Source organism: Rhincodon typus, chromosome 8, assembly GCF_021869965.1.
Source record: "Rhincodon typus isolate 14 chromosome 8, sRhiTyp1.1, whole genome shotgun sequence".
Classification (NCBI taxonomy): Eukaryota; Metazoa; Chordata; class Chondrichthyes; order Orectolobiformes; family Rhincodontidae; genus Rhincodon; species Rhincodon typus.
The window spans coordinates 74195174-74267262 of NC_063339.1; the positions used below are offsets into that span (position 1 = coordinate 74195174).

Consider the following 72089-nt stretch of genomic DNA (forward strand, 5'->3'; position numbering starts at 1 on the left):
ACCTGCCCCAGAGAAGTGTCATAATATATATGTAACAGGTTGGTTAAAAATATTTAAAACACTTACAATCATCCTGGAAACAATAAAGATAAAAGATAACCCTTGGCTTCTTTTCTCTGCTGAACTACTCCTTTCTAAAGCTTCTCCTTCACTCTTGCCACTGTCACTAAGATTCAGATCATCTGATCAGCTGCCTCTGTCACTTCCCTCCTTTCGTCTAGCACATTACACCAAACATGCTACTTCTTCTTGTTTCTCCAAGCTAATCTTGCGCATGAGTCCCATCTCCTGCTTTCTCAAACCAGTGTCCACTAATCCGCTGACCACCTCACTTCATGTGATTGCACGACTGCAGAGGCTGGAAGTCAGAATCAATACAGTGTGGAGCTAGAGGAACACAGCCGGTCAGGCAGCATCAGAGGAAGAAGAAAGTCAACATTTTGAGGCCTGATGAAGGGCCCCGACCCAAAACGTTGACTTTCCTGCTCCTCTGATGTTGCCTGACCAGCTGTGTTCCTCGAGATCCACGCTGTATTGACCACCTCACTTCATTCTGCTTTCCAAGCATTAACAGTGCTCTCTCCTCAAGACCTGTCCCTCTTCCCTTAAAATCTGCCATCATCATTGCTCTCTTAAAAAAATCTTTTGACCCTTCCTTACAAAGTAGCCAATTCACCATTTCATCTCCAAAGTCCATGGTCACATTGTCACTTCCCAATCGATGCCGCATGTTTCTCAGAACTCCACACTTGAACCTTTCCAATGAGGGTTTCACCCAGCCACAATCTCAAAATGGCCCTTATCAAAATAACACCCTGTGTGACTGAGACCAAGGTAAACTATCCACCCATGTCCTTCTTGACCTGTCTGCAGCCTTTAACCTGACTGACCTCACATTCCTCTCATACCTCTCCTCTGTCATTCAGCTGGATCAGACCATTTTTACTGATCTAATCTTAATGACCTCCAATGGCTTGTCTTCTCATTCCCACACTGTGACCTCTGCTGTCACCCAAGGATCTATCATTGTCCCAACTCGACTTTTCATCTTCTTGTCTTAAAAGCATAAAAAAAACGCTATATGAGTTAAAGGGAGTTTTTTTACATTGCAAGATTAATCATGATTTCTTTTCAATCGGGCTTTTTTTATGAGCTTTTTGAAGGCCTTCAACGAATAACGGAAGATTTTTTTCTAAATTTAGAAGCTAAAAAAAACTATATGCATTTTAAAGGGTTTTTTTTTGCAAGAGTTTATTTTTGAAAAGCTGAACACGTTTTTTAAAAACAAGGAGATAGTATGAACTGCCGATGCTGAAGTCAGAGATAACACAGCGCGGAGCTGGAGGAACATGGCAGGGCAAGCAGCATTCGAGCAGCAGGAAGGCTGATGTTTCAGTTCGGGGACCCTTCTTCAGAAATGGGCACCATTTCTGAAGAAGGGTCCCGACCTGAAACATCAGCTTTCCTGCTCCTCTGATGCTACCTGGCCTGCTGTGTTTCTCCAGCTCCACACTGTGTTATCTTATTTTTAAAAAATAAGGAGTTGTGTTTTCATTTCAGGGAGTCCAATATGTGGTCAGCTCAGGAGAAGATTTTTCTTTCTTTGAGGAATTTATTGAAGAGGAGTCATTTTAATTCTGCTAATCAGCTAAGTGCTTGATTTTATTTAAGATTTATATGTTTGATACATTTTTAAAAATTATTTTGCATTAGGTAATGAAAAACAGTTTATTTTATGTAAGTGTTATCAGAAGTTCTTTTTTATAGGCTTAATGTTATTTAGGACAGATAAGAGGTACAGAGTGAGATGGCTAGTCGATTTAGAGAAGTGATTGCACAGCAGGATCCATCAGATAGATGGGTGACTGTAAGGAAATGTAAAAAGATCATTCAAAAGTCACTGATGGCAACTCCTCTATCAAACAGGTATTCAGTTTTTGGTACTGTTAAAAGAGATAGTCTCTCTGAGGAAAACGGTAGGGGCAGTAGTTATTGGACACTATTGGCACATTCTTATGTTAGGCAAAATCTAATAGAACTATTGTTATAGGGTCATAGACAGGTGTTTCTGTGACAGTGAGCATAAATTTAGCATGGTATATTGCTTTCCTGGTGCTAGGATTAAGGACATAACTAGGCATTTCAAGCATATTGTTACATGTGACATTGAGAACCCAGAAATTATTGCACACATCGGTAAGAATGTCATAGCTATTACAGAAACTTGGCTAAGAGATGAACAGGACTGACAGTTCAATGTTCACAGTTTTAGATGCTATAAGAAGGATAAGAAAGGAGGAAATAAGGGAGGGAGAGTACTGTTTTTGATTAAAGAATCAATTACAACTGTAACTAGAGAAGATATTTCTGAAAAAGTGTCCAGTGAAAATAAATGGGTAGAAATTAGAAATAAGAAAGAAAAGATCACCTTGGTGGGATTGTACTATAGGCTCCCCAATAGTCAGAGGGAAATTGAGAAACAAATATTTAGGGAGATCTCAGATATATGCAAGCATAACAATGGGGGATTTTAATTTTCCAAACATTGACTGGGGCTACCATAGTGTTAAAAGTTTGGATGGTGAAGAATTTGTCAAATGTGTTCAAGAAAGTTTCTTTATCAATATGTGGATGCTCCTACTAGAGAAGGAGCAAAACTAGACCTTCTTTTGGACAATAAGGTAGGGCAGGTGACTGAAATAAAAGTAGGGGAACATTTTGGGTGTAGTGATCATAATTCTATTAGTTTCAAAATGATTATGAAAAAGGATAACCCTTCCATCAAAGTTAAAGTTTTTTACTTGGAGTAAGGCAAATTTTAATGGTATGAGACAAGAACTTTCAAAAGTTGATTGGAGTAGACTTTTTGCAGGTAAAAGGACTTCTGACAAGTGGGATGCTTTCAAGAGTGTGATGATGAGAATTCACAGGCATTATGCTCCCATTAGCGTGAAGGGTAAGGCTGGTAAGATTAAGGAACAATGGATGAATAAAGATATTGAGATTCTAGTCAAGAATAAAAGACAATCTTATTTTAGATATTCAATATTGTCTTTGTAAGTTTACTTCTTGTTTTTCTAACTTAGGTTATACTATGTATTGCTGCAATGTAACTTTTCTCTTCATTTCTCTAGTCTGTACACTAAGGATTGCACCTAGGTACTCTGTACCTAATGTGGTGCTATGTGTTGATGACATTGTTATGCTATAACTCATCTCTAACTGAAGAAGCTGTACCTAGGTACCTTTGTACCTAAGATGGCTCTCTAACTGGCAACTTATATTTGAGTACATGTGACAATAAAGCTAATTCTAATCCTAGTTAGATAGTACTCACACTCACTTCATAACAATTCAGAGGTTCCCCCAGCGTTTCGATCAGTGTTCCCTCCTCAACCAATGCCATAATAATAGGATTACTGCTTTGGCCAAATTTTATGGAGTGGGAAGAATCCAGCCCCTGGAGACGAAAGCGGGAGGGGACTTTGGGATTCTGAGGTGGTATATTGCTACAGGCTGCATCCAATTGAGGAAAGCAGCTGGAACCCAAGGGCGCCCAGATTGGCAGGTCAGCAGGCTCAATAGCAGTGATCCTGCAAGGAGAGGGTGCATCAATAGGTTTAGGGCCTCCAAAGGAGAGCCAATTAACAAGGCCACAAGGGTGACCATACCTAATGAGGCCTATTCCATAGCGATGAGGTGCCCTTAAAGGAGGAAGGACCACACCCTATCCCAGCCCAGAGCCTGCTTGTCAAACACCAGGTTTACCTGTCAGTGTCCCCACATTGCCCTGTGCAGGCAAAATGCCCACATGGTTGAAAAGTGGCCCTTAAATGGGCACTTAAGTTGAACCCCTGGCAGGCAGCCAAACTGCCAATGTCCACACTGCTGGAAAAATGCTGTGGTGGTGCTAAGATATTGTCCACCCCTCCAGATGCCTTCCTGATCCATTTTTTCTAGCCTTTCTGCCAAAAATGAACTTGGAAAAAATTTCATCTTTTGAGACAAGTGCCTTGCTTTGTGCAGTTCATTCACACAGGATTACAAAAAGCAATTAATTGTATTTATTTTGGGACCTTCTGAGAGGTATAAAGGCACTTCATAAATGCAAGTTACTTTTTTTTTAATGAATGGGTTTGCTTTAATCGCCACTGCCTGAAAAGATGGTGGAAGGGAGATTCATTGATAAAACGTAATTATGTAAATACTTTAAGGAGAACAGAAATAGCAGAGGAGTAGGATTAATCAAATAGTTTTCACAAGGAACCAGCACAGTGCAAAGGGAACACTAATATACCAAGAATGATTTATTTGTTGAAGTCTGACATAATTGGGAAGTGCCGGGTCAGCAAGTATCTAATTATTAATCAGAATGAAACCAAGAGAGGGAGTCAGTGAGTTTGATATTTATTCAGTTGGTGAATAGCTGTCAGATGAGACTTGAAGGGGGAGCAGTCTCACTCTCTCAGAATGAGAATGAGCATGCTGCCATTCCTATTGTATTTCTCAGACTGCAGCTCATACTGGTCAACCATTCTTATCCGCAACAGCACTTGATTTTCCTCAATAACCTCAGCAGTCGGCAGAAGCGGGCTTGCAGCTGATTTATCAATTGTAGGCATCAGGAATACTGGATAATGTGCTGGCCACATTCAGTCAACAATCCTCCATTTAGTCAACTTTAGGCAGTGTGCGCCAAGATGGCTGCCCAGCGTCAAGACTGCAGACTTGGCTGGTTACAGCCAACACCATGCCTGAGCAGCACAAATACAATTGAAGCGAGGGGCAAAAACGAGGCTCTTATGGAAGACAAAACAGAAAATGCAAAGCAGAGATTTTGATTTTATTTATTATTGTCGCATGTGCCTAGGTACAGTGAAAAGTTTTGTTTTGCGTGCATTACAGGTATATCATGCCATACAAAGCACATTAGAGTCATAGAACAGAGTGAAGAATGCAATTTTACAGCTGCAGAGAATGTGCACAAAGAATAAGATCAACATTAAACTTAAAATTTGAGAGAAGGAAGTTCTGAGGAAGGGTCACCGGACCCGAAACGTTAACTCTGTTTTCTCCTCCACAGATGCTGCCAGACCTGCTGAGCTTTTCCAGCAACTTTGTTTTTGTCCCTGTGTTAAAATTTGAGAGGTTCATTCGGAAGTCTAATAACAGCTGGGAAGGAGCTGTTTTTGAAACTGTCGGTATTTAAGCTCCTGTATCTTCTGCCTGATGGAAGAGGTTGGTAGACATGATAACTCGGGTGGGAGGGGCCTTTGATTATGTTGGCTGCCTTCCTGAGCCAGCGAGAAGAAGAGATGGAGTAAATGGATGGAAGATTGGCTTGTGTGATGTGCTGGGCTGTGTTCACAACTCTCTGTAGTTTCTTATGGTCTTGGGTGGAGCAGTTGCCATACAAAACTGCGGTGCATCCGGATGGCACGCTTTCTATGGTGAATCTAAAAAAAATTGGTAACAGTCTTTGTGGACATGCCGAATTTCCTTAGCCTCCTGAGGAAGTAGAGGCATTGTTGTGCTTTCTTGACCATAGCGTCAATGTGGGTGGACCAGGACAGATTGCTGGTGATAATCACTCTCCGGAACTTGATGATCTTGACTGTCTCCGCCTCAGGAGCGTGCCCTCCACCTTGCTTCATGAAGTCAATCACCAGCTCTTTCACTTTGCTTACATTGATGGACAGTTTGTTGTCTATACACCATGCCAACAAGCACTCTAACTCTCCCCTGTATTCTGACTTGTCATTGTTTGCAACAGTCGTGTCATCAGTGAACCTGATTCAGGTCTTCTTGTGTCCAGCCTCAGGTAAACATCTCATTCAACACTGGTTAAACATCTCATCCAGAGAGTAGTGCTCAGTTCTGCACCCCACAGGGTCAGCCCATATTTTGTGATCAAGTTGCTGGAGTCAGTCTTGGAGACATGATTGTTGTAATCAAAGGCAAGTGTGCTAGGTACTGAGCCATGGCTGACATATCTGAGAAAAATACTGACTTCAGAAACAAGCTTTAAAGAAAGACTGAAAAGTTCGACTAAGTCGGTTCATGAAGCTCGTCAGGCACTCAAGGCTGTTTCGTCAGTGATTTAAATCATTGCGGAAAAAAAAGTCACTTCTATTATTATTTTTGAAATGTTGCCAGAAGGCTGAGGGCATTAAAATGATGAAACCAAGAAGTTTCAAAAGACATTTTGATCGCTTTGCCGTCCCCTTGCCAAAATATTTGTACAAGAATGAATCAAAATTAATTTTTGAAACACAATTAGAATACTTGCATATTAGCAATGGAGCAAGAGAAATTTAAACTGAAATGGGAGAAGCTTGAATATTCACTTCCAACTGTGAGTATGACATGAAAATGTGCTTAGTGTTTGACATCTGAAATGTGGCTGATGATGGAAGTACAATGTCGAGGAAATGCGTATAAAGTTTTTTTAGAAAACTGCCAGTAGATTTTTCTTGGCATGATTCATAGAAAGTCAATAAACTGGGTATGCTGTACCTAATCCTGACAATCTACCAAATGGAGGCTACAAATGACCAGAGACCGAACTGAATTAACCATATAAGAACTGTGACTTTAAGAGCAGGTCAAAGGTTGGGAATTCTAAGGCAAATTCTCTGGACTCCCCAAAGCCTGTCCACCATCTACAAGGCATAAATCAGGATGGAATACTCCCCACTTCCCTAGATAAGTGCAGCTCCAACAAAACTTAAGAATCTCATTCTGGACAAAGCAGCCTGCTTGATTGGTAAACCATCCACCAACTTCAATATCAACTTCCTCCATCACAGTAGCAGTAGCGTGCACCATCTACAAGATGCACTGCAGCAACTTGCCACAGCTCCTTCGACAGTGGTTCATGTCGCCACCATGTTTATGACTAAGGGCTGCATTCTTTACACAGGAGCTTTCTGTAACCTTGTCTCTTCTAGTAGTTTGTGACCTATAATGGTTCTCCTTATGATAGAGTGACTGCTGCCTGACACTAATGAGTTTGTGCAAACTCTTTGATTTACATGTGTTATCATGTATAGTTGTGGATGCCCATTGTAGGAAAAACATGAATGCACTGGAGAGAATGCAGAAGCGATTTACAAGAATGGCTCCAGGAATGAGAAACTTCAATTATGACAATAAATTGGGACAGTTATCCTTGGAGAGGAGATTTGATAGAAGTTTGCAGAATCATGAAACCAGACCACTCGGAAGAAATCCATGAGAATAGTGCGCAAATTCCACACAAAATCAGTCACCCAAGGGTGAAATTGAACCCAGGTCCCTGGCACTGTGAGGCAGCAGTGTTAGTCACTGAACCACCATAATCACCAATTCTTCAGTGTCACTGAGTCAAAATCCTAGACCTCCCTTCCTAATAGCACTGTAGATATACCTACACTATATGGGCTGCACTGAGACTCATTGCCACCTTCTCAAGGGTAATGAGACTCAGCTAGTGTTACCCACATCCCATGAAAGAATCAAAGAATATATTCAAGATTCCCAATTATCCACAATCAGAGCACATACGCTCAAACTTAAAGAAAAGTGAAGCGTGTAGTTTAGATTTAACTGTCTAACAAAGAGAATCATGTGGAATTAACTGTTCAGGGAGGAAGGTAGTATGTAAAAATTAAGAGAGTTTAATAACGAGTCCAGGGTGGATAACTGTGGGATCCTTGTTTTGGACGTAAAATGTGTAGATTGCAAATCTTACTACCTCTGGTTTTGATGTTAATGAAAAGTGAGAGAGATGCACAATGAGCTGCTGCATTGGTGTTGAACATTTTATGTGATCGTGCAGGCAAAATGAACCTGCAAGTTGTGGTTGTGTGAAATCTTTTTTGAGGGGATTTTACTCCATGAAAGGATCAACAATGGAATTTGAATCAATCCGCATGTATCATGTCTGATGGCCAGACTGCTACAATAGACCCAGAAACCGCAGCAGGACTGGTTATATGGAGCCCATAGAATGGGCAAGCTGGTGAAAGGGCATTGGGAAAATGTGGTAAGCCACATATCAGCCTTCTCTTTTTTAAACACATTTACAGGATGAGTGCTTCGCTGGCTAGGCCAGCATTTATTACCCATCCCCAAGTGCCCAGAGAGCAGTTAAGAGTCAACCACATTGCTGTGGGTCTGGAGTCACATGTAGGCAAGACCAGGCAAGGATGACAGTTTCCTTCCCTAAAGGACATTAGTGAACCAGATGGGTTTTTCTGATAATCAACAATGGTCATCATTATAATCTTAGTTTTGGATTTTTATCGAATTCAAATTCTACCATCTGCCATGGTATGAAATCTAAAATCAATCAAATCCACGGTGGGAGATTAACAAAATGCAGCGAAAAGATCATTGATATATCAGGAACCCAACCACGGTGAAAGCTGACAAATTGCATGCAGCTACCATGAGTCAGTGTGAAAGTCTTTTGGACTTCCAGGTGACTGGAAGGGTGAAACCTTGCTGAGCTGACTCTCAGAGGAGCCAGGCTTCAGGCCAGTCAGAACACAGGAACCTATAGGGGCAGCACACCACTGAGGTGCAGAGAGGGGATACCCCTTAAAGTGGCATCGCAGATCTGACGTTCCTAAGGGGCCAAGAAGTGGGAAGCTGCCCACAAGGAAAGGGAGAGGTACTGTAGGCGCATTTCCTCTGCCCTTCTTCATTTTCGAGCGGCGATGCTCTGGCTGGAAAGTGGCGTCCCAAACCTCAGTTTAACTTGCCGATGCCACCTAATGGTCTTGGGTGTTGCCTTGTCATGAAGGACCGAGAGAAATTCAAACACCGGAGACTTGAACCTTCAAGCCCTCTTGAATAGCCTGCTGGCTGATTTCCAACCCTGACGCAGGCCAAGGCTACCCTTTAAATATGGCGCCATTCCTGCACAGCCATCAGATAAATCGAGAATCCCTCACCACGTCATCCGGCTGCTAGCCAACATCACCAACATTCATGAACTTGTCACCTAGGAACAGGTTTTAGCTGATCACCACAGCTGGGCCCCACTGGGAGGTGTCATGACAGTAGGACTCAAACAAGCCTGTTAAAATGCAAAGTGATTGTACGAGTTAAAACAAAAACTGTCCGGCTGCAATTATCAACTCATTACAACTTACGAACAATTAAAAATCATGCTTCCCCTCAATTATAGTGAGACCTAAATCAATACTACAAAGCCACCTAGTGGCGTCTGATGTAGGATCTGCGCGTTGCCATTGAAAAGCAATCCACTGTAAGGAGTCAAGCGACGTTTAACATTTTCAGGCTATCACAGCACCATCTGCAGTTATAACAGGTCACGTAGAGAAGTGTGGTCACTTTCGTAATTAATGTTCTCAATGAGATTGCTGAACTTAAAGTTTCTTGGTGAAATGCATTGCAATGATCTTTTATAAAGCACTGCTTAAACATCAACTGGATTTTGTGTCCAATTCTGTGCACCATAATTTAGGAAGATGTTAAAAAAAATGCGGAAAAGGTACAGAGAAGATTCACAAGAAAGATATTAAGCATGACGAACTTCAGATATGTGAAGAGACTGTTGTGGCTGGGATTGTTTTCCTTTAAGCAAATAGGTTTGGGAGAAATTTAGAGGTGTTCAAAATTGTAAACGGTTTTAATACTTTAAATAAGGAAACCTGTTTGCATTGGTGGAGGGTTGGTAAACAAGAGGACATGGGTTTAAGGTAATTGGCAAAGCAAAGAGAGGAGATGAGGAAAAAAGTGATCTGTTGCATCTTCCAGCACTGAGGAGCATGCTAGGAAGTTGCAAACTGTTGATGTGATGACGATTCAGTAACTGGTGATTTACAACTCTGCATCATACACTTTAATGTATTGTGAAGTATGTGGGGTGGTTTTCAGCTGGATTGATCTGCCCTTTTTCCTTTGGTGTTAACAAAGTTATGCTAGAGGCAGCAGTCTCATTTGGGGGGGCCAGAATGCCCATGTTGTGCAATCATCTCCTAAACTCTTGACAGCATTAATGACACCCAACCAGCAACTCCTCTACAAACGCAGTTATGGCTCTGATTTCATTGTGGTTTGCACTGAGTTTCTCTCATTCCCTTGTTTTTACGCAGTAATTGCAGCACCAAGAGAGCCAATGTGGTGTTTGTACTCCACATGAATCTCTTCTAACCAAGGGGTGGCTCGGTGGCTCGGTGGCTCAGTGGTTAGCACTGGTGCCTCATAGCACCAGGGACCCAGGTTCAATTCCACCCTCAGGCAACTGTCTGTGTGGAGTTTGCACATTCTCCCCACATCTGCATGGAGTTCCTCCAGGTGCTCCAGTTTCCTCCCAGTCACAAAGATGTGCAGGTTAGGTGGACTGGCCATGGTGTCTAGGGATTTGTAGATTAGATGGGTTTATAGGGGAATGGGCCTGGGTAGGATGCTCTGTGGACTTGTTGGGCAAAAGGGCCTGTTTCCACACTGTAGGGATTCTATATCTAACCCTTTCTCTTCTGTTTACTTTACCTAGCTTCTTCTTGAATGTTTTCAACACTATTCAACTCAACTACTTCTGGCAGCAAGTTCCAATACTCACCAGCCTCTAAGTAATGGGGGCCATTTGGGATTCCCTATCAAATTTATTAGTAATTATTTTACATTTATGAACCCCAGCTCTGGTCTCACCTGCACTGGAAACAACTTCCTTTTTACTATATCAAAACGTTTCACAGTCTTGAAGATCTCTTTCAGGTCACTTCTCAGTTTTCTCCTCTCAATCTCTGTTTCTGATAGGTACAACTCCTCACTTCTGGTATAATTCTAGTAAACTGATTTTTACATATTTTCTGGAGTCTCTATGTCCTGTAATATAATATGGAAACCAGAACTATTCATTGTATTCCCAGGTACATTCTAATTATATGGTCATTTGACCATTAATTTCTCAAACTGCCAATGTGCAAGAATTATTCTACCCTTCTTAATTTTGCAAATAATGATGAGTCCATTATTCCATTGGGAAGTCATTGGCTGCTTGATTTTGAAATAACAATTGCTCAACCTGTGTTTCAGGCCAATAGATAAACTTAAAGTTTAATAGCCTTTGTTTGCTTTTTGGTATCCAAGCCCTCGAGTTTCAGAGTTTAGAGTAGCTTTACTGCAATTTAAAGCAAAGCAGTATTATCGCATGTGAGGTACAAAGCGCTCAGCAGGATTTGTTACCTACACTGCTAATTTTTCATTAAATAAGAGATTTGGTTTCAAGGCCCCATGGGTGTTAGCACGATAATCAAAGAAGGAATAATGGGGAAATCTGTCAGCATCGGATGGATTTATGCAGTCCAACATCATTCACTAATCATGTCAGAGACTATGACAGACCTACCTAGTAATGGTCTAGGGCAACTTGTTTTCATCTCACATGGAAGCAGTTGCTTAGCTCTGTCACAAAGATACCTGTAGTTTAACTTTACCACAAGGCAGGCATTCCTGGTGTCATCCAATTGTTATATTTCTTCCTCCATCACGCAAGCATTGAGCTTATCTGCAGTGTGGACCAATGCACTATCCACGTCTGTGACAAAAGTAATCAGTTCACTATCTCGCAGGGAGCGCCCTTTCATCTCCTTTCCCCATTCTGCTGTCCAGACACCTTCTCCTACTAGCAAATATGGTTCTCTCTTCTCAGATATTGTCACCCTCAATTTCAAATCTGTTGTCACCCTCACATCTGAAAAAACCTTGACCTCTCTATTCTCAGTAACTACCACCTAATCCACCCTCCCTTGTGACCCCAAGCTGTATCTTTTGTCAAACTCCATGTTTGAGTTAACCTGATTTGGTTTTCCTTCGGCCACAGCCTTAAAAAGGCCCTCAACGAAATCATAAATTATATCCTCTGTGGCTGTGACAAAACTATTCTTCTTCATCCTGTTGACTTGTTCACAGCCTTTGACATAATGGACTACTCCACCCTCTCCCAACACCTCTCCTCAATCATCTAGCCTGTGGGACTATATGTACCAGGTTCTATTTTTATTTACACAGTTGTAGACAGAGGATAACTGCAAAGACTGCTCTTTCTGCTCCTACGCCATTTCCCTCTGATGACCTCCCATGAGATCTATTCTTGAATCCCTACTTGTCATCTACATTCTACTCCTCAGGATATTATCCAAGAATATATGGCAGTTTCCACATGCATGTTTACCACACCTGATAGGAAAAGCAGTAACTGTTTTAAGACAAAAAATTTGCAATGCGTTTCCTTCAAAAACAACTCCCAGTAGATTAAGGGAGAAGGGAGCAATGTGCAGCAAGTTTCATTTAGTCCTCTAGTATAACCTATAAATGATTTTAGTATATCCTACCTTAAACCAGTGATAGCGTCTCAGCTTTACAACCAGTTTTGGTATCATGTTATATATTTACTGCAGATAAAATTTTGCATATACTTTTGTAACTAATGTAACTGTACCAACTTGTGTCTACATTATCCAATTCTAGAACTGCAAGTCCTGAGAAGAACTGTTTTATTCACCTATGTGATGCAATACATGGTGTGTCACTGGAGCTTGTCACATTTATATCCTTCAGCAGGAATCAGAACTTTTCAAGGGCTTTTTACTTCCTTTTGAAATAAAAATCTTCCATCTCTTCCAGATTTCCTGTTGTTACTTTCATAACCTAGTGTCAAAAACCAGCCTGCAACAGAACACAACAGAATAAATTCTGTCACCTTAGTCCACAGCATGAGGACAGTTTTGCATGGGATACTCAAGCAAGTGAGAATGAGATGCACAACACATGAGGTGCATGCCAGGCTTCACACCATTTCCTCACAGGTTACTTCCATCTCTGAGCTTCTACCCCAGCAGCACATCTTTCACCTTAATATGTTACAGCCTACTGATTAGGTCACTGATGCTCATTAAGATTTCTTTCACTGCTTTCCACCTAATTTTAAGACAGCAGACAGGAAAAGTCCACTGGCACTCAACTTGTTTCTCTTTTGTCACATGGTTTTATGGCCATATCTAGCTGCATCCAGCTGAGGAGAGGGCAAGGTCAAGATCCATTTTCAGTCTTAAGCTTCTTTAGAAGTCTGTTTAATAAATATTAATTTTATGTACACATGATAATGTGAGATATACCAGGCTCTAACCTTACTGCTACATTGTTAAGAGACTAACTGCCAATCTCTATTGACCTTCCATCTTCTATCCATCTAACTAACTCCACCCACGCTTTAATAAGACAAAGAACAGGATGCTGTCTGGACTGGAGGGCAGGTCTTATGAGGAAAGGCTGAGGGAGCTAGGGCTTTTTTCATTGGAGCGAAGAAGGATGAGAGGTGACTTGATAGAGGTTTACAAGATGATGAGAGGCATAGATAGAGTGGATAGTCAGAGACTTTTTCCCAGGGCGGAAATGACTATTACGAGGGGGCATAATTTTAAGGTGATTGGAGGAAGGTATAGGGGAGATGTCAGAGGTAGATTCTTCACACAGAGAGTGGTGGGCGTATGGAATGCGCTGCCGGCGGTGGTAGCAGAGTCAGATATTTTAGAGACACTTAAGCGACTCTTGGATAGGCACATGGGGGACAGTAAAATGTAGGGTATGCAGGGTAGATTGATCTTAGTAGGATAATAGGTCGGCACAACATCACAGGCCAAAGGGCCAGTACTGTGCTGTACTGTTCTATGTTCTACTTAACTGAGGGATGCTTGAGATCTGAAACAAAAACAGGAAGTGGTGGAGAAACTCAGCAGGTCTGGCAGCATATGTGGAGAAAAAAAAGAGTCCAGTGACTTTTTGTCAGAACTGAAAGCAGCTGGGAAATGGCAGTATTTATCTGATGACTTGGAGTGGGGGGGGAATGAGTCAAATAGATGGACATAGTGCCAACGAAAGAGAAAAAAAAGTAGAGCAGACAAAGGGATTGCTGAAAAAGCAGGAGAGAGACAAAGGCTGAATGGGTGCCAACAGGACTACGCTGGGAGCAACTCATAGAAAGCAAGATCTAGAGGTCTGGGGGTGGGGAATGAACACGGAGTAGGTGTTGACGCTCTGAAATTGTTAAACTTAATATTGAGTCCGGAAGGCTGTAAGGTTTCCCAGCAGAAGATGAAGTGTTGTTCCTTCAGCTTGTTTTGAGCCTCACTGGAACACTACAGCAAGACTGACACAGAAATGTCCAGAGTCCCTGGGTCTCCAGTTGCCTGCCACTTCAACATGATACTGTGTACCTGTGAAAAAATTTTGTACGATGCTCCAGGTACCTAAAACCCAGGTTTGTCCTTCTGATGTTTTTTCTCATTGCCTCGCTGCTCTAGATGTCATCGTTCGAGAACTATTTTCATTTATATAGCAACTAAAACAGAAAAAATTCTCAAAATGTTTCACAAGAGATGCATGCATAGCTAAAAGAGATATGACCAAAAGACTTGTCAAAAGAACTTCCTTCAACTTCTAATTTTTTTCAAATCCCTGTTGATCTTTCTACTTTACATAATAGATTTATACTTGTTCAAATGTATATTTTCCACAGGATATTAGGCCCATGTTTTGCTTTTTTTGTAACAGCTGCCAGTTTTCCTGCCTCTCAACATACCTTTTGAACGTCTTTACTTTCTTTACAGTCTTGTAAAGCAGTTTACTATAACTATCTTTCAGTTACGAGCTCTTTCCTGAACTGTTAACACCGTCTCTCCTTTCAAATGCAAGTGTTTCTTTTGTGTGCAACAATTTCTAAAATAAAAATTCCCTTTCCTGGTGATCTTTCCACTGAGATGATGTTTGATCTAGGATCTTTAGGAACCTGGCGCTTTCCTCCTCAGTGATTACAAAAAGGTCCTCACTGGAAGAAGGCATTAACATCTGGGGCTGTACATTGTTTATCTATGTACATACTCACTGTTATCTGTGATCTGCCTTTCTCACTTAAGTCTATTGTATATGATATCAAATTAAATTGTGAAGTCAATTTACTTTGATTCTGGCCAATTTTCAAGGCTCAAACCATTTTCAAATGCTTCCAAATATCGAGAAAAAAACTCCTCCATCCCCTTAATGCTCTCACAATGCAAAATAGGACACTGGTGTTCATATCATGCCTTTCATGACCTCAAAATTTCCCAAATGAATTTAAAGCCAATTGCTCACTTTTAGGGGACACCATTTAATAATCCTACCTACTGAAGTCCGAACAGTAAGTGAAAATTTATTTGCAATCCAGTTTACTCTCAGGCCATTTTTAACTATTACTAACTAGGTACTGGAAAAATATTAAATTCTGGACATGTTAGTCAAGCACAGGTCTTTCTTGCCAAACCAAGTGCTTGACTGAACTTTGTGCACTGTCTCATATCACTTCATAAAATCATTAACTGCTATAGCAAAAAAGAAGCTTTTCAATTACACAAGTCTGACCCAGTGCTTTTCACCACAGGAAGAAAAGCTAGCCTAGCTTCATTCTATTTGTTCTCTGTTTTCAGAATGCTTTTTAATCACTCAGTTGGCTGTAAATCTATTTGGAGGATCTTCGCTAAGAAATTGACAAACACCACTGAAATGCAGGACTTCTTTTCCTTTTCAAACGAAGCACATACACAGTTCTCAAGACAGCTGCAAAACTTCGAGGAGGGGTGGGAATCACCTTTTGAAGTCCTTTTGATAGAGTGTGGAAAATATGTGTTGCAACAAAATATGATAAAAGGACACCAGCACAGATTTGTTGGACTAAATGGCCTACTTATGTGCTCATGAATTCTATGTAAATGGCATAAGAATTTAATGGTTTAATCATCATCTGTGTAATTTTGTTTTAAAACTTTCCTTCAGTAAATTTCTGTGATTCTCCTAACATTGTGCCCCTCCTTACCAGTTTGGAAACAATGAAATGGAAAGAATATTAAAAGCAGTTTCTATTTGTTCACTTGCTCAAATTGAGGGATCAGAAATGGTTACTTTCAGTGCTTTGCTAACTTAAAACTATAGTTAAATGTTAAATAATGGGCGGGTCTGTTGCTGGGCAATGCTTGGATCTAGTTTTCAATGCAATTTTCAACAGGGATGAAATATAACATTTTTAACTGGGATAACATGCATGACAAATTTGTAAAAACATTGGGTGCAATTTTACTAGGCTCTGACCGGTGTGGATTTTATTGATTGGTTGATTGATTTTATTGTCACGTGTACCAAAATACAATGAAAGCTTTGTTTACGAGCGATACAGACAGATCTCAGCAAGTGAAGGATGTACAGATCGAAAAAACTTAAGAGGCATACAGGTTACATTATTTGAGGCTACAATCCATTAAATGGTCTAATAATGGCCAGAAAGAAGCTGTTCCTGAACCTACTTGTGCATGTACTCAGGCTTCTGTATCTTTTGCCTGACAAGAGAGGTTGTAGGAGAGCATTACTGTGGTGCGATGGGTCTTTGATGATGTTGGCTGCCTTTCTGCGGCAGCGAGCCGTGTAAATAGATTCCATGGATGGAAGGTTGGCTTCCGTGATGGTCTGGGCTGTGCACACCACCTTCTGTAGTTTTTTTACGGTCCTGGGCAGAGCAGTTGCCATACCAGGCTGTAATTCACCCTGACGGCATGCTTTCAATGGTGCATCTGTAGAAGTTGGTGAGGGACATGCCAAATTTCCTGAGCTGCCTGAGGAAGAAGAAGCATTGTTGTGCCTTCTTGACTGTCGCGTTTACATGGATCGTCTGTTTTCGTCACTCCGAGGAACTTGTTGCTCTTCATTCTCTCTACCTCAGTTCCGTTGATGTAGATGGGGGCGTGTTCTTCTCCATTCTTTCTGAAGTCGATGATCTGTTCTTTAGTTTTGCTGACGTTGAGAGACAGATTGTTTTCATAGTGAGAACACAGTGTGGAGATGGAGGAACACAGCAGGCCAGGCAGCACTGAAATGAAGAAGAAGGGTCCTGACTCGAAATGAACACAGCAGGCCAAGTAGCATCAGAGGAACAGGAAAACTTAAGTTTCGGGTCAGGACCCTTCTTCTTCATTTCAGTGCTGCCTGGCCTGCTGTGTTCCTCCAGCTCCATACTGTGTTGTCTTTGACTCCAGCATCTGCAGTTCTTGCTGCCTCATTGTTTTTATAGCGAGATGGGCGGTAGAACTGGATGAGATATTTGCCTCAATGGCGAGATCATCTCGCACCAACTACCCTGCTTTGCTCATGACAAGATTTTTTTCCAGGGAACAGAGTTGTTGTTTGTTAAACAGCTTGTTAACAGCCCATTCACCATGAACTGCAATCTTACCAAACTTGCCACACAAACTGTTGGCAAAACTCGACATTGAAACTACAGTGAGTTCTTGGCAGGTTCATCACTTGCTCCAGATGATTCAATATGGGTCACGGACAAACTGCAGAGCATCAGCACCAGCTTCATGTACTGTTCCATTATGGACATCAGATCCATTATCTCCACCTTTCAGAAAGACATCACCACCATCTTGGAATCCTCTAATACAGTGGCACTGTGCCATGTAAGGGCTGACTGGTCTAGGAGGGCACACTGACAATCAGCAGTGTATGGCTGCATCGGGTACTGGAACTGCATAAGGGAAAGAACCTATTATATGATGTGGACCAGGCTGCCTATCAAGGCTCCTCTCTTACTGTCCTGAGCACATTCACCTGGTGATTATCGGTATGTCCTCAGCATGCTTTGGCATTTGGCACAGTCAGACAACCAGTCAGGTGGCAGTGCTGTGCAGCAATCCTTATTTGAGAATGCCCACATTTTCTCATATGTGAGTGTGCCATGTCACTGTGTTACCTCTATCATGTGGCCTTAGTATTCTCAAAATGGTACCGCTGATTGTGGCAACAAAACACTTTTCACTGTATCTTCAAGACATATGTGACAATAAACAAATAATCAACAGTCATTCATTCATTCATCTGCAGTGAGCAGTGGGATATGTCCGAAGGTCTTTGGGAAGTAGTCCAAATGGGAGTCATTGTGGGGAGGAGATGGCATATGGAAGAAATGACGTATGTTAGGGCTGGTGCATATGGAGGAAAGGTGTTGAGGTGTTTCAAGGGAATGAAGAGGCAGTGTGGAGTGGTTGTGGCAAAAAGTGAGGTAACGAGGGTGAGTGAGGGAAGGTGTTCCAGAAGGCATTCGACAAGGTATCTCACAAAAGATTAAGTTGTAAGAGCCCACAGTGTTGGAGATACTATATTGGCATGGTTGGAGAAATGGCTTATGGGCAGCTAATGGGAATAAGGGATTCTTTTCCAGGTTGGTGACCAGTGGGGTTCCACGGAAATCAGTGTTGGGACCCCAACTGTTTTCAATATATATTGATGACTTGGAAGAAAGAAGTGAATATACTATAGCCAAATTTGCAGACAATAATTAGGTGGAAAGGCAAGTTGTGAAAGAGATGCAGTTTACAGAGAGATATTGATAAGATAGGTAAGTGGACAAAAAGTTGGCAAATAGAGTATAATGTTGGAAAGTACAAAGTTGTGAAAGGGAGAACAAACAACAAAATATTATTTAAATGGATAACAAAACACAGAAAGCAAGCACACAGATGCAGTAGGTAATCATGAAGGCTAACAGAATGTTGGCCTTTATTTCAAGTGGGTTGGAGCATAAGAGTAGTTAAGTCTTACTGTAAGTGTACAAGGTGTTGGTGAGAGCTCATCTGAAGTTTTGGTCCTGTTATTTAAGGAAAGTTATCATTTCGTTGGAGGCAGTTCAGAGAAGGTTTACTAGGATAATCTTATGATTGTCTTATGAGCAAATGCTAAACAGGTTGGGACTCATTGGAATTTAGAAGAATGAGAGGTGATCTTATTGAAACATATAGGATTCCTAACGGGCTTGACAAGGTAAATGTTGAGAGAATGTTTCCCATCATGGAAGAGTCTAGGGTCTGGGAGAAAAGTCTAAGAATAGAGGTGTGTCAAGTTAAGACTGAGATGAGTAGGAATTTCTTCTCTCAGAGGGCCGTTGTCTTTGGAACACCTTGCCACAGAGTGCTGTGGGAGCACAGACCTTGTGTATATTTAAGGCTGAGATAGATAGATTTTTGATCAGCAAGGGTAATGGGGAAAGGGCAGGGAATTGGATCAGCCATGATTCTATTGAAGAGTCGAGCAAGCTCGAGGAGCTAGCTGTACAGCCTACTCCTATTCCTATTTCTTATGGTTACTGTTATATTCTATAGAGTGCGTGTCAGAGTGAAAGTACTGGTGACAGGTGGGTGTTGTGGCACAGATAAATATGAGGCAGCAGAAGGGCAGAACATTACACCCAACCTGGCAGAGCGGGGAAGACCACCAACCTGGGTGGCGATCTCAAACCACCTGGTCTGGTGGTGAGGACTCCTCCGCCAGATCTCTGGGAAGACAACTCCTCTACTCTTGACAACAGCATCCACAAGATGGGATCCTTCTTAGCAAAATGTGGTGTCAGCCTGCCCTGGGAAGAAAGACTCTGACTATCCACCCATGGGGGAAAAACTATCATAATCCATAGATTACTGCGCAACTGTTTGGTAATGGTCATTGAGCACACATCTTGTTGGAGCCCAACTGAGTACAGTAATGGGCATCATAACTGTAACCATCTGCTCAAATCGCCGTCTCCTGTCTTCACAATTATTGACATCAACCAGCGACACACCAGAAGCTGATTCAAACCATCTATGCTGTACCTCACTTACTCACTCCTCAACATCCTGCTCAACTCACCTACTGTCTGCCTTCTATCTCGGTGCCTCATATGAGCAGCCTTCCAAGATCTACCAGCAGATGTTCTTTGGTTCAAGGAAACAGGGAAGTCTCTAATGGTGACTTATCCCATTTATTAAATGACAAGTTTTGAACTACCACGATGAGAGTGGTCCTTGCCAAACAGGTCAAGGACAAACCATTACTACTTGATCTAGTAATGAATTAGACAATAAGGCTTTGCTTCTGGAGGGAACAATAAGGTGATTTGGGTCGCCAATTATCCAGGAACTATAGAATAATCTCCTGCCCCTGTGCAGCCAACCTCCATCACCGAGGCGTCAATACAAATACCATACGCACTGGTGGACAGACACAAATAATGATGCACGTTCCCAAGGAGTGTCCCTCAAAGTAGCAGACTACCTAACCATAAGCTCAGCAAATGAGGAGCTGATTGCTTAACTCTGGGGATTTTCATTTGCTAAACAAATAAAGAAACGGAATAATGTGGGAGGTTGACCTTGAGGTGGAAATGGACTGCTGCCTTCTTGAACTGCTGCAGTTGAGTGTAGATATACCCACAGTGCTGAGTCCCAGGATTTTGAGCCAGTGCCAATGAAGGAACAGTGATATATTTCCAAGTCAAGATGATGAATGACTTAGAGGGAATCTTACAGGTGCTGGTATTCCCATGTATTTGCTGCCCTTGTCCTTCTCAATGGTAGTGGCTGTCGGTTTGGAAGTTACTATCGAAGAAGTAGCAATTTTCTCCAGTGCTTCTTGTAGATTACACAGATTGCTGCCATTGAGTATTGGTTTAGGAGGGAGCAAATGTTTGAGGATGTGGTGCTAATTAAGCAGGCTGTTTTATCCTGATGATTGAGTGTGGATGGAACAGCACTCATCCAGCCAAGTGGGCAGAATTGCCGATATTTGCCAAATTGCCCTGTGGAATCCTGTGGAATCATAGCTTCTTAATCAATCTGCCATACAAGATCTCAAGAAAAGCCTACCCTCATCTACACATCTAGTCACCTCTTCGTAAATTTATATGAACTTGGAAAGACAATAACTGATTAGGAATTGTCAGCATAGCTTGCATGGGAGATTGTGTCTCACAAATTTGAGTTTTTTTTTCGAAGAGGTTACCAAGAAGATAAATGAAGGAAGAGCAGTATCTACATGGATTTTAAGGCCTTTGACAAGATCCCGCATGGTAGACTGATTAGTAAGATCACATGAGATCTGGGGAGATATAGCCAACTGGATACATAACTGGCTTGATGGTAGAATACAGAGGGTGGTGAAAGTGGCATCGCATATAAACGGGGTAGTTTGGCATGCTTGCCTTCATTGGTCAGAGCATTGTGGTGAGCAGGAGCTAGAATGTCACAATAAAAACTGAAAGAGCTGCGGATGCTGTAAATCAGGAACAAAAACAAAGTTGCTGGAAAAGCTCAGCAGGTCTGGCAGCATCTGTGAAGGAGAAAACAGAGTTAACGTTTCGGGTCTGGTGACCCTTCCTCAGAACTGGAATGCCACGTTGTGGCTGTACAAGACATTGGTGAGGCCACTGTTGGAGTATTATAATTCTGGTTGCCCTGCTTTTATAACGATGTTGTTAAAATAGAAAGGGTGCAGAAAAAAATGTACAAGGACATTGCCAGGACTGGAGGGCTTGAGTTACAGACAGGCTGGGACTTCTTTTCCCCTGAAGTGTCATAGGCTGAGGAGTGACCTAATAGATGTTTATAAAATCATGAGGGGCATAGATAAGGTGACTAGCCAAGGTCTTTTTCCAAGGGTAGGAGAGTCTAAAACTAGAGGGGATAGGTTGTAAGTAAGAGGGGAAAGACTTAAAAGGGACCTGAGGGGCAATTTTTTCAACAGAGGGTGGTGTATGTATGGAATGAGCTGTCCGAGGAAGTTATAGAGACAGGCACAATCACAACATTTAAAAGACATTTGGAGAGGCACATTGATAGGAAAGGTTTAGAGGGATATACACCAAACGTAGGCAAATAGGATCAGTTTAGATATCTAGTCGGCATGGACCAGTTGAACCAAAGGGGCTGTTTCCATCCTGCATGACTCTAAATTCAAATTGTTTTCCATGATCCTCTCCTGACAAAACCATGCTGACTATACTTGCCTCTCCAAACCGCGATCAATTCTGTCCTTCATAATTTTATCCAAGTTTCCCTACCAGAACATGGACTTAGTGTACTGGTTTATCCTTGCCACCCGTCTTGAATAATGGTACCACATTAACATTCCTTCAGTCCTGAGGCCAGAGTCGATTTGAAAATGAATGCTGTGCCAGCTACAATGTTGCTGCAGCATTAATAACCTGGTCTAACAGATTTAAGTAACTTGAGTGTAGATGTGACACAATTAAACACCACTCTATCATGACGGGGTTGGGGAAATTAAACACCAGGATGTGTGATTTCGGTTTTCTGATGTCCTGACGGAAGGTTACTACATTGGAAACGTTAACTGTGTGTTCTCTGTCGACGGTTTCTCCAACAACTTCGCTTTTTTTTTGTTTATTTCACTTTTCTCATCCCTCTGTACTACAACCGCCTCTTCACTCTTCGAGGGCGAGGTGAGTTTCCGGAAATAGCCGAGGCCTCAGTCGGCCGTGTTTCGGGTACATCCGAAGAGCCAGGCTGATTCCGGTAATAGCCGAAGCTTCAGTCGGTAAGGTTCCGGGCACAGCCGAAGCGCCAGCCTTAATCCGGAAATAGTCGAGTCTTCAGCTGGTCGGGTTCCGAAACAGCCAAAGTGTCGGCCGGTCGGGTTGCGGAAACAGCCGAAGCTCCCGCCGGCCTGCATCCGGAAACAACTGAGGATCACGACACGCCGGATATTGCCGAGCATCGTAGGAGGGCATGACGGAAATAACCGAAATTGAGATGTTGGTGGAATTGGCTTGACTTGACGACGGGGGAAAAAAAAAAAGAGGGTGGAGGTTTAAACAGAAACAGCGGATCGATTCGGAGCGAGAATCAGAACCTCCTGGATTTGTCCAGGACGACTGTCGAACTGTTAAACGGCAAGCGCGAGGAAGTGGGAAACCCCGTGCACCGTGGGTCACGTGATTCCAGCCGGCGGTGGAGGTCACCGAACGCTGATTTGAATTTCCTGCGAACGCTCGGATCTTGTTAGAGTTAGTGAATGTATTGTTTTTCAATGGAACCGACTCTCAAATAACCACTGTATTTCGTGCTGTTTTCGATCGTCAGTTCTGGGGAAGCTGAACTCTCCCGCGCACGGGGCTTTGGCGCCCGCATGAGTCGCGGGCCTCTCTGTGCGAGGTCACGTGAGACGTCTGATGTCAGGGAATCCCGCCAAAGTGACGTGCAGCCTGCGATGTTGCAATTTCCTGACCTTGCCTGATAAAGGCAGCAAGGCTGGTTCCGCACCTAATTTGGCGGGTGGGTGTGGAGAGAGACGAAACAAAACAAAATAATAATGTAGTTCAGCACTTAATTTGAGAGGGAGAATAGCATAGCTCAGTCTTACTTTGGGGAAGTGGAAACAGTGTAGGTCCGCACCTAATTTGGGAGAGGGTGGGACGAACAACGCAACTAAGTAAATCTAATTTGGGGTGAAAGTGGAAGCAGTGTACCGAAATGGGAGGAACAGTACGGCTCAACGCTGTGTGGTGGGGTGGAGTGGAGTGTGGTAAAAGTGTAGCTCAAGATGAACGTACTCTGGCACACAGGGCACAATCTCAACATTGGCAGATGCCACTAAATTTTGAAGGTGGTGTAAACTGAGGAGGCTAGCGATCAAGTTGAGGGTAGAAGCTGTTTGATAGACTATGTTTAATGCAGAGGAGTGTGAAGTGGAAATAGAAAGCACTGGACAGTCTCAATAGGTCTGGCAACCTCTGGGGAGAGACAAAATGTGTTAATACTTTGAACCTGATATGACTAAAGTGATATTTCTGTTTGTTCTCATATGTGCTGTGAAACTACTCAGTTTCTCCATCACTTTCTATTTTCATTTCAGATTTCCAGAATCTGCAGTATCTTGCTTTTATTTCGGTGTGAAGTGATGTATCCTTCAGGAATGAAAAGGACAATGTAAAGTAAAGCATTCAACTTAAAGGGAGTACAAGGACATAGAAACCAGGGGAATATGCAAATTTATTGAAGGTAACAGAGTAGAAAGCAGTCAGTAAAGCAACAGAATCATCGGCTTTATAATGAAAAACTCTTCTGATAAGCCCTAGTAATTCTATTTTGATCCTGATCAGCCAAATGCGAACACTTAAATTTAGAATGTTTGTTTGTTTTTTTTAATTTTGTTCGTGGGATACGTGTGTCATTGGCAAGAACAATATTGCCCAGCAACAAATTGATGTGGGTCTAGAGTCACATGTAAGCCAGATGAGGTGAGCATGGCAGGTTCATTCCTTAAAGGACATTAGTGAACCAGATGGGTTTTTACAACAGTCAACAGTGATTACAGGAATTGCCTCCTGGAAATTTCAATTTTATAGAATCATAGAATCCCTACAGTGCAGACAAAAAGCTATTTTTTGGCCCATCAAGTCTTCCCCAACCATCCAAAGAGCATCTCACCCAGACCCCACCCCTGTTCTTGTAACCCTGTGTTTACCATGGTTAATCCACCTAGCCTGCACATCCTTGGACACAATGTGGTAATTTATCATGGCCAATCCATCTAACTTGCACATCTTTGGGCCATGGGAGGAAACTGGAGCACCCAGAGGAAACCCACACGGGTTGTGCAAACACCACACAGGCAGTGGGAGTGTGCACATTGTTGCAGGAGTGACACAAATTGCACGTCAGGAACCATGTGGAAAGCCTGACGCACTGACTCTGAGGCAAGCGCCTGGGAAGTTGCCTAGGCCAGCACGTTGGCTCAGTGGTTAACACTGCTGCCTCTCAGTTCCAGGAACCTGGGCTTGATTCCAGCCTTGGCTGACTGTGCTGAATTTGTACATGTTCTCCCCGTGTGGATTGCCTATAGTGTCCACAACCCAAGTATTCTGCAAGATTTTTGCCATGTTATGGTTTAAATCATACGTAAATGTTGAACAGAAAGCAAAACATTTGCTGAGTTAAAATTCAGAGCTGATAGATCTTCAGTAATGCTGAATTTATTTAAAACATTGCTCACATTTTACTGCTCTTTCACTGATTACGATTTGTAATATTTATTTTAAACCTACAGAATATATTGAGATTTTGTAGCATGTATTAGCCTAAATACAGTTCTTAAGTTTTGCTTTTCCATCACTTAATTTTGTTGCTGTAATGACAGGGGGTGGTTCAGGAGATCGAGTTATATTTTGTACAGTTCCTGTGCTGGAGATCAGGCTCATCTCATTTTGAGAGATACTGCTTTTGCATCAAAATATCACCTCTGCACTGTTAATACTGTTTCTACAGGTCCAAGTGGTGCTGCGTCCACTGCTTTTCGTCATTAATATGAATGACTTGCATGTAAACATAGGAGGTGTGGTTAGTAAGTTTGCAGATGACTCTAAAATTAGAGATGTAGTGGACAGTGAAGAACGTTACCTCAGAGTACAACGGGACCCAATGGGCCAAACAGTGGCAGGTGAGGTTTAATTTAGATAAATGTGAGGTGCTGCGTTTTGGAAAGGCAAATCAGGGCAGGACTTATACACGTAATGGTAAGGTGTGGGGAGTGTTGCTGAACAAAGAGACCTTGGCGGGTGGGTTCATAGTTCCTCGAAAGTAGAGTTGCAGGTAGATAGGGTAGTGAAGAATGCATTTGGTATGCTTGCCTTATTGGTCAGTGCATTGAGTGTAGGAGTTGGAAGGTCATGTTGCTACCGTACAGGACATTAGTTAGGCCACTTTTGGAATACTGCATTCAATTTTGGTCTCCCTGTTATAGGAAGGATGTTGTGAAACTTGAAAGGGTTCAGAAAAGATTTATAAGGACGTGGCCAGAGTTGAAGGGTTTGAGCTGCAGGGAGATGCTGAATAAGCAGGGGATACTTCCGTGGAGCATTGGAGGCTGAGGGGTGACCTCGGAGGTTTATAAAATCATGAGGGGCATGGATAGGGTGAATAGACAAGGTTTGGGAATCCAAAGCTAGAACGCATAGTTTTTAAGGGGAGAGGGGAAAGATTTTTAAAAGAAAAAAAGACCTAATGGGCAACTTTTTCACGCAGAGGGTGGTGTATGTATGGAATGAGCTGCCAGGGGAAGTGGTGGAGACTGGTACAATTACAACATTTGAAAAGGCATCTGCATGGGGAAATGAATAGGAAGGCTTTAGAGGGATATGGGCCAAATGCTGGCAAACGGGACTAGATTTATTTGGGATATCTGGTTGGCATGGACGAGTTGGACTGAAGGGTCTGTTTGCGTGCTGTATATCTCTATGACCAGAACCTCTCTCTACTCTAGTGTATTGCTTAGAAAAGCTTGGAGTGTATTATCACCAACCAACTCCATTTGTTTCATAGAATCATAGAAAAATTCAGCACAGAAGGAAACCATTCAGACCATTTGAGTCTGTCAGCTATATTGAAGAGCAGTCCACTTCATCCTTTGCTCTTTGCCCACATCCTTGCAATGTATTTCGCTTCAAGTATTTTATCCAATTTGAAGGCAACTATCAGGGAACATATTTTAAATGTTAACTATTTGGTGTGTGAAAAATAGTTTTTCCTCTTGTTACCGCTAGTTCTCTTGACAGTCATCTTAAATCTGCACTTTCGTCATCCTGTCAGCCATCAGAAATTGTTTAACTTTTTGATTATCTGTTTGACAGTTTACACTCTACTTAGGACAAATTTGGAACTGCCTGACAATGAGAATTCCAATAAGGCTTGGGTATGCGACTTTGGAAAATATGTAAATTACTAAAAGCACTATTAAGAAATGTACAGTCAGATCCAGTATCAAATAAAGATGTTTCATTGGTGGCAATTTACAATTTATTGTGTCTGCCAGCCTCTTAACTATGCCTGTCATTTTTCATTCTAGAACACTCAATGGGGTTTGGATTGTCTATTTGCTCCCAGACTTCAGATAGGATTCTTGGTGTAAATAAAGCATTTTTGTGAAGATCATCAAACAGGACTTTTTTTTTGTTTGAACAGGATATCCTAGAAAAGGAGTTGAACTGCCTCTAGTTTTGTGTTTCTTGTCATGTTCTATATTAAAATAAACTGGACTTGTTTTAGTTTAAAGCTCTTAGATTTTCATTTTATTTTAGTTAACGTATTTTTCCTAATCAACCTATTCAGAGATGTTATTACCACCTTTTGGGAGCAGGTGGGACTTCAACCTGGATCTCTCATTTCAGGGGTGGGGACACTACCACAGCATCACAAGAGGGCCTCTGAGGTTTTCATTTTTTTTGTACATAGATCACCTGTATGTTTTGTGTTTTTATCAGTAGTCTTAACAAGTTTGGAATCTATTTGAAATTATTTTTTCAGGTTAAATAAGTCTTTTTAAAAGGTAATGGAGTATACTGTTGAACATATAACTTCGATTGTTCACAGCAAGTAAGCAGAACATAACATGAAGTGTCGCAAATTGACCAACAACGACAGTTCTCTTTCCCCCTCCCCAAAAAAAATCTGCTAAATGTCAGTCACAGCAATCCAAAGCATTTTTGGTTAGTGGGCATCAGATAAACACTGCCCTTAAGTAGTCATCCCTCACACAAGCCTAAATGTGGACCTCAGCTTTTTAAACCAGGTGCCTAGAATGTTTGTTGTACATTGAACCTACAGACTGTGACACTGCTTCCGCCAGCGTGGCCTCACATTACTAGTTCTGTTCAAAGAGAGACTAGGCTCCAGTTCTAGAGTAGTACTACAACCTAAATGCTCCAAACAATTTAAAGTTGCTTTATAGGGCAAGATTTGACACTAAGCTACACAATCAAGGTTGGTAAAAGAGACAGGTTGTGAAGAACGTTTTAAATGAGGAGGGAGAAGTTCAGGGAGTATATTGCTGAGCGTGGGGTAAACTGAAAGTCTTCCAGCAAAGGTGAAGTGATGAAAATAGAGATGCTCAAGTGACCAGAATTGGAGAAATACTTATGAGGCTTCCTGCCTGCCATTTTGAGGCCCTCAATGACCAATTATAGCCACTTCAAGCCTGCATCCTGCACCCACTGCTGTTTTGCCTGCAATGAGATTGGGAAGAGGGGAATTTCCCTCGTGGGTCACCTGTGTCTATAATTTGGTGAGGAGCAGCCGTCACTATTTTGGTGGGCTTGCCACTGACATTTTAGACGGGTTGTCTGGGACCTAACATTAAGCCCGTATGAAAACTGGACAGTGAAGTGGTGTTCCAAACCATATTTGTGAAGATTCTCAAAGGGTAGTGCATCTTTGGAATTCTTTACCACAGAAGGCTGTTGAGGCTGAGTCATTAAGCATTGTTAATGCTGAAAGAGAGAGAGAGAGATTTTTAATCTGTCAGGGAATCGATTATAGGCAAAGGCAGGAAAGTGGAGTCGAGAATGATAAGATCAGCATCAGCGGAGCAGACTCAATGGGCTGTTCTTCTGTTTCTGTGTCCTATGGTCTTACTTCAAAAACAGCGTCTCAATAATGCAGGATGAAGGTGTGGCATAAATGTCAATCATCAAACATTACTTGCCACTTGGTTGGCGAAAGAAAATTACACCAAGCATCAGATTTTAAACATCAGCACGTTCAGCTTCTGCTTTCTCTGATCCTTATGTACATTTATTAAATGGGGCTGAGACTGATATATTAATGGTCTAACCAAGGAATAGTCTTGTTTATGCTGTCATTAATGTTGTTGTTTGTCTGCGTCCTGAAAGCTATTGTGAAATTCCCTTTCTTCAAGTTGTTTCATGCCTCATTATGTAGGATTTATTGCCCATTTCTCCTTTGACCTTGAAATGGTGGTGAGCTGTCTTCTTCAACTGTGACAGTCAATCTGGTGTAGTTACATCTGTTACAAAGGGACTTCCAGGATTTCCAAAAGGAACAGTGATTTAAGAACCGTTCAACATGGCACGGGATGTACAGGGAAACATGCTGTGGTGTTGCTCATATGCATACACTGCCCTTAATCTAGTCAGTAAAGGTTACAGGGTGCTGTTAAAAGAGCCATGGTGAGTTGCTGCTATGCGTTTTGTCGTTGGTTTACTTCGCTATCACTGTATCGGTGGTGAAGGGAATGAATATTGAAGGTGAGGAATAGGGTGCCAATCAAGTGGGCTGCTTTGTACTGGATTTATTGAGCTTCTTGAGTGTTTCTGGAACTGCACTCATCTAGGCAAGTATTCCACAATGCTCCTTATTCATGCATTGTAGATGGTTTTGGGGAGTCAGGAGGTAAGTTACTCATCTCAGCGCCTCCAGTGCAAAAACTAAAGGGCCACTGGACCTGAAACATTAATTCTTTCTTTACGGATGCTGCCAGACCTCCTGAGTTTCTCCTGCAATTTCTATTTGTATTTCAGATTTCCAGCATCCGCAGTTCTTTTGGTTTTTTTTTTTGCAGAGCTTCTAACCTTTGATCAAGCTAATCCAGTGGTCAATAGCCAACCCTCCCTCAACACTGTTGAATATGAGGAGAGGATGGTTAGATGCTTATTGGAGATGTTGATTGCGTATGTGGGCTAAACATTACTTGTCATTTATCAGTCTAAGCCTGAAAGTTGCCCAGACCTTGGTGCATTTAGATATGTACTGTTTCAGCTCTGAGGAGCTGTGAATAGTACTGAACACGTTGCACACATTCAAAAACAACCCCATTATTTTGACCCAGTGCACTGTCCTGAGGGACTCCTATAACCGTACCTTAGGAATGAGATGATTGGCCTCCAACAACAACAAAGTACTAGTAAAACTCCAACAACCCAAACTCATCACCTTTAAAAAAAGTCCATAAGGTTGTTTCTCAATCTTCTAATGAGTAAAAGCCCAACACATACAACTTCTCCTCATCAGACAGTCTCTTTCTACCTCGCCCATACCTAATATCAGCCTCTGGACAAACGTTATGCCAGTTGTAGTGCTTTGTATAGTTTTAGCAAAAGGTCAACATCCCATTTGCTTTCCCTATTATCTGCTGAACATGTATGTTAGCTTTTTGAAACTTATGTATGAGGACACCCAAATTCCCTCTGCTCTACAGATGTCTACAGTCTTTCTCCATTTAGATAATACTCAGCTATTCTATTGTTCCTGCCAAACTGACATTTATCCACAATATTTTCCATCTGCTCAGGTTTTGCCCACTTGTCTATATCCCTTTGCAGACTCTGTATCATCTCACCATTTATCTTTCCACCTATTTTTGAGTTGTCTGCAAACTTGGCTGTAGTTCATTCATTTTCCTCAACCATGTCATTTTGTGGCCCCAACACTAAACTCTGTGGCACTCCACTAGTTACAGGTTACCATCCTGAAAATCTCATCATCACAACTCTGTTAGCCAATCTTCTATCCATGCTAATATCTAGCCAATAACCTTGTTCATGCATCCCCAGAAGGAACCAGCTCATTTGAAAAACTGTTGCCTGTTAAGACACGGATTCCATGCTGGCTCTCGTGAAGAGAAAAGACAGGCAGGACTTGTTATGGGAGTGTAAAAAAAGTTTGAAATTCACATCATCATACTTCAGTCAGTGCTAAAATCAAGCTAACATGACTTAATTTTGTATAAAATTTAAGTTGAAGATATTTAATGCTGTTGTCATTCAGCAGAGAAATTAGAGAATCTTCATCTCCAATGTTCACTGGTGCTGGTATCCCAGTCATCTCCATGGGCTCCTGCTATGAAGGTGTTAGCTGGACAATCTGTAATAGCTGACATCTGGTCCTCATCCTTGTAGATTGCACTCTCTCCTGCACTGTAGCATAATAGATCTATGAGATCTATTATGATAGATCTGAATCGTAATAGATCTGAAGCATGCACACATACGATGGATGTCGTGCATTCAGTGAGAGTGGCAATTAGACTTATGCATCATGAGTGGTTCTGGCATGCATTTTAGAACCAGGTGACAGCATCATTTCTGAACTTGCATTGAGAATCGGTGAGCTGACTAAGGCAGTATCTCATTGTCCAAAAACTGCAGGCAACGGTAGAAGAGGATACTGAGTGTTTTAGCCCTGAATGGTAGGAAAGCATTAGTTTTGCCAAGATAGAGAGGGAAAACTCCACCTTGGCTGCAGAAGGTAGAAAAACTTTAAAAAAAGTGGGTCGCCACCACTTTGATCATTTAGAAAAGTGGGAAAATCTGGTTAGCAACAGTGATGGGTGGAGAATTGGGAAAATTCACCCTAAAAATACAAAATTGTGTCAGTGAAATAACTCCACAGAGGCCGGCTATCCTGTCACCAAGTCACCCTTTATTTACACATGGGGAGTCTTCGATCATGATCCAGGTCCTCAGAGCCAGGTCTGAGTGCGCAGGATTTTTGACACTCCTGTTTCTGTCTGTCAGTCAGGGCTCCTTGATTGGACCAAATTAATGGCCCAAGTCAGGGGAACTCATATACCATGAGGTGGAGGTACCGGTGTTGGACTGGAGTGGACATAGTCAGAAGTCACACAAGACCAGATTATAATCCAACAGGTTTATTTGAAATCAGAAGCTTTCGGAGCGCTGCTCCTTTGGGGATTAATGCTCATGCTCCACATGCTGTATCCGTGCTGCCGATATCACACACTGTTGTGAGGGAAGGAGTGGGGAACAAGTAGTTCTACTCCAGCTTTCAGAGGGAGCAGATTTAAATGTACCAGTTCCCTAAGGCCCTAGTAATTATGACCAAATGTTGTTGTACTTAATGCTATCATACGATTATCTTTCATGATATCAATGAACAGTGTCTCTTCTAACATTGGTCAGTAGATAGGGCTAAAACAAAGGAGGATTGGTGGTAGTGAACTACCTTAAAGAATCCTTACTTAGTACCACATGTTGGTAGAGGTAGCAAACACCACAAGGTACCAGGAGTGGTATCTGAGAAATTACCATACAATTACAACTGTGTGGATCTAACTCTCGCCACAAAGGGCAGAAATCCCTTTGGGGGAAAAAAGATGTCAAGCAGGTGAGTTTATCAATTTAAGAGCAGATTTAATTTTGTTTTAAAGCTATATTAAAAACACAGACAGCAGTTGAAACATGATAATCAACAGTCATGGAATCAGCAAAAAGTAAGGTCAGCACTCTGACAGAGAGGAAAAGAATCATTCAGAAGGTAGTAAGAAGCACTGAAACAAAGTGTGGGCTCGGAAAATAAAGAGAAAACAGCCACACTTAAAACAATATCTGAGCAAAGGAGGCTGTCTAAGGAGAAACTGAAGGCTGCAGGGGCTAAAGTTAGAAATCCCTAAGGGAAAAAGAAACAACTTTATGAAGAATGACACAAGGGCCAGGACAAGAGGGCCAGAGAAAGTAAAAGAGAGTTCTTATCTCTCTCAATGAGCATCACCACTTAGGCTCCATAACACACAGCAGCAGGGAAAGGTTAACTTGCAAGAAAATAATTTTACATCAGGCCTACAGAATCAGGTATGCTTTGTAATTTATTTAAGCTGAAAACTAGCAAATTTAAAGAATCAAGTGAAATACTATGTTGGTACAAAAGAGCTGTTTGACTCAGTCAGTAGAGAGGAAGTCACAGACTTCCCATAACTCAAATCTTCCAGTCCCAGCAAAATCCTTGTAAATCTTTTCTGTACTCTTTCAGGTTTAACAATATCCTTCCTATAGAAGTGTGATGAGAATTGTACGCAGTATACTAGAAGTGGCCTAACCAATGTCCTGTACAACCACAACATGACATCCTAACTCCTATACTCAATGCACTGACCAATGAAGGCAAGCATACGAAACGTCTTCTTCACCACCCTGTTTACCTGCGACTCCACTTTTGAGGAACTGTGCACCTACACCCCTAGGTCTCTTTGTTCAGCAACACTCCCCAGGGGTCCTACCATTACTGCATAAGAACTGCTCTGGTTTGCCTTACCAAAATGAACACCTCACATTTATCTAAATTAAACTCTACCTGCCACTCTTCAGCCCATTGGCTCTTCTGATCAAGGTCCTTGGAAGATGAGGGGTGACCTTACTGAAGTTTATAAAATCATTATCAAGGATAGGGTGAATAGCCAAGGTCTTTTCCCTGTGGTAGGGGAGTCCAAAACCAGAGGGCATAGAACAAAGAACAGTACAGCACAGTACAGGCCCTTCAGCCCACTCTGTTGTGCCGAACTTTTACCCTAATCCTAAATTCTATCTAACCTCCAGCCCGACCTTATACTATCATCCATATGCCTATCTAATAGCTACTTAAATGCCCCTAATGAGGCCAACTCCACTGTTTAAGGCGAGAGGGGAATTTAAAAAGGACCTGAGGGGTAACCATTTCAGGCAGAGGGTAGAGTGTGTATGAAATGAGCTGCCAGAGGAAGTGGTAGAGGCGGGTTAAATTACAACATTTAAAAGGCGTCTAGATGGATATTTGAATAGGAAGGGTTTAGAGAGGTATGGGCTAAATGCCGGTAAATGGGATTAGGTCAGGTTGGGATGTCTGGTCAGCATGGATGAGTTGGACCAAAGGGCCTGTTTCTGTGCTTAATGTGCTCTATGATTGTTGAAAATGTTCATTCCTCTGTCAATAATTTGATAATTTCAGAGTTTGAAAAAGTTTACTTCACAGTAAAGGAACCAGAAAGGGTGACTGAAGAAGTCAAAGAAAATAAGCTGTGTATGACTCCATGGACCCCCAATTAGAGCTCCAGATATGGTCAAGAAGAAGAAACTGAGTAGTCTTAGCATCCAGAAAACTGTCAAAAGGAGACTACTTCTTCCAATGACAACACAGTTGCCAGGTTCAGAAATCCATGTACATTGGAAGAAAGAACAAGATAAGGGAGTACTCAACTAGGAAGCTCAGAGGGATCTGCCTGTCCACAGATCCCTGAAGGTGGCAGGGCAGATTAATAGGGTAGTTAAGAAGGCATATGGGATGCTTGCCTTTATTAGTCATGATGTGGAGTTGTCGGTGTTGGACTGGGGTGAACAAAGCCAGAAGTCACACAACACCAAGTTATGGTCCAACATCTTTATTTGAAATCACAAGCTTTCAGAGCACTGTTCCTACATCAGGTGAAGTGACAAGGGAACAGTGCTTCAAAAGCTTGTGATTTCAAATAAACCTGTTGGACTATAACCTGATGTTGTGTGACTTCTAACTTTATTAGTTGAGGCATATATTATAAACTCAGTGAGATTGTATTGGAGCTGCACTGAACTTTGCTTACAGCATAGCTGCAGTACTGTATGTAGTTCTGGTCACCACACTATAGGAAGGGTGTGATTCGCATTGGAGGGGGTGCAAAGGAGATTCACCAGGATGTTGCCTGGGATGGAGCATTTCAGCAATGAAGAGAAGCAGAATAAGCTTGGGTTGTTTTCTTTGGAGCAGAGAAGGTTGTGGGTGGGTGGGGGGGCGGGGGGAACCTGATTGAGGTTTGTAATATTAATGAGGGGCATGGACATGATGAATAGTAAACAGCTGTTCCTCTTTGTGGAAGGGTCAATAACATGGGAGTGTAATTTTAAAGTGAAAGGCAGGAGGTTTAGAGGGGGATTTGAGGAAAAACCTTTTCACCCAGAGGGTGGTGGACATCTGGAATGCACTGCCTGGGAGGGTTGTTGAGGCAGGAAACCTCACAACATTTAAAAAGTACTTGGATGAACACTTGAAATGTCACAACATTCAAGGCTATGGGCTTCGTGCAGGAAAGTGGGATTAGTGTAAGTAGTCATATATTTTTGGCAAGACAGACTTGATGGGCCAAAGGATGTCTTCTGTACTGTATGATTCTATGATACTTATTTCAACAGAGCAGCTGAGTTCCAGGAAGGAAACTGAGAAGGTGAAGTGTCCTCCAGATAGCATAAAGGATCAAAAATAATTTATTTATTTGATTTATTCATTGCCACGTGTATCTTGTTACAAAATACAGTGAAAAGTGTCACCACTCTCTGGCACCACTTTAAAACACAAAAATAAACCAAAACATAGAATATAAAGGCAGAAAAATGAAGAAATAAAGAAAGTGACCAACTTTACAGGCTGCCTCATTAAGTGCTCCGTCATGGGCCTGGTGGCCAGACAAAAGTCCCCTTTGCTGTGCCGCCACTGCTGGAACAAAAGTTGCCACTCTTCAGCGCCACCTCTCGTCCACTGATGCCCTTCCCACTATGAGTTCTCGCTGGACCTTGCCAATGCAGATGCCACCGTTGCAATCGGGTACCGAGCTGATCTAAACTCGACTCTGCTGCCGCCATGAGTTCACTTCAGGTGAACTCGCTGATGCAGCTGCTGCTGTTGCCACAGGGTCTTGTACTGGGCCCAAACTTGCCTTCACCACTGCTCCATGAATCTGCGCTGGAAGCAGACGCTGTCGGGAACCAAAACTCGTCTCCGCAGCAGCAGCCATTATTTGGCACTAGGAGTGCCTTGATGACGCAGAACCCGCCAGGAACCCAAACTCACCTCTGATGCCACCACCATGGGTACATGCTGCTGGGCCTACTCGACTCCGTGCTGCTGGGCCTACTTGAGTCCATGCTGCTGGGCCTACTTGACTCCGTGCTGGTGGGCCTACGTGAGTCTGTGCTGCTGGGCCTACTCGACTCCATGCTGCTGGGCCTACGTGAGTCCATGCTGCTGGGCCTACTCACCGCTGCCAATGCCGTCACCGCAACCAAGTAAAATAAATTAGGAGAAAAAGAAACGAGAAAAGAGAGGAAAAAGAAAGAAAAAAAAAAGTGGATGAAGCAGATGAGCGCAGGGCCATCTTACCAGAAGTCCTCCCTGAAGGATATCAGAGAGATAAAAGATCCTCCAGCAGAGAAATAACCCACAGATTAGAACAAGGATCAGCAGTCTTTAAGGGAAAGAGTCTGAAGAGAGTGAATTTTGGAAAAAGTATGAAGTGTCTACACTGCCTGCTTTTGAGAAGTCAGAGATGGTGGGGTGGGGTGTTGGCTTTGTGTTTACATATATGCATAATTATATAATGGGTAACTATTAGAATATACACTTGGGGGTAGGGTGATGATGTTGTATAAATTAACGGTTCTGAATGTACTAATTGGCAGTAATCATTCTACTGATGTCAGATACAATCTGTGGGTGGAGATGTACACTAGCTTTTGGAAGTAAGATCTAGTAATTATTCCTGATCAAATATAGCTGTGTTTATTGCTATCCTGTGATGGACCTTCCACACAAGTGTTTCTGATCTGTAGCTATTTACCTAAAAAAAATTCTCTGCATCAAGGTTAATGAGGCCCTTGACTGTGTCCGTTTCATTTCCCAAACTTCTGCTGTCAAGCCATTCTGCATCCCCCGCCCCATTCCAGAACCATGATATGGTTTCCTGTATCCTTACCTTTCACTCGACCAGTATTCAATGTACCATCTTCTGTCTTTTCTACCACCAAACACATCTTCTCTGACCCTCCCTTTTCAGAGTTGCTAGTGGGATTTTGGTGCTCTTATTTGTAGTGGTTTGTTTAAATATTCTCCCATCACTTAAACTAGATCAAGTAATTCGTTAAAAGTCTAAAAACAGGCTGTAAACGAAGGATAAAGAGAGTAGGGGTAAATGGTCAGGACAAAGTGCAGATTTGAACAGATGCATTCTGTGGGAATTCCAGGACACTTCTCATGCCCTGAACAACAACACATGCAGGAAACGATGATGATGATGATTTATTGTCACTTGTATTCGACAATGAACAACGCAGTAAAATACAGTTAAAAGCTTCAATTGTTGCCACAATCCAGCACCATTTGAATACTACAAGGATAAAAAATGATAAAGCTGAAAGAAAGTCCATCTTCGTTCTGCCACCTCCACCGTGAATCCCAAGCCCTGAGCTGGTCGACCAAAACAATCAAGCCGTACCCACCAACGTCAGAGTCGACACTCTTCAAGCGCCCTCTCTATGCTCTCTGGGCCCACCTCGCTGACAGGCCGCCGATGCCAGGTCCTATGCTGGATCCACGCTCGCCCCGCAACATGGAGCCCCCGGCTTCACCGCCGCTGCCTCAACGATGACCAGGTGACCCCAGCTCTGGGCCTGCCACAACCAGGAGCTGCCACCCCTGCCATGCCAATAACCAGAAGTCCCTGCTCCAGGTATCCTGCAACCAGGAGTCCCTGGCTCTGCTGTCACTGCCACCTTGCCAATGCCTGAAGTCCCCGGTCCAGGCCTACCACAGTCTGCTGAAGTTGCCGCCTCATCGATGCCTGCAGTCCTCGTTCTGGACCCACCACAACCAGGAGTCCCAGGCTCCGCTGCCAGGCCAGGCCTCACTAAGATTCCTGCTCCGGCCGTTCTCCTCCCGATGTCACCCTCTCCGCTGCCGACGTGAAGAAGATGAAGAAAAAGAAAGAAGACAAAAAGGGTTAGGGAAGAGAGGACAAGGTGGCCGCCTGGAGCGAACAGGCCCAAGAGCCCAAACGCTGTCTACCTTGCCGGTGCTGCCATCTTGCATTTTTATATTCAAATGCCGTCAAGGGGAAGAACTCAGGTTCCAGGTTTCAGAGCTTGAGCAGCATTTGGCAGTGCTCCAAGATGTTGTGAGGCAGTATGAGAGGTACATGGATAGCATGCTTCTGAAAGCATTAGCCTAAAGTAGATAGATAGCAAGAGCTGTGGCTGTTCTTCAGGTAGAATGGAGGATCAGGCAGGTAGTGCAGGAGTCCCCTCAGTGCGTCTCACTTTACAAAAGAAATTCAATTCTGAAATAGTCCAGGTTGGATGTCAATGTCATGTTAACGATTAATATGTATATATAAACAAGATAATCGACATCAACTTTGGAAGTGATATAATATCCCATGACTAGTAAGAAATAGCTCTCTCTAGGCAGCAGCATGGTTAGAGATAAAATCTTGTCCTGTACATAGTTAGTGTTTACCGTGTTTGAATAAATCTTTATGAACACCAGACAACAACAGCACCACCCTTGTCAGAGGCTTGACTACAAAGCCAGGGTTGAATTTAAGACCGCAGAATGCAGTCAGTTCAGGGGGAGATAGGTTTGAATTGGTGAGGGGGGTGGTGTCAGAGAAATTAAGGTGACTAACATTCACTACAAACTCACCGACACAAACTCACTTGACCCTACATCCTGAGATAACAAGGTGTAGAGCTGGATGAACACAGCAGACCAAGCAGCATCAGAGGAGTAGGAAAGCTGACGTTTCGGGCCGAGATCCTTCTTGCTGCAGTGCTCCAGTGCAGCTCAGTGCAAACTGGAAGAACAACATCTCATTTTTAACTTGAGGACCCTGTAGCTTTGGGACTCAGTATCGAGTTCAATTATTTTACAGCCTGAGCACCTTCTCCCATGTCTTTACCCCAACCCCCACACAACAGGCATTGTTGCCACATGGGCTCCTCCCAAAACCAACCCATTGTCAGCTAGTAATGGTCCCCATTAGCAGCTATTGATTCCCCCAAGCTTTACAATTCCTTTGTCTGTGATCTCTCTCTTGGTTTCATTTCCACGTATCGTTTACTCTTCCCCCCCCTCCCCCTACTCCATCTTCAGTGTACGCACCAACCATTTCCTCACTACAGTCGGTTCCAAAGAGGGGTCACTGGACCCGATATGTTAACTCTGCTTTCTCTCCGCAGATGCTCCTAAACCTACTAGGTTTTCCAGCAATTCCCGTTTTTATTTGTTATTTATGTGGCTGGTCCAGTTAGTTGTTTGGTCAATGATGATTTCATCAGGATGTTGATAATGTTGCTTTCGTTGAATGACAAAGGAAGGTGATTAAACTCTTTTGTTGCAGACGGTCATTCCCCAGAATTTGCATACTGTAAATGCTACTTGCTGCATGCAGACATAGATTGGTTCAGTATCTGAGGAGTTGCAAATGGAACTATACAGCAATCAATCAGAATATGTATAGACGTGTACATTATGCACAGATGGCGGCAGTGTAGTAGCAGTCTGGCCTGGGGCTTATCTGGTTCCACCTGCTTTGTTTCTTTTCTTTCTTCTTCCTTTTGCTCTTTTCTTTTGCTCTCCATTTTTTGTTTCTCTTCTGAGGGCTTTTCGTCATCTTTGGCATTGCGAAAGCAGGCCTGGCATCCTGAGCACGTGCAGCAGCGTTGACAGAATTTGACTCCTCAGGGTAAGCGAGCCCTCAGAGAGCTCGCAGCGGCAGTGATTGTGTTGGGGGCGGGCGGTGGCGGTGGGCATCAGCGAGAGGTGGCGCCGGAGTGGGGCGACTTTGACCTTAGTGGGTCCAGCACAGTTTTCAAGACGGTGCCAGCGGCACTGGCTTTTAAGATGGTGGTAACAGCAGGGCAGCTTTTGCAGTCGGCGGAAACGGTTCCACCTGCTGTTGGCGTCAGTCAGCTGCGGCAATGTGGTACGCCCGATTCGGTACTCCTGGCGGATTGACGGGAGCAGTGGTTGCTTTGGCAGTGGCATGGCAAGGCCTGGTGTGCTGCTCCTGACAGCGCGGTCCCAAATCGGGACTCCTGGAATGGACTGTGCAGGGAACGTGTGCCAACGCAGATGAGATCGAGCTCTCGTAGGAAGTGCGGTCCCAGCATGGCTAGGCACTTTAGAAAGACTGTAATGTTTAAACTTTTAGCTTTATTTCTTTATTTTTCTACTTAACACTAGGAATGTTTAACTTTTAACTTTTTTTTAATCTATACTGAGTGACTGCAATGTTGAACTTTTAATTTTGTTCTTTATTTCTTTCTACCTTGTTCTTAAGATAGTGTACCTAGGTACTTGTATATAAGATGGTGCCGTGTGTAGCTACATTGAACACTTTCCACTGTACGCCTGTACTTTTGTTCTTGAGTACACGGGACAATAAACTCTAAATCTAAAAATAAAATCCAAACTCTAACTGTGGAACAAATATTCTCACTACTGAACCTATGATGAAGAGAAGGCCAATGATGGAGTAGTTAAAGGTGCCCTGATTCCTGCAGCAATATCCTAGTGATGGGCAGACTGGCCTGTAAAACCCAGAACTATCTTTCTTTGGGCAAAAGATAATGGATGGAGGCACAATTGTGAGATGAATATCATTCACCACCAAAGATAGAAGAAGCAAACAGCAAAATTATGTTTAAAAATAGGGACAGCCATTACTGTAATGCATTAGATGATTCCAAATGAAAGAAATGTTATTAAATTGTGAGTAATAGTAACTTTTAAAAATAAAATTATTATCGGGATGTGGGCATCATTGGTAAGGCCAACATTTATTACCCAACCATTTGGTTGCCCTTGAGAAAGCAGTGGCGAAGCTTCTTTTTGATAGCTGCAGGTTGTGTGGTGAAGGTATGCACACAGACTTGTTAGGCAGGAAGCTCCAAGATTTTGACCCACTGACAGTGAAGGAACAGCAAAAGTTGAAGCAACAGTTGGGATGGTGTGCGACCAGTAAGTCAGCTTTGAGGAGTTGTTCCCATGTACTTGTTGTCCTTGTCCTTCTGAATGTGGGACATGGGGAATTTCAAAGGTGGGTTCAAAAGTGATATGGTAAGTTACTGTTGTGCATTCTGTAGATAATACATGCTGCACCTTGCTAGACCAGTGCTGAATGGAGTGGATGTTTAAGCTGTAGTTTGGGGTGTTGACCAAATAGGATATTTTGTCCAGGATGGTATCAAGAAGCTGCATCCATCCTGGCTAGTATACAATCATATTCTAGATTGTGCCTTGTAGCTGGTGAAGAGGCTTTGTCAATGTCTGCAGCATACCTTTCCTCTGACATGTTGTAGACTCCATGGAATTTAGGAAACTGGCCCAGTTTAGTTTTTAGTCAATTAGGCCTATCAAGAAAAATGTTGTACACTAGCCAAAACGTTTGTGTACAGATCTTGAGTACCTTAGTAGCTTTTTCAATCTATGGTGTACTTTAGATTATGCATTGTCTAATCCACAGTTGTTATAGTTTGGAACATAAAGTGGTGATTTGGAAGGTTCATATGTAAAGCACTAGACTCATGTTTTAGATGGCAAGAGTTTGGAAGTTTTATGTTTGGAGTAAATTAGAATTACCTTGTGTAGTATAGGATTTAATTTCACAGATTGCCCAATGATCATGAAGCAGGGAATTTTTATTCCTCGGGCATCAATACAAATATGAAGGGAAATGAAAGTTTAATAAGGGAGACACAGTAGTTACATGGAATTAAGCCTGTTGTTTACTAGGTTGAGGAAATCCTTTGTCTATCTGATCTTTTTCCCCATGAGACCTCCAAAAACACACTGTTCCCCAGAGAGGGTTTGGTCAACTGCTCTACTTGGCCTGATTGGACCTCCCTTAAAATTCCATCTGCTGCTGGAGGTTCTGGCACAACTACTTGAGTTGTTCTGCCCAGCATCCTCCCTCACCACTGCCAACTCATGGCTCTGTTACATAGTTTCCTGCTTGTCACTTGCTGTCCCTGTAACTACACAGAGCATACTAAGTCGGTCAGATCTCCAGGAGTCGTGTGGCGCACGTTGCTTCAACTTTCGCCTCCCAAAAGGGCACCCCTTCCCTGTTTTCCAGGATAGGCTTAACTATGCGGGTGCAGCCTCTGGATTCATAACACACAGGACACACCAGAATTCTAACTCCACTCAAGCCATCATGCATCAACACTTAAGGTTCTACTTTTCCCCTGAGTGAGCTATTTCCTCCACATCATCTACCCCAACACCTAGTCTCAAGCAATTGTCCTCTGTAAGCCATTTTCTCAGGCTGCCTCCAGCTATCAGTTCAATAACATAGGCGTGGCTACCTGGGTCCAAGCAATTGATGATTCTGCGGGGTTCAGAGTTCCAGACATTCTTTATCTTATTCACACCCTGGCTTTCCAATTCTGAAGGAATATGCTTGCACAGATTGGAAGTTCAGTCCTGTCAGCCTTGCGATTGTTCAATGTTTTTCTTCTCAGTCCTCTTGGATACCATCTCGAATATCTGGCTCAGCCTCATGTGATGCTTAGCTATCTAACTGGCCATCCCCATCAGAAGGTGTGGTGAGCCCAAGGAGATGGCCCACAAGAAAGACTGGGCCTCATCCAAAGAAGAGGCAGCATGGAGAACAGCCTGTCAGTGAGTGTGGGGTTTTATAAGCATAAATCAGCTCCAGAGGGCTTTCAGGGACTTAGAGGGACTCTCAGTTGACACAAAGTTGTTTGCCCAGCTGAAAGAATCAAGAATTACAGGCCTAAGTCTCAGGATGAGGGATTGACGATTTAGGGATTTGAAGGAGGCAAGGAGACAAGGTGTATAGACAGTCATCAGATAAAAGTTGAATCATTTACATTGTCCTTTACCCACTGGATGAAGGAGTGGGGTGGGGGGGCGGAGCGGGGACGGTGGTGTGGTGCAGCTCTTGGCTATGCCACAGACATTGCAAAGCAACTGGAGGATCTTGCTGTTCAAGTTGTGCTCCAGACACTGTGAATCTGACGTCAAATACTGAAACAGACATAGCAACCACCTACTAACACTCCGGCTATAATTGAGGCCTATTGGTCATGTGTGAACTTCCTGGAGTTTTCTGTGAATATGAGAACACGCTCAGTCCTATCAACTGGAGTGAAGGACCACAAATTCTATTGAAAGCACTTCTAGAGATTTCTTGAGACCAGAGATGGCTTGCTGGGCAAATTTGCTTCCCTGTTTTGACCAAAGTACAACTCTCACAATTAAAACAGTAGACATCAATAACCATCACGTGCCAACAATGCTTCTCACTGATCAAGGCAGTTGTCTTTTCAGTTGCCTGGTGTCCTGCTTGATCACAAACTTGACAACTTAGGTGAGTTGTTTCACCTCTCCTTGACAATGATCCAGCTGATAGAGGACTCCAGCCTCCTCCCTGATTCTTTTCCAACACCTCACACTGTTGTCAAGCCAGTTTGGACTCATCCATTAGCTAGTGGCTGTTGTAGGAATGGCACAGTCTCCTGGTGTCCATGTTTGTCAGCTGAAGCTGCCTGAGGTCTTCTTTCGAGATAGATAGCAAAGGTGAGACAACAGCTCTCTAGACCTGGTTTGGATCTCACACATAGATGCATCATTGACGCTTCACTGTACCTTAGTCTATGTGACCAGCACCCTTCTTCACCATTAGCAACTTCTGCCAGAGGTTCCATTACACTAGAAGTAACTTATAGAATGGAAACTAATCATATGGTTTGAGGTCTTAAGAACATATGAAATAACAACAATGCCACATAGATCTTAGAATCTGATCCACTATTCAATAAGATCATAAGTGAACTTTTACATTAGTTCCATCTTCCTGTCCTAACCCAATGTCCCCTGACTCTCTTCATGCTGAGTAATGTCAGTTTCAGTCTCGAATATATTCAATAATTGAGCATCCAGAGTCTCTGTGGTAGAGAACTCCAAAGATTCACAATCATGAATAAAGAAATCATTCTTCTTCAAATCCCTAAATAGTCAATCCCTCATCCTGAGACTTAGGCCTTTAATTATTGATTCTTTCAGCTGGGTAAACAACTTTGTGTCAACTGAGAGGTCCTCTAAAAACGTATATACATTGCAATGAGAAAACTTCTCCCGCTCCTAAACTCACCAGAATCAAAGCTCAGTCTACTGCTACTCATAGGACAACTTTCTCATCACAAGATTATGCTAAAATATGGCTGGAAGGTACTCTTGACCTCGTTGCCCTGGTCAAGGAGGAGGGAGAGAGCATCTGGAGGATCTCAGAGATGCCATAATTGTGACCATTTTCAAGAAAGGAGACAGGTCCAAGTGTGAAAACTACAGAGGGATATCTCTACTGTCTGCTATGGGGAAGGTCATTGCATGAATCCTCCTCAACCGCTTCCTGCCAGTGGCTGAAAATCTCCTTCCCGAGACTCGATGCGGCATCCACCCATCAAAAGGCACAATGGAAATGATTCTCAGTACATGACAAATCCAGGAAAAGGTTAGGTAACAGCACCAAGCTCTGTACACGGCCTTCTTCAATCAGCACAAAGCTCTGACAATGGTAAGGGATATCCTCTTCAAACTCGGCCACCTGCAGAACTTCGTCACCATTCTCCGTCTGCTTCAGAATGACTTGCAAGCTGTAACCCTTAAAAAAGGATCCACCACAGATTTAATACGTGGGCAAACAGGGATCAAATAGGGCAGCATCATCACACCAGTGCTGGTCTCCATCTTCCTTGCCACAATACTTCATCCCATCTCTATGAAGCTCCCCGTCAGAGTGTGGCTAACCTACAGCACAAACAGGAAATTGTTCAACATTCAATGCCTGCAGGCTAGAACCAAGACCACCCCAATCTCTGCCATCAAGTTAATCGAGTTATAGTATGTAGATCACGCTTATGTGTGTGCACATTGGAGGCCATGCTGTAAACCAACACCATCATAATTCACCGAGGCATTCGAGAGACTGGGCCTTATAGTAAATATCCAGAAAACAAAGGTTCTCTACCAACCCGCTCCTGCCACACAACAGGGCCTCTGACCATCAAAACCCATGGTGACAATGTGGATCATTTCCCATATCTCAGGAGCCTCGTCTTACTGTGAGCTATGATATCGACAGTAAAATCGAACATTGGCTCCAATGCACCAGTACAGCTTTTGGATGCCTGAGGAACAAAGTGTTCAAAGTTCGAGACCTGAAACCCAGCACAAAGTTCATGGTCAACGGAGCAGCTGTGGACCCCACCCTCCTGTATGTACCGAAAACATGGACAATGTTCAGCCTGAAGTTCTCACCAGGGCTGCCTTTGCAAAATCCTGCAAATCCACTGGCAGGATAAGTGAACTAAAGTGGGTGTCCTCTCTCATAACCCTAGTATCAGGCACTGCTGCGATGAGCAAGCCATATTGTCTGTATGCCCAGACATAAGACACCGTAAACAAGTGTTCTACTCCTAGCTCCACAGTGGTAAGTGATCACCAGGAGGGCAGAGAAAATGTTACAAGGATACTTGATCGCTCCCATCTACCTACCTCCTCAAACAGCACCTGGTCCGCTGTGGCAGAGTCTGCAGCTCCAGGATTGGACGATTCAACCTCCACACATCCCACCCCCAAGTGCAAGTTATCCTCAATCCTGAGGGACTGCAAAAGGAGAACTGCTATGCCTCATATGGCAACCCTGTCATGACAGAATGGTAGTAGTGTAAGGCAAGGACATTGCATTGTTCCAGAGATAAGAAAACCAAAATGGTACATTGTACTCCAGGTGTCTTCAGATCAAAACCTTAGAGTTGCATCTAACCTTTCTTACTCTTACCCTTTTTATAGATGAACATGACAAACATTTGCTTTCCTGATATATTCCTCATTTAGAATAAAACTTACAAAATTATAACTTATTCAATGATTGAAATATGTATGTTTGTGTACGTTTTGAGATCTATAATAGATTCCTTAAAACCAATTATATCACCATGGGTGAAGATTGAGTATTTTATAGCCACGGCTAAATCAACAACATTTGTTTGCGCAAAATATTGGTTTGATGGAATATGGATCTGATCGGCCTCTTTCGTATTGTTCCTTTTCACTATAACTGCCAATTGATAAAAAGTCAGAATGCAAACGTAGGTTTGTGCCGTGGAAATATCCTCACGAAAGGATAAATGACTTTTGGCGGAGAAGGTAAAACCCAGCATCAAGATCATCTCGTTTAATCACACACGGGCATCTCAAAAAGAAACATTCACGGTACATGACGCCTTTGACGGCCCCCCGACACGTCCCAACGTGCCGCTCGGAACAGCGATCACAAAGGAGTGGTCTACTTTATTATTTCAAGGTGGAAGAACATCGTTTGGCAAACGAAGGTGTGCATGCACACACGTCCCACTAAATGCATGGAAGTGGCTTGTGTGTAGGTGCTGGGCGCGGTCTGCCGTTTTGCTGCCTGGTGAAGGAGCAGCGTGAAGCGCTGAAATAAGTTTGTGGCAACGCTGCCAGGATTGTTCCAGCGCAAGTGCTTCCCACCCTGGTGCAAAACCCTCTTCCCCCAAACCAGCCGGTCTATCTGCTGGGGAGCGGAGGTGAAACGACTGGCATCCCCCACCAACATGGGGCTCCGTGCCCCTGCAGCGCTAATCTGTTGCAGAATTCTCCGGGATTGCTACATTTCGCCCCGGGGAGGGACACATGCGCACAAGGCCCCAACAATCCCTTTACGCCTCCTCCGTCCTCGAGGCACCGAGGTTCGCCCTGAACCCAGCGCCACCCCCCAAACAACCCCACCTCCGCGCACGCGCCTCATGGGCCGTGAAGGTCTCGGACCCATCCCAGGCCGCGCATGCGTGGCGGCGTGTATGCTGCGGGGCGTCGCGCGGGGGAAGGGGGAAAACGTCGGCGCAGGTACAGGCGCAGGAGCCGCCGCCACCGACCCGGCCCACGGCGCACGCGCGGTGCTGCCGCGAGCGTCAGTGCGCACGCATGTGTCGAGCCGTTAGGTCACACGCAGGGCTATGTGTTGGAGCGGAAGAAACATAAGTCACTGGTGGTGGGGGGTCGTGTCAACGGGACAGACGTGATAGTGTGGGGGTTTGGGGGAGGAGAGAGCGATGAGAAAACATAACACAGATTGAGGGGGTGGTTGCGATTAGTATTTTTCTCCCTCCCACCAAACCCGCTTCAGTTTCGCTCTCGGCGCGGTGTCGTGCGCGAAGGAGGTGAAGAAGCCCGGTGGGGGGCGGGGGGGGTGAGCCCACGGCGGGCGTGAGTGGGGGTGAGCCCACGGCGGGCGTGAGTGGGGGTGCGCCCAGAATTTTTGTTTCTCCCCGCACGCGCGCGGCCTCTCCCACCGGACTCCTCCACCTTCCCGAGGTGCAACGGTCGACGGGGGGGGGTGGCCGTAAGGGGAGAAAAATAAAGGAGGCCCGAGCACGTGACAGCGTGCCACAAGGCGGCGGCGGTGCCGCCAGCAGCAGCCGGACGACGGGGAGGGCCGGGAGCGGGGGGTGACATGAGAGCAGGGAAGTGCGGGGCGGCGAGATCAGGACAGGGCAGCCACCCGGGGGGAGAGGGCGTTGTAAAGCAAGCGTGAGATTAGAAAAGGGGAGAAGCGTGCGGGGTTGGGGTGCTGAAAAGGGAGGAAGTCAGCCATTAGGGAGGAGCTGCAGAAATTAGCACCTCAGTGGCAGCCGCGCTTCCATCGAGTCTTGGAAAGGGCAGGCTCGGCATGAGGGATATCCTCCCCCCACCTCCTCTTTCATGAGACGAGTCTTTTTTCTTCTTGGGTAATTGAGAGGGCAGGTTAAAGTAGGTGACATCGAAGGGGTGGATTGTCCCTGGCCTCGGCTCCACTCTGAAAGCCCACAGGCTGCAAGCAGTCAGGTTTTCTTGGGGGTGGTGGGTAAACATCGAGGCTCGGCCAGTAAAGCGGAGGTAGTGAAGTGCCATCGGCGGGAGAGGATTTCTTTTATTTTGTAGCCGTCTCGCCCGGTGCTCCAGGATCTTTCACCGGAGGAGGGGGGCGGGGGGCACGTTGGTGGAACTGGGCTGGCAGGACGCAGAGCTGAGCACCGGCCTCTCTCTCTCACGCGAAATGGGTAAGAAGGTCTGACTTTTAAACCTCAGCAACGCCTTGCTTTTTCAACTCCCGAATGTTTAAATGGTATGGAACGTGTTCAGCTTTCCGGTGTCAACATCGCCCGGGAGGAGGAGCCGGACTGCTTGTTTTCCCACTGGCGATTTCGTCCGGAGAGAACCGCCGGACAATAAAACCCATTTTTTTTTGTTATTGTTGTTGTTGATACCTCCCGTGCGCTTTTGCTTGTTAAGGCATGGCGGGAGTTTGCATTTCCTGCCGATTTGTTTTTTTTTTGTTAAAGCAGCGTGGTTTGTACCTGTAAATCGAGAGGCCTGTGGTTTGATCGGGGAGACCCTGGGTACCGCGGGATTGAAGTGCTCTGGGAAGGGGCCGAGGGGAGCTGGGCTTAAAGTGTGAAGCCCGCGATCTGAGCTGAGGCGGTTCTCTAGGACTAATGCGAACAGCAGCATCTTTCAATCTCGACACGTGTGGAATGGATCCACCCAGACCCGGGCTGGGACTCACAACAGCCCCAGGATAGCCTGGTTGGGAGAAGCGTTTCTCCCTCGCCCCAAATTCCCAATGTTTACAGTCCCGGGCAGGCTGCTATTGGCGGCGGGTTGGTTTGTTTGTTTCTGATCTGGGGACGGATTTCTCTCTTTCCCCGCCTCTCTCTTTTGCGGTTGACTAAACTCCGCTTGCCCGCATTCCTGTCTTTAAGTTGGAGTGTTTGCTCACCTAATGATTGAAAGGAGCAGGCGCTACTGCGAAGGGAGTTGAAGAAAATATTCCCGAATTAACAGGGTCACTGATGTGCCCCTTTGAGGAAAAGAACGAGATGGGGCTTACCCAACCGCCATGACTGTTAAATTGGAGGAGGTCGAGCCACTGACCCCAAGATTGGGCGTGTGACCTAGGCTCTAATGCCCATGGTTGACAGAAGAGATGTCATGAGCTCTGATTCCCATAATTGGCGTAAGGCAGTTCAGGGCTTCAAGTTGTTCTGGCCTCTGATCCAAACGGATTTGGGATGTGGGATATTCTGGTATTTCATCCCTAGGGTTTTGTGGTGTAGAATCTCCGGGTTTTGGGGTGTAAGATGTTCTGGTTAGTGAACCATGGGTTTTGATATAGGATGATCTGACCTCTAATCCCCAAGGTTTTGGTGGTGTGGAATGTTCTGGTCTCTGATAACCAGGGTTTTAGGAAATGGAATGTTCTGGTAATTGATTTTCACAGTTTTGGGATGGAGGATGTTCTGGTCTCTGATTCACTGGGATTTGAAATGTAGAATTTTATGGTTTTGAAATACTTGATACATTAGTTTTGATTTTCCAAAATTGAATAGATTCAGGGAAGGTTCCTTTTTAGATTGGAAAATAGCTAATATAACTCCTTTATTCGTATAGGGAGGGAGGCAGAAAGTGGGAAATGACAGGCCAGTTAGCTTAACTGTCATGTGCCAAATCTCAGAAGCTGTCATTAAAGATTTTATAATGGGCCCTTGATAAAGTTCAGGGTAATCAAGTAGAGCTAACGTCATCTTGTCAAAGGGAAATCATATTTAACAAATTTAAGTTTTTTAAAGAGGTAACTTGTGCTACAGATAAAGGGGACCAGTGGATGTACTGATTTGGATTTCCAGAAAACATTTGATGAGATGCCACATCAAAGGTTATTATGGAAAATGAAAGTTCATGGTGTAAAAAGTAACATACTTGGCATGGATAGAAGATTGGCTTGCTAACAGTAAGCAGACAGTAGGAGTAAGTGGATCTTTTTCAGAACAAGTGGTGTGTGCCGCAGAGTTCGGTGCTAAGCATCAACCGATTACACTTATTCAATGATTTGGATGATGGGTTCAAAGGTATGGTATTGAAGTTTGTTGATGGCACAGTTATTTAGGGAAGTGAGTTGTAAAGAGGATATAAGGAGCCTACAAAGGGATATAGATTAAGGGGGTTAGTTAGCTGTGGCTGAATGCTGGTGACGGATGCTAGAGTCTTGGTTCAATTTCTGCAGTTGTTCAGATTACCATGAAGGTCTCCTCTTCTCAACCACTCCCCTCACCTGAGGTTTGGTAACCGTAGGGTTAAACTATCACCAATTGTCTCTTTGTAATGAGAGAGCAACCCCATGGTCTGGTAGGACTGTGCCAGTGGGCAAAGATCTGGCAAATAGAGTATATTGTGGGAATGTGTGAAATTGTCTGTTTAGCAGAAAGAATAAAAAAGGAAGCATATTATCTAGATAGTGAGAAGTTACAGAGCTCTGAGATGCAGAAGGATCTGGGTGTCCTAGTGTATGAATCTCAGCAGGTTAGTATGCAGGAGCATCAAGTAATCAGGAAAGCTGATCTTATGGGTTATTGTGAGGAGAATTAAATGAGTAAAGAGGTTATGCTTCAGTTAAACATGAGCATTACGTAGTGTTGGTGAGACTGCATCGAGAATGCTGTTCAGTACTTGTACTTGTGGAAGGATGTTAATGAGTTGGAAGCAGTTCAGAGAAGGTTAACTAGACTACTACCTGGAATGAGTGGATTGCCTTATGAGTAAAGGCTAGACAGCCTAGGCCTATATTCTGTTGAGTTTTGAAGAGTCAGAGGTAACTTGATTGAAACGTAAGATCCTGAGGGACTTCACAAGGTGGATGTTGAAAGCATGTTTCCTCTTTTGGGAGAATCTAGAACTAGGGGCCATACTTTAAAAGTAGGGAGTGCCCATTGAAAATAGAGTTGAGGAAACATTTTTTTCTGAGGGTTGAAGGTCTTTGGAATTCCCTTCCTCAAAAGTGGATGTGGAATCTTTTAAATATTTTTTAAGGCTGAAATAGATTCTTGAATACAAAGTGGGGGAAAGATTATCAGGGATGTGCAGGAACGTTGAGTTGAGGTTAAAATCAGATCAGCCATGATCTTATTGAATGGAGGACAGGCTCAGAGGGCTGACTAGCCTGCTGTTATTCCTTGTTCATATTTTCGTGATCCACAGGATTTTGGCGTTCTGGTCTCTGATTCCTTTCTCCATGCTTCCCCGCCAACATTAACCACCCCCCCGCGCCACCTCACGCAGGTTTTGAGGATGTGGGATGTACTGTTTTCTGACCCCTGGGGTTTTGAGGATGTGGGATATTCTGGTCTCTGATCCTCCGGGGTTTTTGGGTGTAAGATGCTCTGGTCTCTGATCCCCCGGAGTTTTGATGTGAGATGCTCTGGCCTCTGATCCCCCGGGGTTTTGGGGTGTGAGATGCTCTGGTCTCTGATCCCTCCCGCCCCGCTGTTGATTCTCTTCCTGAGCGACAAACAATGAAGCTCAGTTCAGGGCTACTCGGCCTCGGTCCCTTACCCGCCGAAAGGAGCTCAGTGGGGCACGGTCGGGCTATCAAAGGTCCAAAGATCGGGGGGCCGAGATGAATGGAGGAAGGCGCCAAATCGGATCGGGGAGCTCGATTGAAGCGGTCTGAGGCGGCAACAACTCCCGTTCACGTGGTAGGGGAAAAAGGGTGATATCGGGTTGGTGATTGAATGTGTCCCGGCGGGGTACTTGCCACCGACCCAGCCTCAGTCCTTTTCGGTAACCGCCTGGTTCAACCAGCTCGTGGGCCCTTAAGGATCCGCAGACCCAAACTCTGCCTGTGCGAGACAGGATAAATCGAGCGCGGCATGATGTGTGCCGATTCAGACCCTACTCAATCAGTATGCTCTTTAGCGGCAGTGTACCTTCCATGTGTTTCCTGTGGTCCGTACAGGTTAATCAGACACTGCTGAACCAGGATTAATTGCTTTTGCACCGTGAATAATCAGGTATATGCAAATAGTATTTATACAGTTTGGAAGCAAGCAGGAATAAATATATTGCAGACGGAGACTGAATTATATATTGGGTAATTATGACATTTGTAGACGCAGGATTGGGCTGAATTGTGGCTTGTATATATATGTAGATAAAAAGTAAGCATTTGGAGGAACCACAGCAACAAAATCGACAACAACCTGCTCTTCTCAAGTTTATCTATTTACTTTGTAACTTTTATTACATCGTCCCAATATTTTGAAGTAACATACAAATACTTTCTGACATCTTTGCAACAGATAAATAAACTTTGGTTGCAGGAGTTTTTTTTATAACATCCCAAAACCCAAACTTACCTGTTTAAAACAATGCTTAATAGTTTGGAAAGTGGACATTAATCTGACTTTTATTATTATCATATGCATTTCATGCTTTATTACTAAGCATACTTGCAGTAATTGGGAAATGATTAAAATTGCATGTAAATTCATAGCATAAATGGAGTCTAACAATTTTGTTTAACAATAACTGAACTTTTGTACATCAGCACCTTTTTAATGTGTAAATGTTCTGAGGTACTGCATTGGATGTTTATAAGACAAATAAAATGAAATCAATCCAGGTGAGATAAGAATAGGTGTTTAAATTCTTTTTAAAAAAGAAACTGGATGCTGGAAATGTGAAATACACACACACAGAAATTGCTGGAGAAACTCAGCAAGGCTGGAACATCTGTGGAGATAAAAATGTTTGATCGTTTAAAGATCCTGTGACCCTTCTTCAGAAACAAAAACAGAAATCTCCAGAAAAACTCGGCAGGCCTGATAGTATCTGTGGAGAGAAATCGGAGTTAATGTTTTGGGTCCAATGACCCTTCTTCAGAACTGTTTTTTTTCCCTCCACATATGCTGCCAGACCTGTTGAGTTTCTCCAACAATTTCTGTTTTTGTTTGTTTAAATTCTTAGATTTTAAGAGGTTTGAAGGAGGAGAGAGGCAGAGACATTTTGGGAACCTGTTAGTGATAAGGCCTTGAAAGCTGAAGGCAAACCAGCCAATGGTGCAAAAATAAATTACGAATATGCAAGAGACCCAGAAATGGATCTCTATTTTTCGTTTTTGTGTAAGAAACTATATGAGATCTTTGTTTATTTTAAGTTTACAATAAGTAACCAGAAAGATTTTGCAAGAATTTATTTTCAATTTGTGTATAACTGAAAACATTTAGGAATGAGTTGCAGATTTGAACTTAATTTGGGGGGTGGAATCGAATGGTTTTGTCATATATGTAGAATTATAGATGCTTGGGAGAAATTTGCTGGAATCTGGGAGTTTTGGCTAGTTTCTGAGCAATCTTTGGATGATCATGACTGAAATATGGTGTCTAGTTGAGATAGATATACAAAATATAGATTCTGGAGTTAGGTGTGAAATTCAAACAATTTATAATTTCACTGCATAATTGATGATCATGGGCCATTTAAACCTTACTATGTTGCAGCTGCTCCAGCAGAGACAATCGTTGTACATTTCATTGGTGTGTGTACTGTTAATGTGCCAAGGCTACAATTTGTAACTTTCCTCATATATATGCGTATTTTTGTTAATATTTCAAATATAACATCTAGAAAATGGTTAGAAAATTGCATAACTTTTGCGATATTTGTAAACTTTGTTGAATTAAAATATCTGAGGTTGAAATTTTTCATATATCTGGATATTTTCAGAAAGTTTTATCACTTTGAAACACTGGTTGAATCAGATGATATTCTTTGAGTGTTAAACATAATTTCAGTATAGCTATGTTTTAACGGTCATGGAGGTTTTTGGTACATTCCAGTAGGGCAGTGTTTGCATTTGAGAGTTTTGTTTTGTTATAAGCCTGACTTCAGATGCTGCAAGTTCTGTGTCACTAATTGCTTGCGACCTGAAATGTGAATGGAGAATCTATTTTGGCTCAGGGTTAGAAAGTAATAAACACAAGCTAATTTATACTAATACCTTTTCTGATACTGGGGAGTAGTGTGTGCTCTTATTGAAGAGATGACTTACAGAGAGCTATTAATTACGCCATTTTGATGGACTTGGCAAGCACTTTGATACTGGATGTTTTTATTATATATAAATTGAAGTTCTGGAGTAACTTACCAGGTGTAGCAGCATCTGTGGAAACAGTTAATTTTTCAAGTAAAATATGACTTCTTTGGAACTGAAGAGAAAAACAGAAAAGTGATATGGTTTATACTGTAGAAAAAGGAGGGGAGGTGCAAGTGGAATAGAAGGAATAAAATTGGAGGGTGAGCAAGATTAGAGAGCATAGATGTTACAAATAAAAGGAGTGATAATGGGCGGAGTAATAAAACAGATCAGAAGTTAATGAGGTTGTCGAACTCTGTTGAATCAGCCAGTTTACAGCCTTCTGAAGTGGAAAATGGTGCTGTCCCTCAGCTTTCATTGGGTACTGCTGCAGTGGACCTAGGTCAGAAATTACAACACAAAAGCAAGATGGTGTATCAAAATAGCAAGTGGCCAGAAGGTTGGGATCATTCTTGAAAATTGAGTGAGTTTTGCGAAGCAGTCATCTGATCATCGTTTGGTCTCGACAGTGTACCATACTGTGAGCAATGAATACAGAATCCTTACCTGGATGCATTGTTTGAGGCTCTGGACAGTGGAGGTAAAGGGGCATGTGTTACACATGCTGCAATTGCATGGAAAGGTTGTTATGTCAGGGGGGTGAGGTGTTGCGATGACAGAGGAGAGAACCATGGTGTCAGGAAGGGAATGGTCCCTTCAGATTGTTGACAGGGGAGGGGAAGTTGCTTTTAAAAAGCGGCTTCATGTTAATGACGGTGGGAATGGTGGAGGATAATGCTTTGAATATGAAGACTGGATGAAAAGTGAGGTCAGGGAGGGAAGGGAAGGGGTGAGAGCAGAAATGCTGTAAATGGTTCAGGTACAGTAGAAGGCCTTGTCACTCTCGGGCATCCTTTGTTCAGGAAAAAGAAAGATATGATGGAAGCACAATTGTAGAATGTGGTATCATTGCAGCAGTTGCAATGGTGAGTGGAATTCTTACAGGAAGCCGGGTGTGAGGAAGTATAGCGAGGTAGGTGTGGGAGTCAGTGGGTTTGTAATGAAACTCGTGAACAGCCTATCCTTGAAATACAGACAGACACGAAAGAAGGGAAGAGTCTAAGATGAAACATGTGAAGGTAATAAGAGTGGAAATTGGAAGCACAGTTGATTTATTTTTTGCCAGTTCCAGATAAGAACGGAAAGTGGCACCAATTCAGTCATTGACTTACTGGGTAAAAAGAGTTGTGAGAGAGGGCCTGAGTAGGACTGCAACAAGGAATGTTTCACAAACCCCACAGGGGGCCAATGTGTGTGTCCATGGCTATGCCTTTATTTGGATGAAGTGAGATAAGTTAGAGGAGAAATGGTTTGAGAGAACAAATTCAGCTAGGCAGGCGAGGCAGTGTGATGGATGAGTGCAGATCAAATCTCCATACCGGGAAGAATCGGAGAGCCCTCAAAATGCCATTGTAGGGATAGGGCTGTAGTGATTGGATTTTCATTGTGAAGAGGAGTTGGTTAGGACCAGGAAACTGGAAACTGTTGGAAACATGTTGTAGGGTATCAGAAGCATCTCAAATATATGTGGGAAGAGACTGGACAAGGGAAGGAAAAACAGTCAAGTTCAGAAGAAGTAAATCCAGTGGGGCAGGGGCTGGAAGAAATGATAGGTCTGCCAGGACTTTTGTTTGTGGAATCTTTCCATGTTATTCCCTAGTTACAGGGCCTTCAGACTAGTTGATGTTCAACATTGGCTTGTTGGCTTCTGTGTGACTTTTTAGCGCACTGGGTTTGTTTGTTTTGTCACACATTGTCATGGTTCAAGGAGCACACTGGGGAATTTTAAATACTGGGCATCTGACATCCTGCTTTACGGATCCAGTAGACGTCAGGGAACTTAATCAGGAACAAAGAACAAAGAAAATTACAGCACAGGAACAGGCCCTTCGGCCCTCCAAGCCTGCGCCGATCCAGATACTCTATCTAAACCTGTCACCTATTTTCCAAGGATCTGTATCCCTCTGCTCCCTGTCCATAGATACATCTTAAATGATGCTGTTGTGCCCGCCTCTACCACCTCTGCTGGCAATGCGTTCCAGGCACCCACCACCCTCTGCGTAAAGAACTTTCCACGCATATCTCCTTTAAACTTTTCCCCCTTCACCTTGAAATCGTGACCCCTAGTAATTGAGTCCCCCACTCTGGGGGTGGGGAAAGCTTCTTACTGTCCACCCTATCTATACCTCTCATGATTTTGTAGACCTCAATCAGGTACCCCCTCAATCTCCATCTTTCTAATGTAAATAATCCTAATCTACTCAACTGTTCTTCATAGCTAGTGCCCTCCATACCAGGCAACATCCTAGTGAACCTCCTGTGCACCCTCTCCAAAGCATTCACATCCTTTTGGTAATGTGGCGACCCAAACTGTACGCAGTATTCCAAATGTGGTCGAATCAAAGTCCTATACAACTGTAACATGACCTGCCAATTCTTGTACTCAATACCTGTCCGATGAATGAAAGCATGCCGTATGCCTTCTTGACCACTCTATCGACCTGCGTTGCCACCTTCAGGGTACAATGGACCTGAACACCCAGATCTCTCTCTGATCCATATCAGATCCATATCAGAAAAATGGATGCAACCAAAGAATATGCAGGCAACATACACCGACAACTTTTCACACCTTAACCTGGAAGGTTCCCATTTAGTATCAAGATTCACTGTATGGCAACTGATGAACGTTAACTTGAGCTGAGAGTTTGAGTTCTTTGGAAACATGGGATTGTGATCTGCCGCCATTGGATACAGAGAAATTAGGAATGAGTCCCTGATGGAATTTTGTTTGATGCTGTAAATATTTTTGTTTGTATCTTACAGGGTGGTAGATGGGCCTCTCTTGACGACAGGTTTGGATATCTGTTTTTCTCTCTCTCTCTTGTTCTGTCTCGGATGAGTTTTGACCTCCAAAACAATATGGAGAAACAGCAGTTAGTATATACAAAACAGGAGACCAACACCTCCCCAAACTCAGGCACTCCCGCTGCATATTTTGTCATTCTCAAGCAGGCACCTGGCAGTGGCGGCACTGAGCGTAGTATGTTGGTGGCTAAACAAGAACTTGGGGGTGTCCTAGAAAAAAGAAACAAATTGGGACCAGGGAGTGTTCAGCACCCATTCGAATGCCGCTCTGGAAATGTCTGTGTCACGTTGGAGAATCAGGAGATGTGGAGTCAGTTTTATAAACGTGGCACAGAGATGATCTTAACAAAACATGGCCGGCGCATGTTTCCAAATTGTAAATTCTGCATATCGGGGCTCGACTCTTCACGGAAGTACATCCTAGTGATGGATATTGCTCCTGTTGACAACCATCGCTACAAATGGAATGGGCGCTGGTGGGAAGTAAATGGCAAAGCAGAACCACATGTGCTTGGCAGAGTGTACATTCATCCCAATTCCCCTTCCAGTGGGAGCTACTGGATGAGACAGCCCATCTCCTTTTATAAACTGAAACTTACCAACAATACTCTAGACCAGGAAGGTCATATAATCCTACATTCCATGCATCGGTACCTACCACGCTTGCATGTTATTCCTACCGACAAACCCACTGATGTAATTCCTCTCAATGGCCCAAATGTACTCACCTTCACTTTCCCACAGACCGAGTTTGTGGCTGTGACTGCTTATCAGAACATAAAGATCACGCAACTGAAGATTGACTTCAATCCATTCGCAAAGGGCTTTCGGGATGATGGGCTGAACAGTAGGCCCATGCGGGAGTTGAGACACCGAAGCAATGAATCAACAGATGGAGGTTGCAGTGATGATTCTGCTTCTTCCAGAAGTGCGATAATAGACTCCAGTAGACACTACAAAATTAAAAGTGAGGAGCAATCTGAAACTCATTCCAGGCACAGGAAGATGCAAGGTGACGTTTGTGCATCTCCAGCTGCAAGTTTTGATGGGGAATTGTATAACACTGATGAAGAGGAAGGGTGCCTAGAAGCTGAGATACCAGGAGCAAGTGAATTTGATTCAAGAATGGGCATGAGGCAGAAGAGATCAACTGAAAGGTAAGCAAAGGCTTTGTAAGAACAACAAATCTGCAATACCTCTTTATTTTGACGTTTACTTGTTCAAAGCTGTCTATCTCACGACAGCACCATGACCCCTTTTCATTTTATACAAGCATTAAAAATCTGTCTCCTTTTCAGACAGTAAGAAGCACTTTTTTTAATGTTCAAGTAGCTGCTTATTGTCTGTAATGTTCAGATAGTTTGCTTTTTCTTTGCTTCAGCATAATTTGTACTTGCCAACATGAAAAAAATTTCCTTAGCCCATTTCTTTGCCAAACATGTTTATGAGAATAACAAACAGGTTAAATGTGTTGTCAAAGGTGCATCAACGCTCTCCCAAACTTAACCTCAAAGTTTTAAACAGAAACCAAAGAACTATGAATGCTGGAAATCAGAAACACAAACAGAAATTGCTGGAGAAACTCAGCAGGTCTGGCAGCATCTATGGAGAGGAAACAGTTAACATTTCGAGTCCAGTGACCCTTCTTAAGAACCAATTTCTGTTTTTATTTCTAACCTCAAAGTACCTCCACTATAATAGTGTGACAGTTCCAGTTTTGGTCTGGGTTTTGTGGCTTTACAAATCATTATGCTAAATTATTTTAATCTGCATGTATTCCTGTTGTGAACTAGATTTTAGAGTTCTCAACTTGTTTTGCTAGGCCCATTACAAGAGAGAAGATCTAATTCTCCATGACGGCATGAGATTTCAACAGGAGAAGGATAGTGTCTCGATCCATTGGGCTATTAAGTCTCATGACACCCATCATGTTTCTTTGCACTATTGTGAAAGAGGTTAGCTGGGAACGTTTAACAAAAAGATAGACCTGTTAATAGAGTGCAAGTCAAATATGTGGTGGATTGGAAAGTAGCAGTATTGCTTGGTGTATGAGATGTTTGTCAGTGTAATTGATAGCAAATGTAGCCCATTTCAGAGTTACTGTGTTCATGTTTTCAGGATGGCTCTATTAAATAGTAAACATCTATCTTAACTTTAGTTTCAGAACATTGAAATTTTCATGTTTGGTATATAATGCTGAGCAGTTGTTAGTCTGAGGTGGTATTGCCACTCCTGTTGAATTTGTTGCTTTTTAGTAGCTAGAAATAGCACATTGTATCACTTTCTTGAGAAGTTGAGTAAAGTCGAAACAGAGCAGCTCATAAGCAGTATGGTTTACCTGTCAACTTCTGTATATTTTGTTATAACCTGTTGCCCTGCCTCAACAGGATGTTTAGTTGAATACTATTAAACCAATTCGTGAATGGCGCCTGGAAAGTTTTTAACCTTTTGACAAGCAACACTCATGGAATTTAAATTCTCTGTTAAGCAAGCGTATTTCAGATGTATTTGACCCTAATAATTTTCCTTCAACCTAGATTGCTTTCACTTGATAGTGTCACTTAATTTCAGTTTTCAAGGCTAGTGAATTCCAGGCCCTTCTCTTTATTGGCAGGTGGATAAGATCATGTGTCTGAAGTTTTGCCTAACTGTTGTTCAACTTTTCATAGGAAGGGAGTACTACTATATTTGCATGCAGCAAAGATAGAATAAAAACTATTTCAGATAAGAAGTAAAATAATTGTTTGCCACAAGAAGTTACTTTTATGTACACTAACTAAAAAGCAAACGGTACAATAGAACATGACACCGGATATATTACCTACCAGTGATATTTGGTGACCACTTTACATATGTAGTGCTCTTTGTGGGTTTATATTGTTCCATACTGGAAAGCTAGTTGTTGAAGGCTAGTACTGGACCCACTTTTTACACAATCTTGTATTTATTTACAAAATGGAACCTTACAAGCATGAATCTTCTAACAGCACCATCCTGCAGTTTCAGTGTAAGGACCAGCTGAAACAAAATCACTAATTGTGAAACTCTAGTTAATGCCTTCCACCTGCATATAATTAAGCACATTCATATACATTTAAGAAATGTGTGGCAGATTCTCAGCATTCCTGTGTAGATGCTTGAAATCACTTGTATACTTTTGCTGAGCACTTTACCTTATTCATTGAAAACAATTCAATAAGTGCTTGGTAACTGTGGTGCTCCAAGTTGGTTGTTACTGGCCAGGGAATCACTTTGTTCAATGTTTTATTGCTATTTCAGTACACCACAGTATTGACTTAATTTGTTTGTGGTCCTTCAAGTCTTCTGGAAACAATCTGGTTCTGCTTGAAGTTTTTTTTACCATTGGTGATTTCAACTTAAAAATACTCCATGTTTGCTTTATTTAGCTTAATGTCTGTCTTCACCATGCATACTCCGCATGGTCATCTCTTGATTGTGTAATCTCTGGAGGTTCTGCCTCATCCAAAACCTGTCTTCATTGAAACCATCTCTAATCACTACATGATTTCTCTTAGTGTTCATATCGTCTTACCTTCTTTAAATGGATCTAAAATCATGTTCCTCCCTGAAATAAAATACGGCTGTTTTGTCGGAACTGTCTAAAAATCAAAATGTCTTCTCTTCAGACATTTAACTCAATTTGATATCTGCCACTTCAAGAGCTCCTATCATTCTGCTTTTGGTGTTCTTCTCCGAATGGGAGATGGTATGAAAATGAATTATTACAATTCTTCTTTGTGTGCCCATCAGAAAATCAGAAAACTGCCGATTGGAACACTCCTCTGTTTGTTCACTTCAGGATCTAATTTTCTGAATCCAGACTGTGGATCAGATTTTGCAGTCAGTGGTGAAGGCATGGTAGTCACTACTGTCCTTGAAGAAAACTATCTACAAAGGTTTAGAGGGGTCACGAGTGTTGACTTGCCCATATTCCAATTTGAATTTCGATATGAGGTTAAAATAAGGGAACAGTGTAGCATCATCAAGTAAGTTGAGCAGCCAATCAGATTCAATAATTCATAAAGCAAATGAGAAACTATATATCAATTTGATTTATTAATTTTACAAGGAAAGAAAGTAAAGATTGGACATATGGGATTAAAGTGGATGTGAAATATCAAACATTGAAAATGTTTAAAGACTTCTGGACAAATAATGGCATTCTACTTTTACACTTTTAGTTTGGGAGGGAGGGTTAGAAAAAGTGTTCATAAATTATGGCTGGGTATACTGTTTAAAGATTCAGCTCCATCTCAAACAACAATGTTTAGAATTTTCAATGGTTTCTTTGAGAATGGTGTGAAAGGTTCATGACAAACCAGCAAATCTATCTTGATTGTATTTATGAAGACTACATCATTGCACCCTGTGGAGAAGCAGAATCCATATGCATATGTAGACACTGGAGGTTGTTTGTTTTACATAGTTTAATGCCATTATGAACATTCTGGGCCTATCACTTGCATTCTTCGTCCTCCATTTTCATGCTGTTTAGGGTGTTTCAGGCAGCTTAGAATGCTGTAGGATCCTCGCTGAGTTCTCATCGTTTACTGTTTTAATTTTCTGCCTTGCTGTCATATGAGCTTCTCTGACCTCAAACATTTGCTGTTTTCCAATGAAGTTCAATGTAAGCTTGTGGAACAGCATCTCATCTTTCAGTTAGGCACTTTATAGCTCAACATTTTCAGACTTTAACATCTCTCAATTTTATTTCAATTTTCATTACGGAATAAATTTTGCTCTTGTTTTTCACTACTTTTGGTTTCAGAAAATAGTTATTCTGTATTCATATCTCCTCTAGATGCATCCTTTGTTTCTTTGTCTCACCATAGCCTCTTCTAATTAAGTGCCACCAGCCCTTGTTAGTTCCTAGGAGCAGAAAGGCTGACATTTCGGGCCTAGACCCTTATGAAGGGCCTTTCTGCTCCTATGATGCTGCTTGGCCTGCTGTGTTCATCCAGCTCTGCACCTTGTTGTCTCGGATTCTCCAGCATCTGCAGTTCCTACTATGTCTTGTTAGTTCCTCTTCCCTGTCCTCTAACCTATTCAGTATTTTCTGGCTTTATTTCAGATTTCTAATATCCACAGTACTGTGCTTTTGTCTAGCTTTCTGTTCTGTTCTCACTGGCCTCCTGTGATCACTTTTTTTTTCTGATTCCCGCAATACTTCCTCCTCAATCCACCCCGCCCAACCTCAATTTGTACTTCAGCCGTCAAAGGATTATCTTGAGGATGTGGACTGTCTTTTCAGCTTCCACCCCTCCTTTTGTTTATCTCCCACTCTGGTACTCCCTCATTGTTCTTTTGAATCTTAATCCTTAATCTGTGGGATCCAGCAATCTATCTTAAGCCACGAGTTAGTTTTTTGTGCAACACTTCTTCAGACTGCTCTTCACTTGCTGCAACCTTAACAAATTGAGAGTAATGTATCTAAGTTGTGGGAATGTAAGCAGTGAGGAGGACAAGAGGTTACAAAGATTACACAGACAAGGTAGATTGGTGAACAACAAGGTAGCAGATGGAGTATAATGTGCAGAAGTGCAAAAGTGTTCATTTTGGTGATAAGCATATAAAAGCAGAATATTTTTGTTTAAAAGCCCTGAAACTTGGGAAAAGTTGATGTTCACGAGGATGAACTTGTGCAAGATATACATGTGGTTACCATGCAGATAATGCAAGCAGCTGGGAAGACAAATGGCGTGATATCCTTTGCTGTAAGGAGGTTTGAATACAGGAATTAAGATTTTGGTCAATAGTGTCAAACTTTGAGACCCACACTTAGAGTACTGTGCATAGTTTTGGACTCCAGATATACTTATATTAGAGGGAATACCATAAAGATATGCCATAATTGGAAACAAATGCTGGAGATCACAGTCGGTCAGGCAGCATCTATGGAGAGAGAGAGAAAGCTAACCTTTCGAGCCTAGATGACTCTTCTTCAGAGCACTCGAGACGTTACCTTACGCTCTCTCCATGAATGCTATGTGACCCGCTGTTATCTCCCAAGTTTTCAGTACGGATTCCAGCATCTGCTGTAATTTGCTTCTACATTGTTTGATATATTGGTTTTGAGAGGCTGAGTACTTTGTGTCTATATTCAATGGAGTTTAAAAGAATTCAAGTTGATTTCATTGAAACATAGAAGATTCTGGAGGATCATGACATTAGGGGTAGACACTGAAAGGTTGTTTTCCCAGATAGGGGTGTGTAGACAATACATTCTTGGGATAAGAGGATGATCAGTTAGGATTCTAACAAGAAATTTCTTCACTTCAAATCTTCCACTGCTGGGACTATCATTCTGCTCAAATTTTAACCCATTGCTTTATCACTTGACCAGGATTGGAATGTTTCAACATCAAACTCACTCGCTCCCTCAGTCCCTGAATGGGAGCTATGTGCTCTAGAATTCGAACTAATGGACATTCTTAAAGCAGTTAGACCATAAGACGTAAGAGTAGATGTATGCCATTCAGCCCATTGCAGCTGCTCTGCTATTCAATAAGATCATGGCTAATCTGGTCTTCAACTCCCCTTTTCTACCTTTTCCCCTTAATCTTTGATTCCCTTTATGATTAACAATCTGTCTATCACAGCCTGGAATGTACATAATTATCCAGTGTCTACAGCCTTCTGTTGTGAAAAGTTCCACAGGTTCGTCGCTATCCGAAAAATATCCTCCTTGTCTTCACAGAAGAAGTGGCTCATTTAGGACAATGTTGCCTTCTGGTCCTCGACTGCCCCACAAGTAGGGAGCAACTTTTCCATATCTACCCTGTCAAGTCCCCTAAGAATCTTCTTTGATTAATGAAGTTCACTACTCCCTTTTCTAAACTCCACCGAGTGCAGTCCCAATCTACTCAACCTTTCCTCAAGACAGTCCCTCCACACCCAAGATCAACCTAGTGATCCTAATGCAGTACATCTTACCTTAGATAAGTGGACCAGAACTGTGAACAGTATTCCACCTGTGGTCTGACTAGTGCTTTGTGTAGTTTTAGCCAGACCGCTATATTTTTATACTCCGGTCTCTTTGAAATAAAGGCCAACATTTTTATTTACCTTTTCCTATTACCTGCTGAACATGTATGCCAGCTCCCCTCCCCACATAGTCCTTGCAGGCTCCATCCTCCCCATCCACCCCTCCCCCTCCTCCCCCCCTCTACATAATGGCATTATAAATAGATCACACTGCATAGAACCTTTGTGCTAGAAAGCAGTGAAGAGAATAGAAGCCTCCTTCATTTTGGGAACTGGCCTTGTATATTGCACTGGAATGCTAACTGAAGGATGGAATGAACGCAAGCCTGGCAGAAGATTTATTTTTGTGGGAGTACAGGCTGTATTGCAAAGTTGAAAGGAGAACCAAATGAAGAATTGAAAAACTAACATGTCATAGAGTCCTAGAGATGTACAGCACAGAAACAGACCCTTCAGGCCAACTCGTCCATGCCGACCAGATATTCTAAATTAGTATAGTCCATTTGCCAGCATTTGGCCCATATCCCTGTAAACCCTTTGTGTTCATATACGCATCCAGATGCTTTTTAAATGTTGTTCTGGCAGCTTATTCCATGTACGCACCTTCTATGTGAAAAAAGTTGCCCCTTATGTCCCTTTTAAATCTTTCCCCTCTCACCTTAAACCTATGCCCTCTAGTTTTGGACCCTTCCACCCACCCTGGGGTAAAGACCTTGTCCAATTACCCTATCCGTTCCCCTTATGATTTTATAAACATCAAAGGTCACCCCTCAGCCTCCAATACTCCAGGGAAAATATCCCCAGCTTATTCAGTCTCTTCCTATAGGTCAAACCCTCCAATCCTGGCAACATCCTTGTAAATCTTTTCTGAACCCTTTCCAGTTTCACAACAACCTTCCTAAAGCAGGGAGACCAGAACTGCACACAGCATTCCAAATGTGGCCTAACCAATGTCCTGCAGAGCCACAACAAGACCTCTGAAGAAAATAGTGGGAGATGGGGTGAGGTAAAAAACAATGCTGCGTAGATTTGGGAAGAATAAGATGGTGAGGGAAGTTTGAGGCAGGGATGCATAATGAAAAGTTGAAAAGCAAGAGGTATCCCAGGGAAAGGTCAGCCCTGCGCAGGAGACACGTAGGGCAAGGCCAAGTAAGTGAGACTGAGGGGAAAAAAGCAGGAAGATGTTATGGAATTGGAGATGTAATATGACTACAGCTTCTGAGAGGCTGAATAAGAGAAATTGGGGCAGTGATGGAGATGACAATAACAATTTTTAAAGAGAACTAACAATCTGAGTCCGCAAATTTCTTGTGAAAATAGTATGAAAGGGAAGATTGTAGCTAGACTAAGTTGGAGACACCACTGGGTTAAATCTGAAAATATATTGTGACATGCAATTTTCTGCAGAAAAATTCTCATAATAAATATTGTAACTTTCGCATTAAGCAATGATCTGCAGCTGCCAGGTGCCCACTCCAACTTGTGTTTTGAAAATTTGTGTTATCTAGTTTCTTGGGGAAAGAACAGAATTGGAAGTTGCAGGTAAATAAGTCAAGTTGGGGCTCTAATGAGATGCTATTGTGTGGAAATAAGACAGGTGCCACTTAATGGTGAGATTCTGAAGTTGCCATTTAGGGTTGAGGAGAAAACTGGGAAAAAAAATCTTGATTGTTGAGAATATGACTTTTTTTCATTCATACTGTATTTCCCCACCTTTCCCATCATTGTTCATATCATTCCAGAACGATTCCACTGTCCATATCACGTTGTACATTGATATGTTAGATTTTTGAGGATATTCTGTATTTGGTATGAATTGAACTTTCTTTATATTTTCTTTATTCTCCAGCATCTTAAAACAACTCCCTAATGTGTATTCTACTCATCCGTTCAGTATTACATCATCTGAAGACCAGGAAGAATCTTTCAATATCATTATCAAAGAAGAGCCACCAGATGATGATGAGTACTACCATGCAGCAAACAGAGAGAATCTTGATAATGCTGGGCTGAAATGCAAGAAAGAGGAGGAAGATTATTTAGATTCTTCTTCTAACCAGAGCACTCCAGCTTCAGGGGGACAGCTTGATGGAGCTAATTGTGAGTTAGCTAATAAAACTACCAATAAAAACGGTGTAAGTGAAGTGGATACAATTACCGGGGCTACCAAGCGGCCGTTGAGTAGCTCTGAAGGGGTAGCTAAAGCCAAAATGCTGCGAATGGAAAGTGGCAAAATGCCAGTCGTTTGCCTGGAGCCTTGCACCATTACTAAGGGTACTATAAAACTATCTGACCTGCCTCAAAAATTCCTCTCTCCTTGTCGGAGAAACTGGGCTCCTCGTGCTGTCCGCTCTCTAAGTTCAGTCGAAAAACCTACTCGCTTACCCAGTTCTGCTGAAAAATCTAAGCCAGAAAATGTTGACTCATTGCCATATAAAGAGAATGACTCTGAGTCTGTGTCTGGAAGAACTAAGAAGAAAAGGAATACCTCTACAGTGTCACATAGCTCAATTGCTTCTAATACAACTCCATCCCAAAAGGCCTGTAGTGAAGATTCTAGATTTTGCAACATCAAACACACTGAAAAGACTACGAGTTCTAGGATTTGGAGCCCTGCAAGAAAGGTGGACAATTGTCCTGAGGATTCACCAATTTATTCAAAGTCAACACGTTTATCAACTAAAGCCATCAGTTCAGGTATCTGGAGACCTCCAGATGGCACAACTGATAGTATTAAAGAGATACCTATGCTACACTCCAGCTCGAAGTCTCCATGTGTAACAAAACAACAGCATCTTGCAGCCAAAGCTTATAGACGGAGTCGATCAAAAAGGTTGCGGCAGTCTGCAAAAGCTGCCTGTACTGTCTCTGCAGCACCTGTTTCTCAGGATTCCTCTGAACATCTGGAACAGGAAGAAGTATTCTGTGATGTCAGTCCAGACCTGGATGATGTAGAGGGAGTTACCTTTGTGTCATACGCATCTCAGGTAAGGGTGTTATCCATAGGCATGTGTTTCATCAAAAAATTTGTGCTCATGGTTAAAATATGTCATTTCCTAGGTATATTGACAAAACAGTTAATAAGTGGACATTTTTGTATTTTGTATGAATACTTAGATATTTATAATTTTGATTATTCAAAGCTAATGATCACCTTTGGAACACCCATAGTTTGGGAAATTTTAGTCAATGTTATCAGAAAGACTGATCATTAAATGTGCACTGAGGGGGTATGATGTTTACTCAACTTAACTACGCCTAATTAAGGGTGAAAATGATCCATCCAGCAGTGTGACAGATTCATATCAAACTAGAAAACTATTTACACAATGTTTGCCAATAAAAATAGGGCAGTGCATGTTGTAGCTGTATAGGACACTGGCTAGGCCACTTTTAGAATACTGCATTCAATTCTGATCTCCCTGCTGTAGGAAGTATGTTGTGAAAATTGAAAGCGTTCAGAAAAGATTTACAAGGATGTTGCCTGAATTGGAGGGTTTGAGCTATAGGGAAAGGCTGAATAGACTGGGACTATTTTCCCTGGAGCGTCGGAGGCTGAGGGGTGACATTATAGAGGCTTGTAAAATCATGACAGGCACGGATAGGGTGAATAGCCAAGGTCTTTTCCCCCTGAAAAGGGGAGTCCAAAATTAGAGGGCACCGGTAAAGGTGAGAGGGAAAAGATTTAAAACGGACCTGAGGGGGAATTTTTCACACAGAGGGTGGTGCGTATGTGGAATGAGTTGCCGGAGGAGGTAGTGGAGGCTGGTACAATTGCAGCATTTAAAATCGTCTAGATGGGTATGTGAATGGGAAGTTTTAAAGGGACATGGGTCAAATGGGTCTAGATTGATGTTGGATATCTGGTTGGCATGGACGAGTTAGACCAAAGGGTCTGTTTCCGTGCTGTACATCTCTGACTGTATAAAATGTTGATTTGGTATGAGTCCATATTTCACTTGGAGCAGTTTAACGCCTTACAATCCACAATATAGTTGTTCTCTGTTATTGTTTCTAACAGATCACTACACACAAACCTATTTTAATTTGAGCTCAATTCATCTGAAGAGAAGTTTTTAAGATAAATATCAATGAGATAGCTCACCAATGTTCCAAGTTTTTTTTAAACTCCAGAGTTCATCTGTTCCCTACTGTTCTCCTACTACTGTTTTTTTGAGTTCCTTTTAGAGCTGTTGTGTTTAACTTTCTCATGTTTCAATCTGAATATAACGTTAGGGGAAGTACCCCTCTCAGCCCCCGAGGCCTGCTCCGCTTCAGTAAGATCATGGCTGATCTGGTAGCTCCATGGTCCTGCTTAACCTCCCCAATAACCCTTCACCCCCTTGCTTATCAAGAATCTATCTATCTCTGCTTTAAAGTAATTCAGACTCTTCCACCACCACCATTTGAGGAAGAAAGTTGTGACCCTCTTGGGGGAAAAAATATTATCTGTGTCTTAAATGTCTTGACCTAATGTTTAAAAATAATTTTCCCTAGTTCTGGATTTTTCCAGAAGTAAACATTCTTTCCACAGACACCCTGTCAAGATATCTTAATCAAATTGTCTCCCATTCCCTATCCCTTTCAAATTTGAAAACTTCATTTTTATGGATTAGTTCATAATCATAAGCCATTATATTGCCTGTCTAGCAGTTGCGACCTTTCGGTCCTCAACGTGAGTTACTACAGATGGTAGTATTTTTAATATACCTCTAAGAGGGTAGTGTCTCTAGGAGCTTTATATGTAGTTCTTTATAATGCTTTTATCCTTCTGTCAAAATCACTGTCTAACCCTTTCAAATTCAATATAGATTTGATCAGGTTGCATTCATAAATTCCAGAACCTTTGCCTAAATGCCTCTGGCACTAACTTGTGTGAAGTCAATGTAGTCTTCTTCATTGGATCATTATCCTGAGAAACCGCTTCCGACAGTGAAGCATAAATTTCCTGTGCTTTATCTTGTCAACTTAGTCACGTAAGCAATGTCCAGTCCTTTTCTACCAAATTCATTTGCCTACCCGTTTTCTCAAATGACCTGAATAATGTATCCACATCTTTTGCCTCAAATTTTCGTAGAGCCTGTGCAAATATAAATGTTTCCTTACTAGACTTCAAATAATAGCTCAGTTTCTCTCCACCAGAGGCTACGTCCATACCTGCCATCTCCTGTTTCAGCTGTGCCATTTTAAGCTTTAATCATGCTTCCTCACTTTACCTTGCACTTGAACTTCTAATCCGGTATTCTCAATTCTGTATCCTGTTTTCTTCATTCCATCTTCCTTTCTTTATCTTTTCCAGCCATCTGGTTTCTTACTTCTTTCCTCATGCTCAAGCTGCTTCAGTTGTAACTGAATATCACTTGATTCTGACAGTTCACTGTATTTCCTCTAAACCCAAGTAACATGCTACACATCATTTATCTCTACCATTTTAGCTTTGTCAAGCAGTGCTACCTCCAGTTTACCTGCCAAGTCAATCAAGCTTGGTTTTGAAATTTCCTTTAAGACTGCCAGCAACAACTCTGTTAACTGCAAGAAATCCTTTGCTGTTTCCTGTGTCATGTCTTCAATGTTGTATAGACCCTGGTACTTTCCTTCACCTGTATTATTTAGCAATTTTACACCCAAATCTTCATTGCTTCTGCTTCCTATCCGATCTCAGATGCTTCCAATGATTGGTAACAGACACAAGAGGCTGGTTTCCTTACAAAACAAGAGTCCCTGACTTATCAGCTAAAAATCACAGCTTACAGCAGCTGTTGCAGGAAAGATACTTTATTTTTCAGGTTTCCAGTGAATTTTGACTGCAGAGAACAGAGACCGCTCCTGAGCTGGGAAGGACTGAACATCGTTCTCTTGCTCCTTCTCTGTAACTTGTTCACAACTCCAAGTCGTTCATTTACGTGAGAACCAATCACACAGTGGATGCCAATCATCTACAGCTCAACTTTAATACTTAAACAATTGTTTCCGATACTTGCCATTGGTGTCAGGTTACTTGCTTTCAAAACTGCAGCCGTTTAAAACACTCGTTTTAAAATTCAGCCTCCAGCTTTTAAAAAAAAGATAAAAAGATATATTCCTTATAAAATTTAGCAACCATACCTTTGCCAACTTCTTCCAGTCATTTATTGAAATTGGAAAACGTTAAGGCCCAAGCACTGATTCTTGTGGCACATCCTCTCGTCACATCTTGCCAACCATCAAAACCCATTTATGCCTACAGTATTTCCTGCTAGCTAACCAATCTTCAGTCTTGAAGCTGGACTTCTACTACAGTGACAGAAGGCTGTCTGGCATGGTAACCAGTGCACCCCGCTACTTAGTGTGTATGCTGTTCACGTTCTGCTGTATGTCATCCCTAATCGTAACCCTAAAGTGGTACTTATTGGAGTCCTCTTCAGCAAAACTTATTCATATGCTTGTTGCAACCATTACTTAGCTCCTAACTGAGTCCTGGGGTAGCCAGTAGCGGAGGGGATGGGGGGTATTGCTAGGGCCTCTTGGCCCCACAGTTTAGTCTGGTAAATGAGCACAAACTTGCCGTGCTACCTACTTAAACCTCAGTCAGTCCATGCATTGTGACCCCCTTACCCAAGAAAATAGTGTGTAGCAATTTGTAGGCTAGTCAGTTTTATTGATGATGTTTGAGGGATAACTATAGGTCAGATCATCAAAAAGAAATCACTTGCTGTTATTCAGATGCTATCAGGGGATTGCTTATACCTGCTCAAGAGGGTTGACTTTTTATTTATTAACTCATCTGAAAGTGCTGCATTGGAGTGTCAGCCTAGACTTTATGCTGAAATCTCTGGAATGGAACTTGGGTGTTTCAGCTGAACCACAGCAAACACCTGAGTAAGTGGTTAAAGCAATGTGCCTAGGAGGCAGGACTGCTCGAGCCTCCTCTGTCACCTGACTACTTTTGCGTTCATTACAACTAAATGAACAATTTCTTTTGCATTTTTAATTGGCATCATAAATTTATTTGTGTCCAAAATATTCAATAACTATTTGGAATAAATCCTTGAATCAAAGCAAATGCCACCAGTGGAGGTCTGGGATGCAGTACCTGGCTTGTCAGAAAATTATTGGTCAACGATTATGATTTTGCATCTGTAGGTTTGGGTCCCTGAAATTCTGTCCCCAGTTTAATTCTGTATTTAAGTATCTCATGTTGCCTGTTTATTCAAGCTTTGTATGTGATTAAGTAATCAATGATCAAAATTGGAAATGAATATGTGTTACCATTTTAGAGAAATTGTCCTAATTCAGAAACAAGGTTTGTTGTCCAATTGTGGCCAAATTTGATGTCTATACAAAGATAGATATTAACTTGTTTTCCTATGCAAAACTCTTCAAAAAGCCATAGATATATAAAACAAGTGTGCAAACATTTGATAAATGGAGTATAATGTAGGGAAATATGAGGAGGCCCACTTTTCCTGGAATAGGAAAGCAGAATGTCATTAAACGACGAGTCTGCAGAATGATGCCGTAAAGATGGATCCTGGGTATCCTTGTGCCTGAATTGTAACACATTAACCTGAAGGTGCGGCGGGTGATTAGGAAGGTAAATGGAAGGTTGGCCTTGATTGCAAAAACGATGGAATACAACGGTAGTGAAGTTTTGCTACAGTGCACAGAACATAGTCATACAACATGGAAACAAATCCTTCATCCATGCTGACCAAGTTTCTCAAACTAAATTAATCCCACTTGCTTGCATTTGGCCCAAATCTTCTTTAAACCTTTCCTAATCATGTACCTATCCAAGTGCCTTTTAAATATTGTAACTGTACCTGCATCTACCACTTCCTCTGGCAGTTCATTTCACACGCGAACCACCCTCTGTGAAAATGTTGCGCCTCAGGTCCCTTTTAAATCTTTTCCCCCTCACCTTAGAAAATATACTCCCTAGTTTTGAGCTCTCCCACCCTACGGAAAAGACAGTTGCTATTCACCTTATCTGTGCCCCTCCTGATTTCATAAAATTTTATAAGTCACCCTCAACCTTCTATGCTCCAGTGAAAAAAGTTCCAGCTTATCCTTTTCTGAAAAAGGGTCCAGACACGAAACGTCAGCTTACCTGCTCCTCTGGTGCTGCTTGGCATGCTGTGTTCATCCAGCTCTACACCTTGTTCCCCCAAGCCTATCCTTATAGCTCAAACCCTCCAGTTCTGGCAACATCCTGATAAATCTTTTCTGAACTCCCTCCAGTTTAATAATATCCTTCCTATAGAAGGCCGACCAGAACTTTACACAGTAATCCTAAAAGTGGTCTTACCAACGTCCTGTACAACCTCAATGTGACATCCCAACTCCTGCACTGAATGGTCTGAGCAATGAAAGCAAGCATGCTAAATGCCTTTTTAACTACCTGTGATGCGACTTTCAAAGAACTGTGTACCTGAACCCCTAGGTCTGTCTGTTTGACAACACTACCCAAGGCCCTACCATTAACTGTATAAGTTGTGTCCTTATTTGTTTTACCAAAATGCAATACCTCACATTTATGCAAATTACGCTCCATCAGCATCATTCCCAGAGATCTCTTGTGGACTTCTAGCCAGCATATTTTTAGTATTCAGCCACCCCATGGTTGCCTACACTCTGCTTCTTGGGTCGGTGTCCCTGACTTTTATCTCGCATGAGCCCTGCCCCCTTGGACTGAAGGTTGTGACATTCTCCAGTGGCAGGTTGGTAAATGTCCTGGCTCAAGAGCTTCCCACCTTGGTAATGAAAATCCATCCCTTCTGTTGGGAGTGGCATATTGCTAAATTTACTTCTTTTTTGTTTGTGAGCTTTGTTGTACAAGATAATGGTCCAGATGTTGTAGTAAAAATAACAGTGAAGTTAACAGCGCTTGTTGTTATTAAGGAATAAATTGGACATAGCCTTCTGGTGTTCACAAATATGCAATTAAACATGGAAATCACGAATGTTGCCTGAGCTACCCTGCTTCTGCCAAAGTTTACTACATC

The 72089-nt window shown here is 42.6% G+C and overlaps 1 protein-coding gene and 1 long non-coding RNA gene across 6 annotated transcripts in view; both read left to right on the plus strand.

Annotated features, from left to right (window-relative positions):
* Window positions 1-22479: 22479 nt before the first annotated feature.
* Window positions 22480-26918, plus strand: LOC125483703. Of its 2 annotated transcripts, none has more exons than XR_007262653.1 (3): window positions 22480-23144; window positions 23725-23870; window positions 26713-26918. It is a non-coding gene; the product is annotated as an uncharacterized LOC125483703 (long non-coding RNA). The 2 variants fall into 2 exon arrangements; XR_007262652.1 differs by having other exon boundaries at window positions 22480-22876.
* Window positions 26919-46716: 19798 nt separating this feature from the next.
* The window catches only part of mgaa (MAX dimerization protein MGA a), an 85818-nt gene continuing 60445 nt past the window's right edge, over window positions 46717-72089 (plus strand). For 3 of the 4 annotated variants that reach the window (XM_020514676.2, XM_048599988.1, XM_048599987.1), the window contains exons 1-3: window positions 46717-47323; window positions 56059-57257; window positions 64955-66092. In XM_020514676.2, coding sequence (XP_020370265.2) covers window positions 56131-57257; window positions 64955-66092 — 2265 coding nt within the window. In that variant the 5' untranslated portion in view covers window positions 46717-47323; window positions 56059-56130. Of the gene's footprint in view, window positions 47324-51023; window positions 51110-56058; window positions 57258-64954; window positions 66093-72089 lie in introns of those variants that run through there. The other variant, XM_048599986.1, reaches the window with a different exon arrangement.